This window comes from Sardina pilchardus, chromosome 12, assembly GCF_963854185.1.
Source record: "Sardina pilchardus chromosome 12, fSarPil1.1, whole genome shotgun sequence".
In the NCBI taxonomy this organism is placed as follows: Eukaryota; Metazoa; Chordata; class Actinopteri; order Clupeiformes; family Clupeidae; genus Sardina; species Sardina pilchardus.
Window position 1 is genome coordinate 26377093 of NC_085005.1, and position 68138 is coordinate 26445230.

The 68138-nt window shown below is 44.8% G+C and overlaps 4 protein-coding genes across 10 annotated transcripts; 2 read left to right on the top strand and 2 right to left on the bottom strand.

Annotated features, from left to right (window-relative positions):
* The first annotated feature begins 3853 nt into the window (after positions 1 to 3853).
* On the top strand, positions 3854 to 29903 carry gpcpd1 (glycerophosphocholine phosphodiesterase 1). 5 transcript variants are annotated; one of them, XM_062550161.1, is made up of 21 exons: positions 4381 to 5048; positions 5281 to 5343; positions 5591 to 5681; positions 5819 to 5903; positions 7797 to 7872; positions 9584 to 9625; positions 9970 to 10093; positions 11771 to 12020; positions 12667 to 12823; positions 15581 to 15710; positions 16790 to 16844; positions 16984 to 17076; positions 17620 to 17700; positions 19301 to 19340; positions 19490 to 19542; positions 20161 to 20226; positions 20484 to 20620; positions 20992 to 21127; positions 22844 to 23004; positions 25599 to 25651; positions 27750 to 27942. In XM_062550161.1, the coding sequence occupies exons 2-21, from the start codon at positions 5295 to 5297 to the stop codon at positions 27791 to 27793; spliced, it is 1923 nt and encodes a 640-aa protein (XP_062406145.1). In that variant the 5' UTR covers positions 4381 to 5048; positions 5281 to 5294; the 3' UTR covers positions 27794 to 27942. The 5 variants fall into 5 exon arrangements, with proteins under 5 accessions (XP_062406144.1, XP_062406145.1, XP_062406142.1 ...); XM_062550160.1 differs by lacking the exons at positions 4381 to 5048; positions 25599 to 25651 and adding an exon at positions 3854 to 3958 and having other exon boundaries at positions 27750 to 29903; XM_062550158.1 differs by lacking the exon at positions 25599 to 25651 and having other exon boundaries at positions 4412 to 5044; positions 27750 to 29903.
* A 562-nt stretch (positions 29904 to 30465) lies between these two features.
* On the top strand, positions 30466 to 42017 carry napbb (N-ethylmaleimide-sensitive factor attachment protein, beta b). Its single transcript, XM_062551605.1, has 11 exons — positions 30466 to 31283; positions 33727 to 33812; positions 34398 to 34514; positions 35118 to 35164; positions 35961 to 36038; positions 36367 to 36422; positions 37071 to 37155; positions 38372 to 38476; positions 39277 to 39345; positions 39487 to 39537; positions 39898 to 42017. Exons 1-11 carry the CDS (start codon positions 31186 to 31188, stop codon positions 39997 to 39999), a joined length of 894 nt encoding a protein of 297 aa, XP_062407589.1. The 5' UTR covers positions 30466 to 31185; the 3' UTR covers positions 40000 to 42017.
* An 88-nt stretch (positions 42018 to 42105) lies between these two features.
* LOC134098528 (GDNF-inducible zinc finger protein 1-like) lies at positions 42106 to 48841 on the bottom strand. Of its 2 annotated transcripts, none has more exons than XM_062551604.1 (6): positions 48751 to 48841; positions 46188 to 47738; positions 45674 to 45768; positions 45263 to 45430; positions 44708 to 44865; positions 42106 to 43781 (listed from the first exon to the last, which is right to left on the bottom strand). In XM_062551604.1, exons 2-6 carry the CDS (start codon positions 47723 to 47725, stop codon positions 43074 to 43076), a joined length of 2667 nt encoding a protein of 888 aa, XP_062407588.1. In that variant the 5' UTR covers positions 47726 to 47738; positions 48751 to 48841; the 3' UTR covers positions 42106 to 43073. The 2 variants fall into 2 exon arrangements, with proteins under 2 accessions (XP_062407588.1, XP_062407587.1); XM_062551603.1 differs by lacking the exon at positions 48751 to 48841 and adding an exon at positions 48317 to 48721.
* A 2389-nt stretch (positions 48842 to 51230) lies between these two features.
* LOC134098530 (GDNF-inducible zinc finger protein 1-like) lies at positions 51231 to 59179 on the bottom strand. Of its 2 annotated transcripts, XM_062551607.1 has the most exons (7): positions 58991 to 59035; positions 58280 to 58354; positions 56249 to 58024; positions 55863 to 55960; positions 54346 to 54513; positions 53131 to 53288; positions 51231 to 52109 (listed from the first exon to the last, which is right to left on the bottom strand). In XM_062551607.1, the coding sequence occupies exons 3-7, from the start codon at positions 58009 to 58011 to the stop codon at positions 51336 to 51338; spliced, it is 2961 nt and encodes a 986-aa protein (XP_062407591.1). In that variant the 5' UTR covers positions 58012 to 58024; positions 58280 to 58354; positions 58991 to 59035; the 3' UTR covers positions 51231 to 51335. The 2 variants fall into 2 exon arrangements, with proteins under 2 accessions (XP_062407591.1, XP_062407590.1); XM_062551606.1 differs by lacking the exons at positions 58280 to 58354; positions 58991 to 59035 and adding an exon at positions 59047 to 59179.
* Positions 59180 to 68138: the final 8959 nt, after the last annotated feature.

A 68138-nucleotide genomic window follows, 5' to 3' on the forward strand; every position in this document is an offset into this window, starting at 1 on the left:
GAGAAGATTCTAGAAATGAATAAACTTCTCAGTCAAAGTCACAGTCGAGGGGGTTGTGTAATGGTGCATTTAGGATTCTGGTGCAGAGGCTTCAAGAGCCCAGAACTTGAATTTTTCACACGCTTCCCTGATAAGTCTTGCTTCTGCCTCTCCCGCCAAGAGAATTGGTTATGAAGAAGAATAGAAATGAGAGATTTCCTATGGGCTTGAGGCATGTGCTTCACAAACACACACACACGCACATGCCTCTGGCTAACACACACCACACCACACACTTTCTCTCTCTCTCTCTCTCACTCTGTCACACACACACGCACACACACACACACTCTCTCTCTCTCACACACACATACACACACCAGCAATTAGGCTAATTAGGCAGAAAAGGGAATACCAAATCTGAACTTAAAAAGCAAAGTCATAACTGGGATCCTCGACAGCTGAAGCGCTACAGTATATGTCTGCACCTTAATGTGGGCAATGAACAGTGCATCATGGGTAAGGCAGAGTGTTCCTGGGGGAACTCTAGGAAACTTTCACTCTCAGCAGAGCAGCCATCACCACTCACACACATGGACTTTGTGTGTTTGTGTGCTTCCTGATATAAAAAGATAAGTGCTGCTTTGCCAGCTTTTGAAATCCTGTTTTAATATGAAATGGCCCCTATACACACACACACACACACACACACACACACACACACACACACACACAAACTGCGTTGGCGAGAGAACATATTAGCTTCTTCCCTGAGACAGAGTGGACGAGGCTCTCCTGAATGCCCTTGCTCAGTAGTGGCATAAGGAACCTGCATGTAAAAAAGAGCAAAAACGTGTCTTGTAAAATTTCACTCTTCACTTTTCAAAGTCAGATGTTGTCAGATGCGTGCGTTTTACTGTTTTATAGAGAAAATACTTAAACCATTTTGTTATTATTGTTTATAATGATCATAATAATCATTATTATTATTATTATTATTATTATTAAGCTAATTCCTTGATGTCATTTTTGGGGTCCAAGGAGAGGAAGTTCCCTAAAGCAGGTCAGCATTTTTACATCAAACAGTTCATAAGATATTGACATGTAGCACCTCCTATGGATGGAATGTAATACAATTCAGTGTGCATCCAAAGAATGTAATACTGATTGTGTATTTTGAAAAGACTCAGCAATCCAGCCCACTTCTAATAACAGGCAGTAAAAGCAGAGCCTTTGATTGGTAGAGATCACCGTTGCCATGGAAATGTTTATGCCTTAACTCCTGCCATGGCAACTGCTTGAACCAAAATGAAGGTGGAGGCAGTCAGAAGTGAAGCATGGCCATCCGATGAAAACGTCTAGTGCATGGTGCACCTGTGACCTGAGTATCCCAGAACCAGTCTCTCCGTGGTCTTCATCAAGTGTGATGTGAGAGCGACTGGCCTGAAGTCGTTAAGCTCACTCGGGTGTGGCTTCTTGGGGAAGGGGATGAGACATGATGTCTTCCACAGTGTTCATTCCATCTCACATTGTTCTTCCCATTGTTCTCCTGCACTTTAAAAACTATCGTTAAACTATTGTTAAGCGAGAAAATGTTTGAAATGTATCATTTCGCAATGGCTGATGGGATGAATGGACTAGACCCTTTGCTCTAGGGGGCTCAAGAGTCCCGACCCCTCTTCCAAGAAAGCTGCTCCAGAAGTAAGCTTCCCATTCATTTTTCCAATCGACATCTGGAAAAATCTGTATATCAGTGTACTGATAATCACATTTCATTTCAAGCAAAAAAACCTAATATAACAGAAAAAGCGTTTTCGACCTAAGGTGATATCTGTACCAACAGTATACCGTTTTGGTTGCAGATACGGGTTCACTGCATTAATATGAAAGGGTTCCTGCAGCTTCCCTAATCATTTTACTGTTTTTAGAGTTATGACCCCTTTCGGCTATCTTGTCCCCCTCTGAAAAGCCTATAGGTCAAGGAGGTCAGCCTGAAACTTTCATATTCAAGGAGATCTGAGTGTCTATGTGGCACCATTGAAGCAAAATAAGAACCTGGAAACTGGGTGGGTGGCAACTTCTAATGTCCTCTAACCATAAACCATTAAACCACTGACTTTGAACAGATGAGTGTAGACAGAGAAGAAAGTGTGAAAGGGGAAACAGCTAAGCTCCCTCACATCCTACTGTTTTCTGGCTCCCTATAGGTCTATCCCATTACACGAGTTTCCTCTACAGTGGGGTGGTGGAGCGACCCTGTTGGGGCTGGGTGGGGGGGCTTATGGGGGGGTGGGGCAATATCAAATATTTATGACACTGCGGTCTCTTCTGTAGACTACACTGAGGTGTATCGAGCGGGTTTTGTACAGTGAGACCTTACCACCACCACCACCACCCCCCCCAGATCATCGATCCAAACGCTGACTCGACTATCTTCCTCCTGCTGCCCACATGATGTACAGAGGCTGTGGGCTCTTCACTTCTGGAAACAACACTAGTGACAGGAAGAATATGCTGCGATAGAGAGAAAAATATATGAGAAATACCCCAAAGGACTGCATGTCTGGGCAGAGTAGGAGCTTTGTTGAATTTGCTCTTGTGGACTAAGCTGGGCTTAGTCTTTGAGGTAGAGATAGAAAGTTAGAATGACAGACAGAAAGAAAGAAAGAAAGAAAGAAAGAAAGAAAGAAAGAAAGAAAGAAAGAAAAATAATTGCACATCTAAATGTGATGTTGAAAGTTGTACAGCCTAATGACCAGCAGAGGGCGTTACATGCTCAGTGTAAGAAAATATTCTCAATGAAAGAGATCAAGGGTAAAGTGTGTCTGAACCTGTATCCACAAGATGCCTCACAACCTTGAGTCCCTCTCTCTCTCTGTTTTTTGATTTGATCTAACCTCACCACTGTTAAGGAACTCAAGAGCTGTGTGGATGTACGACATCGGTCCTGCTGAGAGTGTCACAGTTTGCACCCCAGCATGTGTGAATAGCCTATATGCCTCTACATCTGTATCAACTGTTCTATCGCTCTTTCTCTCTCTGTAGATTTGTGTACATGCGCACGCATCCATCTGTGTCAGCAAATAGGTATGTGTCTTTGTGATAAGTAAGGGCCTTAAGCTTCCCCAGGATGAACAACAGCACTAATGTTTATCTGGGTGTGAAAGCTCAATGTTTGTAGGAGTGCTTTTATCTTTGAATAAAAGTTCAGTGTTGTTCAGTGTTTTGATAGTGGTTAGTTACTTGATTAAGATTCAAGAGTGTTTTTTTTCCCTTTGTGTCAATGTTTTTAGAGTGTTTTCATCTGACAGTGAGAGTTCATTTGAGGATATTTGTGTGTGTGTCTGTGTGTGTCCGTTTGTGTGTGTGTGTGTGTGTGTGTGTGTGTGTGTGTGTGTGTGTGTGTGTGTGTGTGTGTGTGTGCCTCTATGACCCCTGTTACAGTATATGGAATGTTTCAATCTAACTTATAATAGTGGTATGTAAATTGTTGTGTAGGCTACAGCCAAACGCTTCAAGCATAAAACTAGTGAAAGGCTATTAAACTAAAAGGCCATTCACTGGTGTTACTGGGCTAGGCTACTGGATGGAGACATTGCCAGTAATACCATCAGATTCTGGATCCGCTCTGGCTTAGACCAAGCCTGTGTCTGTTCCAAAGTTGGCATGGAGGCGTGAGAGGTTTAAGAGCACATCAGAAACTAGATGACTACTGTAAATGTGCGCACACACGCGCACGCGCGCGCACACACACACACACACACACACACACACACACACAGCAGTGGATAATCTGCTGTGCTGACTAAAGATGTGTTAAGCTGAGCTCTTAAATAGGATATCTGATCTTAGTAACACGACTCTGTCTTGAGTTGCGCTGCTTGTGACACTGCTGTTAAAGATATTGGAGGAATAGCCTACATCATTGTAATCTTTCTACATTCCATTAATGTATTGAAGACTTTTGACTACATTTATGGTAGGCGTTTACCACTACTATATGAATGAACAACGAATCAATTATTTATTTTATGTAGGCCTACAATTTTGATGGGCTATATGGTTTTTTGGTGTAAAGGAATTCATAGCCTACTTAAACGAGTATTTCTTCTCTCTATTTTCCTTCTGGACTTGTTTTTGAGCAGATGAGTTTTTTTTGTCTTCTCTTTTGCATTGTAACACCGTGACTTCTTTCATGTAGGCTAGTAGGCTACTAGCCTACACGAAATCAATTAGCCTATTCGAAATTGCTTCAGTTGCAACTTTGTGAACTGCCAAGTGGTTGGTGAGTAAAATATCCTTCCTCGATAAAACAACAAATTTCAGGTATCAAAATAAATACGCCAAACTGAAGGAAAAGGCATAAAGTATGCCTGCACGTCAATGATTTTGCAGACTATATTCTACACGTGCGTATTCTCTCCATGTTTACCTGATTGTTGGGTTGCTAGAACGCAGACGGACTGCGGCGCTGCAGCTGACGCATGCAGGGAGTGTTTACCAGCGGGGTTAGCCAGCTAGCTAGCTAGCTAATTTCCTCGCAAACGCACGGCTGGCTAGCTAGGGCTGGTTTAAACCGGCTCAAGAGCTACAGACACGCAATCAAACCTATCAGCGACGTACGTCTAGGCAGGACTGGGAGGTTGTTGTGCCACCGGGGTCAGGTCAGCGTCAGATTGACGAGAGCAAGCGATAGCTATGGATTTAAGCCGGTGGAAAAAATAGCTAACATTTAGCTCCATGATCTTTCTTGACGAGAGGTAACCATCATCGCTTGGTAGCAGCGTATATTATGTCTGTGAGGGGTACTGTTAGTTAGCATTAGCTTTTATATCAAGTAACAATCACCAAGTTAGTGTATGGTGATGTTAGCTTGATGGCCTCTGTTTGAAAAAAGATTGAAATTTTGGTCACAGAATGGCTTAAGAGAAACATGCCGCCCTTTTACGTTACCGTTTAACAGTTAGCCATCTTCAGTTTTCACTTTTTGAGTGCTCGGTAGGCACCTAATATTGCTTGATTGAGCGAGTATTGTCTCCTGGATTTTCCCTTCGAAATCATTTGTGAAGGTAAGCGTGATGTTATTCGTTGGTTAGCCTAACTTACAGTTATTCTTGTGTTGGCTTACAAAGATTAGCCCAGGGATTCATCTGCTTCAACAATAGCAGTTAACGTTATCAAAACAGCATTGTAACCAGTCTCTGATTGATCCTTGTTTTCATTCAGCAACTTGCTATCTAACTTGTAAGACGTGCAATTGTTGTCCACATACCGTTTTTCAAAATGTAAATGTTTTTACAGTTGACGCCAACAACATGGAATCAACAGAGGTTATTTTGACTGTAAGAGGAACCACCTCTCCTGGTAAGTTCAGTTGCTGTAAATATCCCGTTCAGTGGGACGACTTTGGAGTATTGTTTACATTATGAACGCAATTTAAGTGTCTCATCTTAGAAGTTGGACATCTTTTAAGATGCAGTGTTACACATTTGTCGATGGCACTCATTTTTAAAACAACTTTTACGGTATTTGTGGCAATTAAGTTAGTGGTTGTTACTGAACCTACTCCAACAGTTATCTTTTCAGTAACCAGTGTTGTCTAATTTTCTAGGCGAAGTCATAGCAGCTGTGGGCAGCTGCGAGTCTCTGGGAAACTGGTGTTACCAGAAGGCTGTGATCTTACAGCCTACAGAGGAGAACGGGTAAATAGTAAACGTTTTTCTCATAGTAAACCATTAATTCTCGTTGTTTTGACTTTTTTATTGATACGACCGTAGTAGTAGCCGTGAGAGGACATCTATGTTGTTTACTAAGCTGCAATACTCTAATTATACTTCAGCACACTCTGGAAGAAGACTATCACTGTTTCACGAGGAGTTGTTACAAGTTACCGCTACTTTAAAGGATTCTTTCTCGAAAATAAGGTGAGGATAATGTTGATTTGCTTGTAAAACGTAAAAGGATGATAGTAAACATCAGTAAAATAAAATAGCTGAATTGTCAACACCTAAGCGCTTGACATTGCTGTTGTGACTTCTATTTCATGTAATTATATATCATGGGAAAGTGTTGACTTTGTCTATGTAGCGTGTTTACATACATGACAAGAGATATTCAAAACCCATATTGTTATCTATGCATGTTGTGGTGAGAATCAAAACCCATCTGTGTGCGTACTCCCCTGAACCCTCCCTGCTGTGAAAAATCTTTTTCTCTGTTGCTTCGTTCCCATCTGCAGCATTGTGTTTGCATGAGTCAAACAGACTTTTCTCTATAGATAAGAAATGCTAGGGATTCATACTTCCTCCCGTGCTTTTGTTTACGTTTGGAGAGGACATGCTGCTGAGTTCTTGGAGTTCCCTGGCTGTTGGAAGTGTGTCAGCTGGCTTTCTGCTTAGATCTACAACAGCTGGACTGGCGTTACAGCCACTGCTGTGTGTGTGTGTGTGTGTGTGTGTGTGTGTGTGTGTGTGTGTGTCCATATCTGTGTGTGTGCGCAAAAAAACAGAGAATTAGAAGCTATTCTTGAAGTATAGGCCTGTAGTTCCAGTCAACAATTGTGTGATTGACTTCTTTGTCTCACGAGAGGATCTTGCAACAAAGGCAGTGTCTGTGCAGTGGGCTTTATTCAGTCAGTCTGTCTTAATCTTCTCCGTGTCCCCTTGAAGGAAAATGATTATTGTTTTGTAGAAGTATAGCCAGAGACATTCTAATAAGGAGACACAACACTCAAAAAGTCCACTGTAGAAATGCATGGGGTTAGTTCATAATGCCAATATGGCAGTTGTCTACACATATCCCGCACCTTTCGCGGGCAAGTCGACACGTTAATACATTAGCAATTGCCAATCATCTGTTGTGTCGTGAAGCCTTGCGCATGTGCAGTTCTGCCTGAGATAGGTATGCGACAAGGCCCCAAAGTTTGTTGCAATATGGCTGCCGCATGTCATGCGTGGCAAGGCATTTAGACTCTTACAAGCCTTTTAAGCAAGTCTGTGCACGACAACCCCACCTATAATGCCTCTTGTGTTAGTGCACACCGTAGGAAGTTAGGGTTATTTGCACTTCTTTGTTCATGGACTCACCCGAAACATACATCATAAGGCAGCGGTTCCCAAACTTTTTTTCCCCACGTACAGTACCACCTTCTACGTCCTGACTCAGCTCGCGTAAAAAGTAACACACTCTATTAACACATTCCAGGCATCATGTTTAATAAGCCACCTTTTAAAAAAAAAAAAAAAAAAAAAAAAACGTATTCTATAGAGTTTACAGATAATTTCCTTTCATGTCTTGTTTCCTGATCGTTGTAACCCGATTCAAAATGTATTCTTGGATTAATTACAGAACATTAGAAAAGTTTTTCTTTTTAACATCTTTCCGGCATAGCCCTTTTCATCTTGTGTACCCCCTCGAAGCAGCTTGAGTACCACCGGTGGTACGCATACCACAGTTTGGGGATCCCTGTCATAAGGCATTCCTGGATGATTTCATTGACACATTGGTGCAGTCATCTCGTGCTAGCCTGATGTCAATGCCTTTCCTGTGCCTCACTAATGAATTCAACTTTTCAGATTTTGCCCTTTTTCTGGTTGGCTGGATCTCTGTGGTGAATATACCAGGTCCCATTTCTTGGCTCTTGCCCAGATCGCTGTTTGTTCTGGATCGGGTCCCAGATCCGGTCCAGATTAATCAGCTCTCTGGGTGAGGTGATGCGTGTGTGAGTGTGTGTGTGTGGAGTGCTGCTTTGAGAGCACTCCAGTTTTATGCTTCACTGATGATTACTTTAACCCCATGTTAACACATTGGTATTGCAGAATGCAGGTGGGCCCTGTCAAGTCATAGTCAATAGATGGGAGACCCATCTACATCCTCGAGCATTGAACCCCACAGGTATATGAAACAAGCTTTAACCTCAGGCTCCCTAAAAAAAACCTAACCTACCTGCACTTTTTTTTATTATTGTGAAAGAGCTGCATTCATAGGACATTCAAATGGCATATTAAAAAATTAAAAAAAACGTATAGCATTGTATTTCCGACATTACGTGTGCATTGCATTTGCTTAAAGCAAACTGACGAAAACAAACAACGAAAAACACCTGCAACAAAGAATCAGTATGCATAGTGTGCACAGAACTGTTCAGAGACACTGTAGCGAGGCGTACAGATATTAGACATTTTCCTAGTCATTTAAAGTACCTCGTTTTGCTGCCAGTCCGATTTCAGGCATGGGCATATCTGCTTACCCCCCCCTGGTAACTTGAGATGATTGATTTCCAATAGACATTACCATTTTGGAATATGATAACTGCACTTAAAATCTTCTTGTACTTTCTTATTTTCTCTTATTTTGTATCAGTTTTTATAAATAATTATTTATTTGCTTTTTTAAATACATATTTATATTTTTATCAGTATTTTTTTATTAATATTTGTGACTCCCACAATAGGTATGTCAAATATGTAAAAAAAAGAGCTTTTTTAAATTTACTTTGGGGGAGTGGTTTTATATACTGCAAGTTGAAATTATTATTTTTTTATTTTTATTTTGACTCTCCAACATTAGAATAACTCTAATTTGACTAATATATGGAATATCTTTCCTCAGCAGTGCTGGTTATGTGGTTGGGGAGGGGGAGGGGGAGGAGGGGCCACAAAACAAACTACCCGTTACCTGCTGTGACTAGCACCTGACCCAGGACCGGATCGGTACCTGGTCTGGTCCAGAGCAGGCCCAGTCTCAGGTCCTACTGGGAGGTTCTGGGGATATACACTTGTAGAAAGGTTGTCACTTGCGCTCAAGCCTTGTCGGTGCTCACAGTCCAGGACCACAGGATCAGAAAAGCTGGCTGGGCTACTTCAAAAAGACTAAACCAGAGATGACCGGACTGATGTCAAGACTCTGAGGAAGACGCAGTGCGTCGAAACGTCAGTCGTTTTTGTGCACCACAATAAAAAGTTGCTAAGTAATCCGAGTGCTCCGGTCATCTCTGGGTTAGTCTTTTTGAAGTAGCCCAGCCAGCTTTTCTGGTTCTGGGGATATACAGTAGTTCAGTTCTGTTTTGGGGCGTGCCATGTTGAAAGCTGTCTTGTAGAGAGACGCATATAAACACCTGCTGTATTGATGTATGGTGCTTCAGACACATCATAGACGTATCAGATTATCACTACCTGCACAGCATTAATGGATGTTTAGAGACCTCATGAGCATATTGGTGTTACAGCAATCTGTGTAAGATGATGCCAGTCAGAAGTTCAGAAAGAAGGGGATATCAGGGGTGCGTTATGTAGCAGCAGATCCTGAAATTGATCTGGCCCTAATCTGGCTTTGATGCGGCATGGATCTGGCAAATTCAGATCGTTCTTGGTTAGATGTAATAAGTTGCAAGAGAGCATGAAATTGATATCTTGTAAATTCCTAGTGCATGTATTGATTGTTCTCTATAAATCAAATAACAGAATAAGGCTGACCGTGTGAGGGTGGGGGGTTGGGGTCGTGTAGCTGTAGCAATGTTTGGTTCTGTTCTGAAAGCTCATCTTCACAGGTTGTGTGACTCTAGCGCTCAACCTCATAACTCATAATGCTTCTCATGCCTTTGCAGGTGCCAACCTTGAGGTGGATGATGGGCAGTTTGGATTCCACAGTAAGATTTTTTACCACTCTTTTGTGCTTTGCTTATTCACAGCTGTTATGTTATGTGTAGTATGCTCATTCTACTGTCAGACAAGTAAGGAGCTAAAGTTGTGCCATCCCCAGGATGAACAACAACACTAATATTTATCTGGGTGTGAAAGCTCAGTGTGTGTAGGAGTGCTTTTATCTTTGAGTAAAAGTTCAGTGTTGTTCAGTGTTTTGATAGTGGTTAGTTACTTGTTTAAGATTCAAGAGAGTTATTTTTCTTTGTGTCAATGTTTTTAAAGTGCTTCTGATAGTGAAAGTTCATTTGAGGATATTTGTGTGTGTGTGTGTGTGTGTGTGTGTGTCTAGATGGCGCCGAGAATGTGGACTCCGGCTGGCTCACCTGTCAGACGGAGATTCGGCTACGGTTGCACTACTCCCTCAAACCAGCCGTGTCCATAACCAAGAAGAAGTTCAAGAAGTCACGCTTCAGGTACACACACATTCCACCACACACACTCACACCCACACCCACATATCAGCAGACTAACACACACACATACACAGCCTTAGGAGTCCAGTCAGGTTGCTTATCTTATTATCCACATGGCAACAGTTTATCATCACAGTCTTTAATGTGTTGACTTCTGGAGTCCTGGAGCTAAAGTCATGTTCTTTCCTCAGCTGTGTGGAAGTGTTTGATAGAGGCTCTATGCTCTGGTGCTAATCACAAAGCAAAGCAAGGCATTGTCCTTGAGCTGATATGGGCTAATCAGCCAGTGGTTGCTAATAGTTGTTGGTCTGTTGAGTGATGTTGAGTGGATGGTGGGTCTGGGCCACACCACACACTCTTCGGGGCCTCAGTAGCCACCTCTTTTCTGCTATTATAACATTTCTGATTCATTGTTCATCAAGTATATTACATATTTAACACACCCTACCCCTGCCCTAGTGTTTTTATGGCACTGTGCACTGGAATCATCGGCCGACCCAGGAGGATTTAAGATGAGCTTTGGTTAGTTGGAGATCACAATTAAAATAGCGAGATGCGAGATAGCGAGACACGGTGTATTTCCGTAATGTTCACAGACATTTTATGGTAGGATTGTTGTTGTTGTTGTGCTGTCTGAATTCATACTGTATGTCCATATCAGTGGCGATTCTAGACTAGATTTTCAACAAGGGCTTAATTCAAGGGTGGCATCTAGATAAACAGATACTCAAGTTGTTCAACTCAATTTAAGTGAATCCATATTTTAGCCCACTTCAAATATTCAAGGTAGCAGCCTAGGCTATACTTGCGTTTACCGCTAAAATTATGTCTAACATGACCTGTCACATAAACATTGTCTATCTATGGCAATGACTGACATAGGTTACGAATAAAGTTGATCAAAATAAGGGTCCAATATTAGATGTGATAAGGTAGCATTTTAAATTTATGATTTTTCATTTATTTTGAACCACAAGCTCCGTGACCCACCGTGAACGGATCCGCAACCTACTTTTGGTTCCCAACCCACCAGTTAAGAAACAATGGCGTAAGCTATGTAAACCTAGTGGTGAGCGCAGTGCATGCTGTGTGCAATGTGATTGGACCTTGACATTTCAAACTAGCGCGCCGCAAGTGCATCAAGAAAGGGTCTCGCCTTCGACTGTTAATGGCGAATCGTAGATTAGGATTTTGGGGTGGCATCTGTGCATCTGTTGCAAAATGTACAGAAAACCTGTCTGAAAACGGCTACTGCTTTCAGCAAGTGTAGTGAAGTAGTACTGTAAGGAAAGGAACCTTCCATCTCTGTATAGAGTTGAATAGCTTTGATTGATCAAAATGTGTTCCCAGGATACATCGAACTGACATCAATGAGCCCAGCATGAGGTTCTGAACAGCTTAGCTCCTTGTCACTAGCATACTGTAATGCTGGCTGTGTCAACCATACTGCTGCCGAACCACAGCAAGCAATAGAGATCAATAATCAACTTGAGCCCTGCCTCACAGCGCATCATTGGAAAGAATAGGATCACAGGAGTGACTCTGCAAAAAATAAGATTATAAGAGTGACTCAGCAAAAGAAACGTGGCAATGTATGTATAAATCATGGCAATGGTTTGTCAGATGAGCTGGCAGGTGAATAGCTAATGAGTATTTTATCTATCTCATTTAACTCAGGCTCAAACTGACATTGGAGGGCGTGGAGGAAGAAGAGGATGATGAGGAAGAACAGCCGAGCCCATCATCGGCGACGTCATGGCACAAGATGGCGTCAACACTGGAGATCAGCCTGATCACAGCGGGCAGCTACAAGTCACGCCACTCCCAGCCCGAGTGTGGCTACGCCCTGGAGCCCACACAGTGGACCGAGTACAGTATCCAGACCATGGATCCTGACAACCTGGAACTCACCTTTGAGTTCTTTGAGGTAGCCACAGTTCCGTTTGCTATTCTAGTCTATCAGTATAGTAGGCGCTTTTTGGCAGCCAAGCAGCGAAGCTGTGAAGGCACCCATTGTGTTTTCTTGCTATTATTATTGGCAACTGGTGAAAAGTTGTGAAATTTGGCGCACTGATTGGGGACAGTCCCATGATGCATGTCACCAAGTTTCATGTCCGCACCTCACACACTCTAGCGCCACCAACAGGTCAAAGTTGGACGTGCGTTCACGCGTGGTTGGCCCCCTCATTAGCATTTAAGTTTAGTCAGGGTCTGGGCAGTTTTCTCTGAGAGGTCGTCTGAGGCCAGAGGAGAAGAATGAGAACCTCTGGGTTCTGGGAGCTCCGTGACTCTTCATATCCAGTTCTAAATCGTAGATCATTGTACAATGATGGTGTGTCATTTGGACGTTTTAGTTGTCTCTCTCTCTCTCTCTCTCTCTCTCTCTCTCTCTGTAAGGACTGAGTTCCCTCTCTGTCTGTGGATGTGTGTGTGTATCATCAGGACATCTGTACTTCCCCACTCTCTTTGTCTCTCTCTCTATCTGTATTATCTGTGAGTGTGTGTTTGTTGCCATTAGGACTGAATTCACGTGTGTGTGTGTGTGTGTGTGTGTGTGCGTGTGTGTTTTACAGGAGGACATGAGTGAGAAGGTGGCAGACAACCATCCCGGGCCGGTCGGCACAGCCTGTCTCCTCTCCTCCTCTTTTGCGGAGACCGGCAAAGACAACGGCCTCGTCACCCTGCCCATCATGAGCCAGAACTCCAGGCAGACCATCGGCAAAGTCCGAGGTGAGTTGTCCACCCCCAGCGCATGTCATGCCAAGGTAATTTGCTCATCACCTGGAGCTGAACTGGAATAAACGTAATGCAGGTAAGGTACAGATTTAGTCGGTAAGCATCATAGCCTAAGCCGACGATACACAAAGGAACTTGTTGAGCACTGTTAGTTGGGCAGTGGTTCTGAGAATTGTTGCGTCATCACTTGCCCATTGAGACTTGGGCAGTTGGTACATTATACATAGAGTACATATGGTTCCCCACCAAATTGCTCAAAAAGTTTTTCTGTCTATCATCAGTTTTGAAGCATAAGCTTCCCTCTTTATGGTCATATTGTAATATCCTTCTAATATGAATTGTATTATTTGTATTATTGTTGTATTTGTGAAGCGGCTTTAGGTGTCATGAAAGGAATTATATACAGTTTTATGTTTATGATTATGGTATTTGGCAGACGCTTTTGTCCAAAGCAGCTTGCAGTATATGAAGACTACATTAGTTGAAAATAATAAATTTGTTTCCAAAAGTTAAAAACCCTACGTAAGACATAATAATAGCAACAACAATAATAATAATGGTATTATTAATTATTAATGAGTTCTCATATCAACAAAAACCATAAACATACAAACATAACTCTGCAAGAGAATTAAGACATAGGCGTTGTCACCCAGCCCATCGTGAACCCCAACTCCAGGCAGACAGGTGAGGTCCCCCCCCCCAAAAAAAAACAACAAAAAAAATGTGCCTATTGCTCATCAACCACGTAGTTTGACAGTTTTATCAGTATGTGTGTGTGTGTGTATGTGTTCTATGTATATTTTAGTGCAAAGGTTTGTTGCCTTTGTAGGTGCTTTTTTGCGTGAGGCCAGTGTTTTACCATTTCATGACATGATTGTCTTTGTCAAGCTATTTCTTGGTCTACAAGACCCCAGTGCCCAGAGTGATGTGGCTGGTATAGCCACACCTGGCTTTACTGGGTGAAAGATTATTGTGGTCAAGAATACAAGTTGCTGAGATGTGCAGACAGGAGTCCAATCATGAGTTTCACAAAGTAGGATAAGCATGGTGCGGGAACGAGTTAAAACAGTAATATCAGACGAACAAGTTAAAATGGTAATATCACTTTTACCCCTTTTTGGTTTCCAGCTGTTTGATCCCCCTCGGTAATCCTAGCTAGCAGTAACATCAGGGCTCCTACGGTCAACTGTGGGGTATTCCAGCATTCTAGCCCAGTGGTAATCCAGAGTAAATGGTAAACCTCATAATAGAAGAGCCCGTAGGTCTTCAGTCTAAACCACTTCAATGACTAAACTTCAATGACTTTCATGACTTAACGTCTTCAATCGTCCCCCCCGCAAGATGTCTTTAGTTTGAGCCCCGGGGGAACACATGGGTCATTTTTATTATCGAATATTATGGTAGACGTGAACTGCAAAATATCGCAGAATCGAATGAATCGCAATACTTGCTGTATCGCAATGTTAAGAATCGCAATAATATTGGATTTGTGGCCCAAATGTCGCAATAGTATCGAATGGTCACATTTTTGCCAATTCCCACCCCTACTGAAGTCCATGCCTGTTTGCCCTGTGTAATGGACTAGGCTGGAAACCTTAACATCTATCTCCCCTGCTTCCTGTCCATAACCTTTTGGTCCAATCACAAACTAGCTTATCCAAAAGATGCACCGGATCGTTGGTCTGATTGGTTGAAGGACTATCTAAGCGTACGGATTGGAATCATTTGAACTATGTGTTACTCTTATGAAGTATTTACTCCATTTGGTGACATATTTAATGGGTGTGGATATTTTGCAAGAATAAGAGTTCCGTATGGTTCTGTAAAGTGTTTTACTTGAGTCTCAGATAAACTGAAGAACTCTGTTCGAACCCACAGCTTTAAACTTACAGGTGGTCGCGTGTCTGGAATGTTAGGGTATTAAATAGGGAGTCTCTGCAACATACTTATAGGCTATAGATTAAACATAAACACTTAGCCTACTATATAACGAATAATATGAGTACAGTATTATACTCTTATGTGCCACATATGCTCATTGATCACGCCTCTTGTGCAGTACAAATAAGGTGCCGACTTTCCATACTAATGTTCGATTTTAAAAGATTGAGCTTAGTATGGTGATAGCCAGACTAGGTCATGCCTGCATCTGAGGGCAAAATGATGACTAGCTCCATAACGCGTGCGGCTTTGGCTCGTTGGTCTGCCATACTAATGTTCGATCTTAAAAGTTTGAGCTTAGTATGGTGATAGCCAGACTAGGTCATGCCAGCATCTGAGGGCAAAATGATGACCAGCTCCATAACGCGAGTGGCTTTGGCTCGTTGGTCTGCCATACTAATGTTCGATCTTAAAAGATTGAGCTTAGTATGGTGATAGCCAGACGAGGTCATGCCTGCATCTGAGGGCAAAATGATGACCAGCTCCATAACGAGAGCGGCTTTGGCTCGTTGGTCTGCCATACTAATAATCAATCTTAAAAGATTGAGCTTAGTATGGTGATAGCCGGACTAGGTCATGCCTGCATCTGAGGGCAAAATGATGACCAGCTCCATAACGCGAGCGGCTTTGGTTCGTTGGTCTGCCATACTAATAATCAATCTTAAAAGATTGAGCTTAGTATGGTGATAGCCGGACTAGGTCATGCCTGCATCTGAGGGCAAAATGATGACCGGCTCCATAACACGAGCGGCTTTGGCTCGTTGGTCTGCTGATGCCTGAAATACTTTCCCTTTGTGCCCTGTGTAGTGGACTACCTGGTGATCCGGCCCATCCAGGACCTGCAGTGCGACATGCAGGCGTCCTTCAGCAGGTACTGGAGGAAGAGGAGCGCTCTGGATGTGGGACACAGGGGAGCCGGCAGCTCACACGCCGCCAAGTGAGTGCAGCGGCCGTACACACACACACACACACACACACACACACACACACACACACACACAGACACACACAGACACACACAGCCTTGAGAGTCCAATACAAATCCAGCAACATCACACAGACCAGCTGGATTGACCAGTTTGTTATTACCACACACACACACACACACACACACACACACACTTAATGGATAATCCAAGCCTCTGGTTGTCTGTGTCTAAGCCACATGTTATCTCTACTATCATAAGCGGTGACCCTGACCAAGCCTGCTTGCACGTTTGGCCACCAGGTTACACATGGCTGTATACATCTGCTCATAGCACTGTGCTACAACCAGGACGTTGGTGTGAGAACGGACTCAGCCCAGTGAAATACGACCATCTGTTATGTGTCCGTTGCTATATGTGTACCATTTTCAAATACCCATTGGGCTAGTTTAAGCTGTGTGTGTGTGTGTGTGTGTACATTTGTGTGTGTGTGTGTGTGTCTTTGGAGCTACATCACGTGCTGACATTTGTTTATGGTTGATACCGCCTGCTGTGTGCTATTGTCGGCATGGCAGCATTCCAGGATATAGGTCGGGAATGTGGGTCATCACATCAGGAGGTTTGAAGGAGCAACGTACAGCGCAGTTCAGAACTCCCACTAATCCTCTATGCTGTGTACATGTATTAGCAAGGCTGGCTTTCATAAGTCACTCTTGGCAAGCTTTGATTCCTAGAGAGAGTTGCCTCAGGGTTTGTAACTCAGGGTTTTGGCAGGCGTTACATGAGCCATCATGTGCTTTTATTTATTTATCAGAAGCTCTCATCAGTGTGAGAGTGAGCACAGGCGTTAGTGTTGCACAGTGAACTGATACTCCACAGGTGTCCCTGAAATCAAAAATGTTATGAGGCCCCCATTTTTACTATACCCGCACCTTTAAGAAAGACATTTTAATCAGGTTTGGATTAAAATCATATTTGTTATGGGTTTTAAGCATTTGTATTGAGATACCGTCATGACACATAACACTAACAGGTATAGGCTCATTATAAGTGTCCCGAAGTCTGACTCCTCTGTCCCATATGCTTTCAGGCATCACAGGATCAGGGAGAACACCATTGCCTCGTTTCTGAGTGCAGCCAATCATGTGAGTACCCAGAATGCCTTGCCGTTAGTAGCCATCATTATCACTCCATTAGTGGTGGCATTATCGTTGTAGATAACAATAGTCATTATGATGTTTGTTTTTTATACAAATAAATGTATAATGTATAAACTCTTTTCAGGGGGCTGCGTATGTGGAGTTTGATGTCCATCTGTCTAAGGACTTTGTCCCAATCGTCTACCATGACTTGACCTGCTGCATCTCCACCAAAAAGGTGTGTGTGTGTGTGTGTGTGTGTGTGTGTGTGTGTGTGTGTGTGTGTGTGTGTGTGTGTGTGTGTGTGTGTGTGTGTGTGTGTGTGTGTGTGTGTGTGTGTGTGTGTGTGTGTGTGTGTGTGTGTGTGTGTGTGTGTGTGTGTGTGTGTGTGTGTGTGTGTGTGTGTGTGTGTGTGTGTGTGTTCAGCTAAGAATACCGCTTCAGCAGAATATAGATAGAACCTCTACAGTCAGCCTCTGCAGTGAGTCCCATATTAGCCTAGATGGGACAAGAGGGTATATCATTGACGGTAAGCGGGTATATCAGTGACTGGCTGGCATATCATTACACGTTTATCGGTCTGTTAATCTTTGCACTGTACATTGTTGTTTTTTGTGCTCGATATGACCTCGTAATTTGAGATAATTTGTTGCTCACTAAGAGTGCTTTTTGAGTAGTGCAAAAAAGCCAGTGTCAGTGATTATTACTATGATGTTTTGTGATAATTCCAAGACTTTTAAAACTTCCATTCCGGTACATTCCCCCCTTCTCTCTCTGGCAGAAAAAAGACGACAAGAACAACTTGATGTTGTTTGAGGTTCCGGTGAAAGACCTGACATTTGACCAGCTGCAGCTGCTGAAGGTACCCGGGCTGAGGCATCCCCATTCCCATTTGTAGTCCTCCTGTTTATTTGTAGGAAAACCAACGTATACCTGTGGTGTTTGCGAGGTGCTGGTCACAGGATGCATAAACATAGATAAAGTGGAGGAGACCGCACACTCTTTTCCTGATGCCAGTGTTATTGGTTTGGAGTATGCAGTCTCTCCTCAGCTTTATTTAGTCCACCTGCTTAGTTACATTTATACTATATTTATCCCTAAAGCACGATTATTACTAGACTTGGTACACCCAGCCTGATCTGCCGCGGTTGGGTTTCGCCCTGCAGCTCAGGCTGGAAACCTGCACGTTTATCTGTCCTGCTTCCTTTCCACGTTTGCTGGAACATATCCAGGCCTGATAGAGTTCAGGCGTGGTGCCTGTATTCAGGCTTGAGCTCGGCCCTGTAACACCGTGTCCTAACTGCAAGCGATGCGACCGAATGCGTGCGACAAAATCAGTTCCATCCCTGTATTTTCAATTGGAATGTCCTGACTGAATGCGATGCGACCGAGCGCGACAAGTTGCTTTGCTATGCGACTTCTTCAACCCTGTTTTGTCGCGCTGTCCGTTTCTATTTTAGTCGCGTCGCGTCGCCTTGACATTAACTTCTTCACAACGTAACAAAGGTTCATTAAAGAATGTTAACGCATACAATGTGGACACAAACTTTCCGACAGTCGCGCAGTCGCTTGCAGTTAGGACACGGTGTAAGATGTCAAGAAAGGCTATATTCTCTATATTGCCTTTTGAATTTGTTTAATCATTTCAGGCACAGATAATTTCCTGTCTATCAGCCCTGCATATCACAAACTGGCTTATCACCAAGGCACACCCGGATCATTGGTCTGATTGGTAGAAGGACTATTCAATGAACTATGCCCATTGATCATGCCTCTTGTGCAGCAGAAATACAGCGCAGACTCCCCAGACTAATGTTCAATTTCAAAAGATTGAGCTTAGTGTGGTGACAGATCATTACAGCCTGGAGGACTTTGATCATTACTAGGAAAATTATCATCCTCGCTCAATCAGAACAGATGGAGCCAGTTATTTGGCTGTCCACGTTGCTCAGTCATATCTATGGCCACCCTTGGAGCCAGTGGTAAAGGGAGCTACAAACAGCACTACATATGTGGCCATTGGGAGCACACTACTAATGACATTCTATCACATTTGAAGTGTCACAAGTGTCTAAATGAATACATGAATAAAAGAAAAAAAGTCCTCTACACCATGAGCTCCTGATCGATAATTTTATGTTGTGACGTTTCGGGGCGTTATGAAGGGCTAACACCCGAAACGTCACAACGTTAAATGATCTATCAGGAGCTCATGGTGCAGCAGACTTTTTTTGTTTATTCATTTGATACCCAGTTCATCCAGCACCCAGTTTTTAGAGATGGGATGTGCGTGCTTGCTTATCTTTATTCTAAATTAATACATGTTGTGTTATGATGGAGCAGACACCTTTTAATCCAACTGACATAACCTGCGTACGTTGAGAATCTAACTCATGACATAACGAGCCGTGAACTCCAGCTGGCTGCTATTACAGACTGCGTTTGTGCTGTGTCTCTTCCAGCTGGCCCACGCCACTGCTATGACTGTCAACGACCACAAAGGTAGGAACTGATTTCACCCCAGTGGAACAGCTCGTTAGTCATGATGAGTCAGAAACATAGTTGATTATGAAGATAAAGAGCAGGATTTAAGGGTGGTACTGCAGAAATAATGTTGAGTTGTAATATTGTCTGACGTGTCGTTGATGCAGATGACGAGGAGGAGGAGATTGACGAGCATCAGCCGTTCCCTACACTCTCACAGGTGTGTTCAGTCACGTCAGAAAACGTAGAAGTTTATGAATAACTGAGACAAATGATATGGGGTACACGACTAGCTGTGCTGTCCACAGCTGTGTAAAGCCTGTTTTAGGGTGCAGAACAATATCAGACAGGGGGCAGAAAATGATGCCTCTCACTGCAGAAATCGTGTTCAGAGGTGCATTCAAATGCGCGAATATAGGCGAACGTTTGCGTACGTTTGAAAACAGTTTTCTGGTAGCCTTGAGTTTTCAGCGAACATTTGAGAACAATCGCAAACAGTCTGAGGAGGTAGTTCTCCGAACATACAGTGGAACTGGACGTGAGTTTGACGAAGGTAACAATGCAATTACTGTTAGAATGGAATGTTAGTGCCAAATTGTTCAAATGTTCAAAGAAAACAGGTTCACAACGAACGTTCGCCACTGTTTGCCAAATTTGAATACACCTCTGTTGAAGTGCGACCGTATCCTATCTTTTTGGAAGGTATTCGATACATTGCTTTAAATTGTTGCCCTATTTTGTCCATATCCATCATTTGAAAAAACATGCAAAAGACAAGTGTGAGCATTTTTAGTTGCTTCTGTTTATTTCATTTTTGTATGTCTGTGTTGTATGGTAGATCTTCCAGTCGGTTCCAGAACATGTGGGATTCAACATTGAGCTGAAGTGGATCTGCCAGAATAAGGTTGGTGTTCTGTCTGGCCATGGTCTGGCCCAAGCCATTACAGAATCAGACTCTCTGAGTGGTGTGTACGATTCTCCTCCCTGGAAGTGTGTGTGTGTGTGTGTGTGTGTGTGTGTTTGATGTGCGACTTGGGTGCATCTTTGTGTTAAATGTTTGTATGCGTTTGATTTCTATGCATACCGGTATGTTTGTGTGTGTTTGTGTTAGTATGTATTTCTGTGTGTGTGTTTAATGCGACTGTTTTAATGTTTTATCAGGATGGCAGCTGGGATGGGAACCTGTCCTCCTACTTCAACATGAATCTCTACCTGGACATCATTCTGTCCTGTGTGCTGCAGAACGCTGGCAAGAGAAGGATCCTCTTCTCCTCCTTCTGCCCAGACATATGCAGCATGTAAGCACCGTTGGGCTCTCCTCCCCTGCCCTTCCCTGCCCTGGCCACCTACCCTGCTTCTCTTGTCTAGACAAGCCAGACACTAAACTAAACTAATCTAACCAGTTTTGTGTTTGCATTTGGTAGGGGTAGTGGTGGACGTTGTAGATGATATGATCTTTCATGGGCCCATTTTTGCTATGTACACCTGTGCAACGGGGTGTGTGTGCGTGCTTGCCTGTGTGTGTGCGTGCGTGCGACTTCTATCTGTCAGGAGGGCGTAGGCTTAATGTGTTTCTGAATGCGTTTCTTTTATGGGCCCATCATTTCTTTGTACACGTGTATGTGTGTGAGATAAGTGACCTCTGTTTGCCCCCGTGTCCCCTCCCTAGGGTGCGTCAGAAGCAGAACAAGTTCCCCATCCTGTTCCTGACCCAGGGGGTGACCACCGTGTACCCCGAACTCATGGACATCCGCTGCCAGACCACTCAGATTGCCATGAGCTTCGCCCAGAGCGAGAACCTACTGGTAAGAATGGAAAATTACACACACACACACACACACACACACACAAACAACATGGCTATCCTTGTAACATCCAAATCGGGACGTTTTTGTACACATAAGCTCACAAGTTAAAGCAAAGACGTGGAGTGATGTAAAGGTGGCCATGCTATAATTGGTTTTACTGCTTGGTCAAATGTCCTTCTGTGATGCGCTATTTGGAATGTGCATTATTTTTTATCGAAGTGTAAAAAACTTACCACTTACCACTTCGAACGTGCATTATTTTTCTATAAAACGCACGGCGCGTCGTTGATTATCCCTTACACAGTTCACTTCTACTAAACTAGGCAACATGTAGTGCAGCAGAACAGTCTCCACTGGCCTTACCATTTGCAGTGCCAGCGTATCTCTCTTTCCACTTTCAGAGTTAAAGAGGAATTATGCAGGATTGGCGATTTCATCTCTGGTTTCTGGTATATAGGCTATATATAAATATATAAATTGCAAGCGTGGTTCTTCTTGTTCCTTACGCGTCTCAGACTTCCAGATGTAAACTGCAGACGATCGTCTCCTGCAGAAACTGCAAGGTTGCAATAGCGGATAGGGACACTGGGGGCGGAAGGAAATATTACTGTTTTTGATTAAACTGGTCAGTCAAGCAAAACAACGATTTCTGAGCGATTTTATGACTATGAAAAAGTTGCATAGGGTCTCTTTAAACACTGTTATCGACTCAATCATTGATATGCATATTACTATAACAATGGGTAAAATATATGGGTAAAGATATTTAAGAAGAAAGCTGCAACAGAAAGTTGGCAAATCAAAATATGTTTAAGGATAGCCCAAGCCGAGAGAGAGAGAGAGAGAGAGAGAGAGAAATTGGTGAAAGGATTTACAACAGGTCATGCTTTGCCTGGGTAAACAGATTGACGGAGGGATGAGGCCAAAGCTTCCTGACAGAAAGCGCCAGTGCAGCCAGCCAGCCAGCCACTGCACAGCCCTGGCACATAACCCAGAGGCTCAAGTTCATTCCTGGTGTGTGGGTGGAACTACCGGGTCAACGAGGCACAGAAAGCATGAGAGCAAGCGTTAAACTACCCGCTTCCACAAGGCACACTAGAGTCTCTTCTCATTCGTCTTTTTATCCATCCTCCCTTCCTTCCTTCCTTCCTTCCTTGGTCCTCTGGCTCGTTCCCACTGATCTATAAAGAACACTGGATAGACTATCCCATTGTTGCTGCCCCATCATTCTTTATAGATCAGTGGGAACGAGCCGGAGGAGAGAGGTTGAGAAGCGGCCTAGGCTGCATGGCGAGAGGAGGACTAACTCAGCGCTGTGGACTCTATTTTACGTGCGCTTGTTTTCTGGGGGACTATACACATGGAGATGAGCTGAACCCTAACTAGCAGAACCCTGAAACAGAAGCAGAACCCTGGCAGTGTCCTAGCAGAACCCTGACAGTGTCCTAGCAGAACCCTGGCAGTGTCCTAGCAGAACCCCTGCAGAGGTGGCTACTTCCCCTCTGGTCCGTGTAGACTGGTGCTAGCGTCAGCATCTGGTCATGAGGGAGGAAATGCGCTGGCGGGTCATCTGTTCGAGTTCAGCTCACTCAGCTTTTTCTTGAGTATCTGTGTGCGTGTTTCTGTGTGCTCCTGAGTGTTTCCTCTTTTTTAAAGCTCTCCTCCTTTATTTCTCTCTCCCTCTCCCTCTCTCTCTTTCTCCCTCCTCTGTAGGGTATCAGTGCACACACTGAGGAGCTGTTGAAGAGTATGGAGTTCATATCTCAGGCCCAGTCTAGGGGGCTCGTGGTGTTCTGTTGGGGCGATGACAACAACGACCACGAGAACAGAAACAAGCTGAGGGAGCAGGGCATTGACGGACTCATTTATGACAGGTACACACACACACACACACACACACACACACTTAGCTTCACTCTCACTCACACACACACACACACACACACACACACACACACACACACACACTTAACTTCACTCTCACGAACACACACACATACACAGTACTCTTATAGACATACGGTACTCAGGCATTGCACCAATGGTACCCTGCACATCCAGACAGAAACCCCCCCACCACCCCCCTTTAGCCAGCTACAATCCACACCCCACCCTAAAACAGGAAAACAAACTTCAACAGCACAGAACAATGAGACCAGAAACACATTCAGCCTACGCCCTCCTGACAGAAAGAAGGCACACACACACAGACACACACAAGCCGCTTTCAGACAGACTACACTGAAAAAACGACACTCTTCCGCTGTCAGGCATGAACAGCTGACAGCGCGGCTGCATTTATAAGGCGTCATTATGTGCCCAGCGAAATTAACATCAATCGACGGAAATTCGAAATTAGATGTGAACAACAGGTGGCTGTGTATACTCCGCATACATTTCGCATATATGCTTCATGTCTGAATGTCCGCTACTATCAGAAATGCGGCAAGCAATTATCACAGAATGTGCAGAAAACCTGTCTGAAAACATCTGCAGAGAGAAACTGAAAGTACAAAAAAGCAGAACAAACACTCTTTCACCCATACACACACACAGTAACTATGCAACCACTTCCCACGGTAAACCACAGGCTGCTCTTAAAGACCTCTTGCGACAACAGCTGATAAAATTGCCTCGTCACTGAACAGTGGGTCTGCAAGAGGATGAATTGCTGTTATTTAGTGTGTTGTGTTGTGTTGTCGTGTGTGTGTGTGTGTGTGTGTGTGTGTGTGTGTGGTGATTCAGCTGTACAGTATCGATGAGCACACCCGCCGTTACACGTGCTGTGTAAACATTGCCTCCACTACCAGAGCAAGGTGCTAACATCAGTTCACAAACTGCACACAAGGCACACACACACACACACACACACACACACACACACACACACACATAGCTAGAGCAAGGTGCCATTATAGCAATAGGCACCTGCCACAGTGGCTGTGTGGTATGTACGTTAAGTAAGCCTCCCTCCCAACACAAGAAGAGACATGCGAGTGGCAGATGCCACTGTAGTACCCCATTGCAGGGGGAGCCTACCTATGTTCCCTGGGTCCTATGTTCCCCACTTTGTATGGGACTGGAGAACATAGGACCCTTTTTTTCTTAAATTTTAGAAAGGGTCCTATGTTCCTCGCTTTTCCAAGAAAGGGTCCTATGTTCCCCGGTATGTATTGCGACCGGGGGAACATAGGACCCTTTTGGGGAAAACCGGGGAACATAGAACCCGGGGAACATAGGGATGACCCCATTGATTTAGCTCCCTTGATGGTGCGCTCACCTCCCACCAACCGCCCGATCAGGACCAGGGCTGATTCACGTGGCTAATCAGACACAACGCAGTTACGCTAACTAACATCAGCCCATGTGCTGCTGAAGTCCAAGGAGTCCACACGCTGATAAAATGTGCTGTAAGGTATAAAGCGTTTGCTAATCAAAACCCTGAGGATTTAATAAGTCATATAATAATGAAGTGACTGTTGACGTCTGTGTCAGCATGTCCACACACACCTGCTCTGGCAAGAGACACTGCTGACATCTCTTCCGTTCCGTTCCGTTGGCCAAGAACACCATTATCACCTTACGTTATCAGTAATGCTCTGCCCTTATGTAATAAAGGCAGGTGTGTGTGTGTGTGTGTGTGTGTGCCCTGCCTCATGTTTGGAATTGTTATCGTCTCTTTCGCTTTCCCTCGTTATGTAAAAACGCGGCGTCATTGGTGTTATCACTTGGCTGCGGTGGTGTGCCCGTGTGGCGTGTAGGTCATAAGCGATCGACAGCCGGCAGACTGTCAATAGAGCCACAGTCACAGCAGGGCGAGGCAATGAGCGTGTGTGGACAGACTCCAACACAAAAGTCTTTTGCAGCACTGCACAGCTGTCTGAATAAAAGGCCCTTGTATCAGCAGGAAGCTATAAGCGCATATACAGAAACGTGCCATACAATACCGCTAGTTCATTCTCTCTGAGTGGCGAACATAAAATGTATGTATTGCCATTGTTCTCTTACCAATGGGTCAGTGTTCACATAGAAAATAAAATACACCATGTGGCCTACAGCCACATAGGATTTCCCAGAATTCCTCTTGCTCTGGGTTGGATGCAGAGCTCGTCTGGTGCTGTGGGTTCAGAAGCAGTCTCTGTGGACCTGCTGTGGTCACAGACTTCACTTTAATCCACTTGGCTAGTTGAGGCCACCTACTGTTTTTTTCAGGAAGTACATGTTCATAAACAAACACACACACACACGCACATACACACATACACACACACACACACAGATACACACATACACACAGTGGTGGATCAACAGAGATGAGAGGTGAACAGAGGTTCAGTTTGTCCTGGAGTGACATGACGTCACACACACACACACACACACACACACATGCACACACACCCCACCTCTCTCTTTTTCCCCTGATAGCGCTGTCCCTCTGTCATTGTTAACTCTGCCTTTCTCATTCCAGAATATGTGAAAGCTTGATGCCGCTTGGCAGTCCATTGAGCCCCGCAGACTCCAGTAAAGTTCTCCTGGTTTCCCGTTGTGTTTTTGAGTTTTTTGTTTTGGATTTTAAGTTCCTGCTTTTGGATTGGTTTTGGCACCCAGGGTTGACTTGCCTGAAGACTCACTCACACAAAAAAGAAAATCCCTCGTTTTTTTCTGAATGGTTGCAAAGCTTGCAAGGCAGTTGATCTTTCAAGTAATCGCCCTTCACCCTTTGTGCTGCGGCTTTTAAACGTCCTGAGTTGACAAACGAGATAGTTCAGCTGCCTTCCTCATCACATAGTCCAGATCGTGTTTACTGGTCGTTACGCTCCCTCGCCCCACTTACAACGTTTGGTTTTCATGCTGTGATGACTTGTTTTAACTGCTTCTTTTATTCCTCTTAACTCCCACTACTTCTGCCCTTCTTCACTCCAGCATGTTCTTAAGTGCCTTGGCAAAGGAGCTTTAAAGGGACACTTCACCGATTAGCATTAAGCTTTGTATCTTTAGAAAACCAGTCATGTTTTTGAATGGTCGTGCATCATTCCCTCAGTTTGCCTTGAGATGGTAGAAATACGGATTTCAATGTTGGACTTCCTGCTTTCAATGATGTAAAAATCATCATTTTACATCATTGAAAGCAGGAAGTCCTATTCATGGGTTTCATTGAAATCCGTATTTCTCCCATCTCAAGGCAAACTGAGGGAATCATGCACGACCATTCAAAAACATGACTGGTTTTCTAAAGATACAAAGCTTAATGCTAATCGGTGAAGTGTCCCTTTAATACGTTTGGCCACATTGCTTGCACCCCTCAGACATCATGGCATGTTTCATATTGAGTGATTGGAAAGGCTGCCTGATGGCCAGTTGGCTCCAGACCTGAACTGGTTTGTGTCTTGTCTGAGTCCGCTGCTGTGTTCCCCCCCTGGCTGCATTCATGTGTGTGACTTCTGGCCATCGGCTGCGGAGCACAGGAGTTATCTCAGTGCAGGGCAGCAGTGGATGAACCTCCTGCTTAGCAAGTTTCTCTCAAGAGCTGACCAATGACCAGTCACATGCTCAAGAGCTCACTGAGCACACACACACACACACACACACACACATATATACACACACACACACACACACACATATACACACACACACACACCTACCTATATATATATATATATATATATATATATATATATATACATACACACACACACACATACACACACTCCCTCTCACTCACACATTTACACACAAACACACACAGCCTTGAGGCCTTTACCTCTACAATATCTACCTCTGCCGTTTTCCGGTGAGCAATTCAGTCAGCTGTTGTTTTATTCTTCTCGTTTGCAACATCGCCATTTTTCTGCTTTGAGGTGAATGCTGTCCTCCAGTCATCTAGCATTCCTTACTACGACACCGATGTGCAAACGCCAGGGCTCTGTTGTGCTGTGCTGTGTGTTGTGTTGTGTTGTGTTGTGCTGCTTATTTGTGCAGAATTGATGACTGACCTTTCCTCCTCTCTCTGATCGGATTTGCCGGTTTTCAAATGTCTAGAATGCTCAGATGAGGAGAGTACACTGCGCTTGTGTGGAGACCATCCATACTGGATGCGTGTCGTGACTGACCACACACTGCTCTCTCGTGTGTGTGTGTGTGTGGTTTAAATATGTACCAATAACACTCCGAAATAGATTTGGAGAAAGTTAATTTAATTGAAGGGCAACTGTCAGCAACCACAGCAATGAGCAAAGTCAGCTGTGCCGCAATAACGCTAAATGGATGACTTGGCAAAATGACTTTGCTAATTTAAAACTATGAGCAAGAAGCTAAAGCACAAGCACTGGCTAGATCAGCATGCAGTGCCTCGGTACACCACATCATGGCGCTAGCTCGTGTGTATCAGGCCTTTCACTCCCATTTTTGCAGCCTGGTGTAAATTCTTTCTAAATCAATGTTGTTGTTGTGTTTTTTGTCCCCCTTCTCTCTCTCTCTCTCTCTCTCTCTCTCTCTCTCTCTCTCTCTCTCTCTCTCTCTCTCTCTCTCTCCTTTTCTTTTCTTTTCTTTTCCTCTTTCTCTTCCTCTCGCTCTTCTCTTCCCTTCCTCTCTCTCTTTCTCTCTCTCTCTCCTGCAGAATCTGCGACGACCAGATTGAGCAGCCCAACATCTTCCAGGTAGAGGAGCAGGTGTCTCTGCAGGAGGTGATCCCCAAGGAGACGCTGCAGAGCTGTGCCTGCTCTACCTTCAGCCTGCCCTGTGACGGCGTGCCCTGCCCCAGGAGGGCCCACACTGGCAGCGCCGAGTCCGACTCCGGCCTCAGCTCCTCCTGAGCGGACCGCCGCCGCCACCACCACCACCACGCTACATCTTCAGAGACACACCGACACGAAACTCACCAAACGTCTTCAGAGACCTCCACACACGCTTCACCAGATATCTTCAGAGACCCCCCCCCCACCTTCCCCACCACCACCCTTCCAAAACACACACATAGATAGATACACACTCCTTACCAAATGTCTTCAGAGACCTACAGACGCATACGGACCGTCCGTTGAGACTCAACCTTGGCACAACCTCATAGAACATATACCGGCTTTCTCTCGGTCTCTCACACACACACACGCACGAACACGCAAAACCTCACAGGCTGTCCACAGACACTCATCTCCCACCCCCTTACCCCTAAACACACACGTAACCTCACAATCTATCCAAAGACAGACGCGCACACACACACACAGGCACAGATCATCTTGGGACTTCCACAATGGTCCTGTACCTAACTTATGCACCGTCCAATCAATTAGCCTTCTCCTTAGCGGTATTACCCACTCTTTAAAAACTCATCCCTGGTCCACTTCAGGTAATTTCATCCCGAGCAGGGGTGCATTTCCCAAAACCATAGTTGCTAACCTGTTAGCAAATTAGTTGGTTGGCAATGGGAGATGTTAGAACTATGTTAGCAACTATGGTTTTGGGAAACCCATCCCTAATTTGGTTTGGTTCGGTGGTTCGGTTCAGCCCAGTCTAACCTGCCTAGGCCATGTTTTGAAAACCTGGACTTAGTTCACTTTAGCTCACTTAAGCCTTCGTCCCTTCCTGGCCCATATAGGTCCGGTCCAGGTTGGGTCACTTCAGCCCTGTTTCACCAACCAAGGCCAGCTGGTCACCACTCCCCAGCCAACCAAATGCAGCGTCGCCTCAGTCCAGACACTCATCTGCTGTTTGTTAGGACCGGAGAGAATTCAGGTGCTTTGCCAAAACAGAGTTTGGTCTGACTCGGTTGTTTATTTACTATTATTTGCGTTATTGTTATTATTGCAGGTTTATTTATGTAAAAAAAGCAAATTAATTCAGAAGAGACCAGGATAAGTATTTAACAAATAAGTGATTTAGAACTTTCATTTTTACTATATTAGTTAAGTTGCTGTAAGATAAGTGTTAAAATCATGTAGATACATTTTATTTTTCTTTTGATTCCATTCCGGCTATACCTGTGCCACTTGCTTCAGCATGGCCAAATAATAGCCATGGGTTTTGCATGCTAGAATTTCCTGAACATGAACAAGAAACATACAGTGTGCCATTCAATTTGCACACGTTTGGTTTCACCTGCCTTGGTAACCTACCAGTAGTGCATTGTGAAAGCTGAATGTGAATTTGAATATCTGAGAGAATTAATATTGGACGTCATGTCATATAATATAGAAACAGGATTATTGTTACCCTTACAGGTACAATATAAGGTCGAGCTTCTGACTGAAAGTTTATGTGGAGCAGGTCAAGTTGGACTTGTTGCAATAAAAAAATATGTCAGGTTTTTACGTAGTCTTTGCACAGTAGAAATCCCAAATCTCCCTCAATTCACTTGGTCTGCATCTGCAGTAGGCTAGTCCTTGCCCACTCCTCCATAAAAAAATCAATGTATTGCATTTAAAGAAAAAAACATCTTACTGGAATGTGTTTACTTGACATTGACAACTTTGACAACTTGACATTGGGTATGTGTCATAGAACAGGTTTCGGTGTATACAATATGTAGCCTATGTTAGTTTTTGTGTAGTGAATGATTGCTGCTCTGCTTTGTCCTTGTCATGCATTGAATGTGCATATGTACAGTATATGGTTGCAGAATACAGTATGCGCGCGTGTTTGTGAAGAGAGCAAGATGTTTGACCTTTAAGCAGAATGTGTGCATCCACACTGCGAGAAATACTGCAATGAACCTTTTGAACTCCTGCCTCAGAGCAGACACTCATAGATCGAATAAAATCATTCAGCTAAATCTGGCGTGTTTATCTGATTACTTTTCAAAACTACTGGGAACTTCTGGTGGTACTGAACATGTGAAGTTGTTCATTAGGGGACTTTCAATGCCCTCTTTCTCTGTTTTGCACTAGGAGTTCTGTTTACCCTAGATCTTTGGCAACGCAACTGTAAATACTATTCTCCTGGCACGAAGGCACGAACGAAGTCACGTTTAGGGGATTGAAAAATGCCAGGTCACGTGGATCACGCTAGGTCACGTGGCTGCACAGGTGTACAAGTGTTTTCCTATATTTTACGGTCTATCTATGGTGATTCCCTCCAAGCTATTAATGATTACCAGCATACACTGCAGGTATCGTTATGGGTAAGTACACTTATTACATAATACTTTTTTGTGGAAATAATAATTAAACCAGGCCATCTATGAGCTACAATTCGAGTTGAAAGATAGTAGAAAGAAATTTACATTACCAGGGATAACAGAGCACGCATGGGTAAACACCATAGACAGTTAAAGATATGTAAACACAGCAATCAGAATGAACTCATACAGGTTGCGGCTTGAGTGAAAACTCTCTAGGATGAGACGTTCAGATGCGAGCTTCTACTGCCACCTGTTGGCCAATAGTTGGTAAGCTTGTGTGTCAGACTCAGCGCAGCAGGAAACTAAGTTGATCTGACGGTCATACACGATTTGGTTAAATCTGCGAGATAAGTCATTGAATAATATGGTTGTCAGACGTTTAAAACTTGTTGTAGAGAGACATATGTATACTATGTGTGATGCATGGCACGTTTTCACAGAAATGCACATGATTTCAGTAATGCGTAGGTGTGAAAAAGCTTTGGTGCTACGTACAGTGTTCATTTGACACCATGTCCACAGACAGGGCTTTCGGAAATAATACATTCGGTTACCCACGTGAGGTTAACTTGTTAGGTTACCCCAAAAAAAGCATATTGTAACTTTATTTTTTCAAAGTTACATTTCATCAAGTATTTGCTGTGCGGCGCTTTCATTCGATGCAGTGGGGGAAGTCAAGCCAGTTGGAAATGTTACGTAACAAGGGTTTGCCACGAATATGGGAGCTGTAGTATATTTTTGCACCAGACACATCGGCTCGGATGGACCGAAAGCAAGGGAAACTACGATTCCCAATAGTCATTGCGAGAGGGTACTCCCACACTAAAATAAACCCATCGACTGTAATCCTTCGTTGTGGAGCCAGAGCTGATGCAGATCCTGACAATCCTTCTATAAACTAAAGCTGCATTTGTAGACACTTTCATCCAAGAAAATGGATAACTCAGGCAAAGAGAAGGAGGCAATTCAGTTAATGGCCGAAGCAGACAAAAAAATAACCAAACAAGGTTCATTCCTCGGAGGAATGTTTGGGTAAGAGAACGTTCAGTAATTTCTATGGGATGCCAAAATAGCTTTCCAGCTAGCTAGCCGTCACACGGATACTATATGATGACAATATCTAGATAGGTGGGGGACGCTTATGTGGATTTTGTTGAGAATAACTTTGAAAAATGATAGTCTTGAAGTGTGATTAGTGTTATAACGTTTGCAAACTTACCTTTTCTCACGTAGTTAGCACTGCGACTCGTAACGCTAAAGTTAGCTGTCAAAGTAGCCCTGATTGTTGTGCTTGTGTAGGATAGCAAGATTGTCCACATAACATTACGTTATGCCTTTATAGTAAATGGATCTGCGGGTGTTATTGGCTTGTATTGCTAATGAGTCCGCTTTAACGTTAACTGTTCCCTTGCTAACCTTGTCAACGACGTGTGAACGTTTTCAGGTTGATCAGATCTAACCCAGTTTGTAAACAAGCAGCTTTATGACAACCACTAGCATTAGCTTAATTTCAGTTAAACGAAATGACGTTAGTTATCGCAAACGCCCTTATCCCATATGCCTTTGACATAATGAGTAAAACTAAAACCCAAGCACTCCTCAATCTAGCAGTGGCTGGTTTGCTCGCTGATGAGCTTGGCACTTGGATTTGGGAACTGTCAGTGTCAGTTTAAGCAACTAGCTTTTTAGCTAACGTTCACGTAGTCGTTCTAACATCGTTGGCCACCCCTGAATATCCAAGAATAGCTGACGCTAGCTAGCGCGATAATGATTTTGCGCAGTTACCTGCTGTGCGGGGTGTTGTGGCAACTCCTGCCTTGAATGTGGACATTTAGTTTAGTTTAGATTAGTAAATCCACACCAGCCAGTAGCCATATCATAGTTCACCTTACCGTACTTCCGTTGCTTCGTACACCATGGATAATATCATATCAAATAAGGTCGTCTTTGTGTGGCACCTTATGTCTGGAGGTCCCCAACATAAACATACACTCGGTGTTCTTAAATAAATTGAATAGCAAGTAAGGTTAATGTCACATGGTCGGCCAAGCCCAGTCCATACGGTGGCTGTTCACCCCTCCCTCAGCAGTTGCTAACATTAGGCCATGAGTGTGTTGCTTGCTGTCTGCTGAAATATTGCGCACCTGTGGGAGTATGGGGTGATGGGAGCTTGGCACGGATAGAGGGGAACTGCATTGCAGGTCAAGCAGGTTACATTCTCGTTAGGATGCGCCTCTCTAATAGCCTGGCAACGTAAACGTAGAAACACCCCGGTAAACTGCTTTGCAAACCATGTTATTCATTCAAAATGTTGTCACGCAAGTCAAAGTGTTGCTTCCAGCTAGCTCTAATGTTTTATCAAGGCAGTTCTTGGACAGTCCCCCCCAATAGAGTGGACCAAACCACTCTGTCCCAAGGTATCTGCTGTTAGGATCGCAGGGTCTTATTTTTAGAATATTTACAGACATGGCCTGCTCAACCTACTTGACATTTCTTCAGGGAGTTTCTGATCAAATTAAATAATCTAGGTTGCCTAGTGCTGTCATCATCACATACTTTGATGTATTTATGATTTCAAGTGTGTGTTCTAAAAACGTGTGCGCAGCGGATTGAAGGGTTAGGGTAGATGTTGTATTTACTGCCTATCCTAGCAGGGACTTCAAGCAGTTCAACAGCCTGATGACACTGGCATGTTTTTTAACGTGAAAATTAGGATATGCCTGTACCAAAACCCGGACCAGATCAGAAGCACATCCAGAGCCAAAAATCAATCTTTTGTCCTTAGAAATTAGCCCATTCACCCCCTTGGTTGTGCACCGATGAGGGTGAAGGGTTCCAAATTGTGTATAGGACAAATCAATAACTGATACTGTGTATAGGACAAATCAATAGCTAATGTAGACTGACAGAAGCACTGGATTGAATTGGCTGTGCGTAGAACATAATCATTTGTTCACAAACTACTGGGGTTAGTCACAGAGATGGATAAAGTCAGTCATTCTTTAAAGTCTGTAAATCTATGTTGGTTCAAAGAAACAAATTGTAGACCTGTAGATAAAAAAATAAAATAAAAGACGGGGTTATATTCTTTATTTTAGTGTGAAGTCACATTGAGATCAAGAACATCTTTGGCAAGAGAGACCCGACCAAGATGTTAGCTGTGCAGACACTCCTAAATCATATATGCAAGCAACATGATAAAAAATGACTGGTCATAAATAGGGTTTTTATTTTTGGGACATGTAATTCCATTCTGTGTTTGATGTTAGATTGTAGTAAACAGTGTTGTTGATGTAGGTTAGCTATGAATAGTCAGCAGTAGGTAACTAACCCCTAGCTCCACAGAGCAGCAGGTTTCTGACCTGGACCAAATCCAGCACAGATCTGTCTCTATGGTAGAATCCATCTGGATGGGTTTGTCACTATGGTAACACCCCCCCCCCCCCTCTCTCTCTTTCTCCATGTTCCCCCTCAGTGGTGGCCAAAACCATAAGATAGAGGAAGCATGTGAAATGTACTGCCGGGCTGCCAACATGTTCAAGATGGCCAAAAACTGGAGTGGTGCGTTCAATTCTACACCACACCATGTACAGTATAAATACATAAGTGTGTGTGTGTGTGTGTGTGTGTGTGTGTGTGTGTGTGTGTGTGTGTGTGTGTGTGTGTGTGTGTGTGTGTGTGTGTGTGTGTGTGTGTGTGTGTGTGTGTGTGTGTGTGTGTGTGTGTGTGTGTGTGTGTGTGTGTGTGTGTGTGTGTGTGTGTGTGTGGGTACTAGGGCTGCACAAGTATCGCTATCACAATATGAACCAAATGCAATTGTCTAATCACAAAGCTGAAAAAGAATCGTGCACAGATAACAATAACTCCTTGACTGCACCACTTCTGGTTGGTTAGCATGCCTAGTGCGTGAGAAGCACGGCACTTCTGATTGGTGAGCTTCACAGTCAATCACGAGTGCTGTACTTTACAATTCATTGACATTGAAAAATCATATTGCAATATCGGTCAGACAATTGCAATTATATATTTCCTCCAAATTGTGCAGCTTTTAATGGTGTGAGTGAGTGAGCGAGTGTGTGTGTGTGTGTGTGTGTGTGTGTGTTTAAATATGTGTGTATGATATGTTTATTTGTGTGTGTGTTTCAGCTGCCGGCAAGGCTTTCTGCAAGGCAGCCAGACTTCACATGCAACTTCAGAACAAACACGACTCTGCAACTGGCTTTATAGACGCTGGCAATGCTTTCAAGAAGGTCGATCCACAAGGTAAGACTGGGGAACTTCTGTACACAGGCACATACACACATGCAAGCAAACAGGCTGCAAACCCTTTATGTGTGTCTGTCTGCATGTGCCTTATGAGAGTATTGAGTTACGTCACGTGTCTGTGTGTGTGTGGGTGCGTGTGTGCGCGTGTGTGTGTGAGAGAGTGAGTGAGTAAGGCCACAAACGGCTTTGTTTTCTGTGTCTGTCATCCCCCTTAATGTATGTAGTGTGTGTGTGTGTGTGTGTGTGTTTGAGATCAAGCAAGACATGAATGCAAGTGTGTGTATTTATGAACGATGGGGAGTGCTCGTGCTACTGTGTGTGTATTTGAGAGAATTACTTTTTATGGAGTCCCAAAATCTAACCCTTGTTTCCTGTGTCTACCACCCCTCTTAGACTACACGTGTGTTTGTGTTGTGTGTGTGTGTGTGTGTGTGTGTGTTTGTGTGTGTGTCTGACCACCAGCAAGTGTTGATACAAGTGTGTGTGTGTGTGTGTGTCTGTGTGTTACTTTCCTTTGTCAAGCCCCTATCCCTAACTTAACAGCTTTGTTAGCGTCTGTTCTAACACCCTCCTCCTCTGTTCTCTTAATGCCAACAATAGAGGCAATCAACTGTTTAAACACAGCGATCGACATATACACAGACATGGTAAGACGTCCAGTGGAAATAGCCCTCACCCCTCACCCCTGTTCACGCTGGCACATGCCATCTCTCTGTGCTGGTGTGTGTCCTGTTGACCGACACAAATCGTGCCATAGACTGCAAAACCATTGCTGTTTAAGGACCAGCCATGAATAACATTGAGATCATCAAAAACAACACATCTACCGCAATCATGTCATTTGAAAGGCACCATGTAGGGAATGTGTCCCTGATATCTGATTTTTCCTGTAAATTCTTCATGCCTTGATTCAGATTATATTTTTGCATTTGTTTGCTTTTTCATCGCACGTAAAATACTGTCTAAAAATGTGAGCTAGAGGCCTGAAACAAGCAAACATTATGCATGTAATGTAATGCACTGGAATCCCACAACCCAATCCCACATGTTCTGCTAATTCATTTCACCACATTCACATCATTGTTGTTAAAGAAGGAGTGAATGTATAAGTGACTGGGTGCCTCTCATTTGGGCTTTTATGCATCCTCCCTCCCTCCCTCCTCAAGCCTCAATTCTCACTCCATAAAGAATGATGGGGCGGCAACAATGGGATAGTCTATCCAGTTGTTATAGTTAGTTAGTTATAGTTATAGTTAGTTATAGATCAGTTAGTTATAGATCAGTGGGAACGCCCCTCGAGGATTGAGGATCGAGGAGAGATGTTGAGAGGCACCCATTGTATTGCACCTGTCCCCTTCATCCTGAGCTCTGTAGTCCAGCCTCGGTAAACGGGTAAACGGTAAACGGGGCAGCTGATGATGCTGTCGCTCTTGTGTCCACCAGGGCAGATTCACCATCGCCGCAAAGCACCACATCACCATCGCCGAGGTGTACGAGTCGGAGCTGGTGGACATTGAGAAGGTAGGTGTGTGTGTGTGTGTGTGTGTGTGTGTGTGTGTGTGTGTGTCAGTGTCAGTCAGTGTCAGAGTTCTTCTGTGGTGCTTGGCTCCTCTGAACACGGGCCAAGTCTGATCTGGGAGGCTTACCCTCATATCGGGCAAACAGCCTAAACATCTGTGTTTACATTTCAGAGTAACTGGATTGTGTGTCTAGTCACTTTTCCACTTCTTGCACCTCCATCTTTTGGGTTAACATTCCTGTTCTGGTATTTGTTCCTGTATAGTTGTTCTATTGCTCTGGGAGTGTTCCACTAACTGATCTGTCTGTCATGGTGGGGTTGTCTCCTCAGGCTGTCGCACATTTTGAACAGGCAGCAGACTACTACAAGGGCGAGGAGTCAAACAGGTAAGACGGACGTGGTGGAGCATTCTGGAATCAGAATCTCAGAACTCTCAGGTCAGGTTCTACATGACTTGATGACATTTGGGTGGAAAGCCAGGGATTTAGCTTCTCAAACGCATTGGCATAGGAATATTTCTATTCCCATGATCCATGTCAATACACGGAATAGGATGTGATTTGTGCAAGTGGTCTTCAGTAGTAGGTTTTGTCCACATCCAACTCTTTCAGAACCATTAAATATACAGTATGATGGGTATATGATGTGTTTGTGAGCTTGTATCCATACGATAGCATCGTTCTTCGAAAAATAGAACGTTCCTCAAGACAGAAGAACGTGACATTTGTATCTGTCCGAGGGTGACTACTCTGTAAAAGGCAACAACAGGATATAGGGGCTGTTGGTACACATTGACATAATCCTTGCTGCGAATCCCCAATCCATACCACACTCAATAAGTTAGAATCAGGTAAATCGACTCCCACACTGACCAGAGAACAGATGTGACACAAGTGCTGACACTCCCTCTCTTTTTCCTTCTCCCTCTCCCTCTCCTTCCCTCCATCTCTCTCTCAACCCCCCCCCCCCTCTCTCTCTCTATATATATATATATATCTCTTTCACTCTCTCTCTCTCTCTCTCTGCCTTTACAGCTCTGCCAATAAGTGTTTGCTGAAGGTGGCTGCATACAGTGCCCAGCTGGAGCAGTATGCCAAGGCCATCGAGATCTATGAGCAGGTAGGCTACGGTACAGGACTGTGCTCTACTACCGGTGTCATGTATGAATTGTTCTTTATTATTATGGACAAAGTCCTCATTCCCTTGTTCAGTATAACTCAGTTATGGATGCTGTGATGCTTGTTATGAGGATTAATCTTCAGGTATACTATATATCCTCTATGAACAGGCACGGCATTTCCTTAGTGCTGATTTGTGTTTTGTTATTTTTGAGCAATGGCCACAGTCCTGGTTTTGCTACTCACTATAAATCAATTATCTATGTTGCAATACATGGACTTTCAATACGTGATGTGTACATCTCTGCCCTGCTGCAAAAACCAGCCTGACCAGCTAAAGGTGGTTTGCTGGTTGACCAGCTTGTTAACCAGCTTATTTGACCACCCTTTGATGGTTAACCAGCTAGACCAGCAAAACTCTCGCGAAAACACACCTTCAGCTGGTTTACCCAGTTTATGATGGTAATTCAGCTGGTTTTGATTGTCGTACCACCTTAAGCTGGTCATTTTAGTTGGTGTTGCTGGTCTACATTGCTGGTTTTTACTGGCCACGCCAGCTTATGTTGGTTATTCTAGAAAACCAGCTTGACCATCTTTGTCAAGCTTGACAGGCTGGTCACCAGCATGACCATCTTAAACCAGCTGTATCCCAAACGCCATCTCTCTGTGCTGGTGTGTGTCCTGTTGACCGACACAAATCGTGCCATAGACTGCAAAAGCATTGCTGTTTAAGGACCAGCCATAAATAACATTGAGATCATCAAAAAACAACACATCTACCGCAATCATGTATTTTGAAAGGCACCATGTTGGGAATGTGTCCCTGATACCTGATTTTCCTGTAAATTCTTCATGCCTTGATTCAGATTATATCTTTGCATTTGTTTGCTTTTTCATCGCACGTGAAATACTGTCTAAAATGTGAGCTAGAGGCCTGAAACAAGCAAAGACCAGCAATAATAACTGTGTTTTGGGCAAAGACCAGCTAAAACCAGCTAAAACCAGCTACCAGCCACCAGCCTAAGCTGGTTTCTTGCTGTTTTTTTCAGCAGGGTGAACAGACATTGAGATCTATAGGGATCGGAAGTGTACTATAGTGTATTGTGTACATCTGTCTGTGTTTGACCTTTAATCCTCTCAACCTCTGCAGCTTTCATCCTCCTCCCTGATGTGATTTGATTTAATGTGATTGCTTTGTGTTACGGTATGTATTCTAGGTGGGCTCCAACACTATGGACAACCCCTTACTGAAATACAGCGCCAAAGAGTACTTCTTCAAGGCCTCCCTGTGTCATTTCATCGTGGACGAGCTCAACGCAAAGGTCAGCTGCAGCTCATCATGGAAGTCACATGTTTTTTTTAGTTTTTTTTTATGAGATTGGCCTTATTCAGTGGGTTGAGCAGTTACATTTCATGGAAGCCTCATGAACGTTTTAAGGGCCGTTCACGCAAGGAATGATAACTATAAATGTAACTTTAGCTATAACACCATGAGTGACCACCACACTGACCTCAGATAAGGGAAGTCTCTCCTTGTGTTGATGAAGGTGACGTCTGAAGTTTGATGGATTCTGATTGGCTCTTTATCGTTTTAAAAAATCACTGAAAGTGATCCCAGAGGATGTTGTTGTTGTTGTTGTTGTTGTTGTTGTTGTTGTTGTTGTTGTTGTTATACGTTTGTGTGGACGTTGACATTCACATTAGCTAGAGTCATTCCTTTTCACTGTATCATTATAGGTATCAGTCTGGGTTTGAACTGCCATGAACACCTCCATTAGTTACATCCAAGAATGTAACCTATTCAGAGCACTGAAACAGCTACAGTAATTCCCTGTGTATTAGCCTCATTTGTGTTTAAGCCGCAGCACAGTGTTTCGTGCAAGTTAAAAGAAACAAAACCCTATTAATACCATATTAACTGACCCCATGTCATAGCCGAAGAAATGTAACAAAATCAATGTATAAGCCACGGCTAATAGCTGGGAAATTGCAGTGTTGGATAGTTGAGTAGCCACACTCGTACGGATTTCCTGGGAAAATAAATAGATTGTAGCATAGTAGCATGGTTTAGTGGCAAACTTGGCTAAACGCCGTGCTGCTGTGTTTCTCTTCTCCTCCATAGTTGGCCGTGGAGAAGTATGAGGAAATGTTTCCCGCTTTCTCAGACTCAAGAGAGTGCAAACTACTCAAGGTCAGTACCAATCAGTGATAAGTGCTATTTTCTTGATGTGTGTGTGTGAATATATGTGTGTTTGTCTGAATGAAGCTCTTGAAGTCCTTGTCTGAATGTGGTGTGAAGACCTGTTGCTAACCGCAGGCATGTCTCCCACAGAAACTCATAGACGCTCATGAGGAGCAGAACAGTGAAGCCTTCACAGAAGCCGTGAGTATCTCTTGTCTCTTTGCCTCACATACTCTATGTTAAGCAATAATAGCTGAAGTGCCCAGTCAAATGCTAGCCATCATTAGCTTTAGTGGGACCTTTTTGATACACAATTATAGTGTGTCTGTATGCTCTTAGACTGTTTTGTATTTATTCAATGCCGATTCTACGTGTGTGTGTTTGTTGTGTGCGTGTGCGTGTGCGTGTGCGTGTGTGTGTGTGTGTGTGTGTGTGTGTGTGTGTGTGTGTGTGTGTGTGTGTGTGTGTCTGTGTGTGTGTGTGTGTGTCATGGCGGCAGTGGAGTGTGTGAGGTACCTGCAAATCGGTTGTAGACTTGAGTCTGTTTGTGTGTGTGTGCAGGTGAAAGAGTTTGACTCCATCTCCCGTCTGGACCAGTGGCAGACCACCATGCTGCTCCGCATCAAGAAGACCATCCAGGGAGACGAGGGAGATCTCCGCTAAGACGCAGCGCACTGGGAGAACAACTCACAGCATGACCCCTCCCCCCTCACACACACACACACCTAACCCCCCCCCCCCCACACACACACACCCCACCACCACCTCCCTTCTTCAAACCGGAACCTTCCATCAGCAATCAACCCTCAACCACTACTCCCCTTCCCCCCACACCCAACTTCCTTTCACACACTCCCTGCAATTTTATTTTTTATGACTACGTATTATTATTTTTGTGCAATGGCCACAGTCTTGGTTCAGTCCCATAGTCAGTATAAGCCAGTTATGAATGCTGCAACTCGTGAAGAGGAGAGGATGATGAAGAACTTACTTGAGTACTGAAGCGATACATTTATTCTGTCTTACCAAATAGAAACGGTGACGTACATTACGATTGTAATCTGTCCGTGCTCAGCATCCCTTCGAGTCGAGCGCCACAGCTGGACCGGTAGTCAAAGCCACGCTAAACAGCCGCAGAGATTATTCCTAATTCCTAATCCCATGTACTTCCATTCTCTCTGTTACTTCCAAACACCGTCTTTATAGTCCTCTCCCGTTCAGGTCCCATTTAGTGTAGTCCAATATGGGGTGCCTCTCAACATGCCTCCTCGATCCTCGATGCTCGATCCTCGAGGGGCGTTCCCACTGATCTATAACTAACACTGGATAGACTATCCCATTGTTTCCCCCCCATCAGTCTTTATGTAGATCAGTGAGGATCGAGGCCCGAGGAGCGAGGGAGGACGTATAAACACTGCATGAGAGGCACCTATGGACTTGGTCCAGATCTGATTCGGGGTCGGTCGGGTCATGACTGGAGTGGGCTCCGTGGCTCCGTAGCGCCCTCTGGTGGGACACTCGTTCAGGGATGATGAGTGCTGCATGACTTTAGTCTGTACAGTATTTTCCCCCCAGAGCATGACGACAGGGTGTATACACTTCACTTTCATCTCATTTACCCCCGTAGTTTGTTTTTTTGTTTCATTTTGTTTTGTTTTAAAGGTGTAATGTGCATTTTTGTTGTTGTTGTTAAAATAAAAAATTCTGGCTCTGTATATAGTTTTAAGCAAACACCAAAAATGAGTTGGCCAATATTGTCACGCTTTCTCATTTGGCTTGATGATTTTTATTTGGATACTTTTTGGATACTCGTTTTTTGAATTTGACAACAAAAAAACTACACATTGCACCTTAGCCATGTCATCTCATGTCAAGTGTGTTTTCCGTAGCCTGTGGGACAAAAATGTGTGAAATTATTTAAGAAGGACGGAATGAAAAAGGGACAAACAACAACAAACTTGTTATTTCTTATTTCGGAAGCCTGTTTTAAGTGAGACTTCTGCACACACGTCTGCACATATCACACTCTGCAGCCAACATGGTTGTTCATACCACTCACTAAAGCCCACCAAAGAAAGAGTGACTCCCTCAGAGCTTTTTCAGTGGTCATATAACAGAGCAAAAAAAGACGTCATTTTTAAATATTTCGCTTATTGATGGTAATATCATCTTTTGTACGGATCTCAATATTACATTACATGACATGATTTGTTTCTCCTTCTAAAAATGTTTCTATATCTTATAAGAGTTCTAAAAAAAAAAAACGAAAAACAAAACACAAAATGCTTTTTCTTGAATCTGACAGACGTTTCCATGGCTAAAGACTGAGACTTTTATGTGTACTGTATGTGCTTCCTGTGTCAGTGTGCTCTTGTGTATTTGTGTATCGTTGTTGTGTATGCACACTTCAGGTCGCTGATAGCGTAGCTAGCCCCCCCCCTCCGCCGCTCATTACCAGTCAGAGCATGTCGTTTTGTGTCCGGTTTTGTGTGCTTTACATATCGTGAGACATGCCAGAGGTTTTTATTTTTCTGTTCATTGTGTCCTCCTCATCACCGGAGACCAGCTACGTGCTTATCAAGGTTTTCTGTCGAAAAAAGTAGTACGCCTCTTTATTAGTCATAGAGTCATGTCTTATGTACGAATGTACAGAAATAAAAAAGAACGTATCTGAAACTTAACTACGTTTGATTGAATGTGTCCTCACTGCACACACAGCTGTCACTTTAAGGTCATTGCAAAGCAGATACTGAGCTATCCGTCCCTCTACTCACATGCCAACTTAGAAGTCACAATTGACGAGCCTCTGGGCCCCAAACACCGGGGTTTTACCCCGTAGTGGAAAGGCGCCACTGTAGTGGTAGTTACCTGGAGGGTATTCCAAGTACGTGGTTTAGTGACAAACCTGGGTAAGTTAACTCCGAGTTAGTGGTAAACCTCCTAATAGAGGAGCTGTAAGACTTTATTCTCGTAACAGAACAATGCCATTAAGTTCTTGTTGTAGGAGGTTTACCATTTACCCTGATTTAACTCACCCAGATTTGTCACTAAACCACGTTCTTGGAATACCCCGATGAACAACAGTGAACACCAGTGTTTTGTTTTGCAATTGCTAGTGTGTATGGAAGAAAAATAGTCATATTTTAGTCATATTTTAATTTCCATAAAGGTAAAAAGACTGAATATATATATATATATGTATAACTGTACATCAGATCATAGGTTTAAACCTTTATGGAGCAAAACATGTTTTACAAAGACAAACACGTGTTATGTGTAGTAATAATAGTGTGATACTGACATGATGGAACTTTGTAAGGACTGTATGCTGTGGTCACTGGTCAATGCATGGTTAAGGCTGGGAAAAGAACATGAAGTTCAATTTGGTCTTGTCTGGTCGAGACAAATCCCATTACGCTGTTTCCTTGGCAACATGTCGCTTTGTGTGTATGTTATTAAGGCTGCAAACAGAATGTGATCTATTTCAGAACAACTGTGTATGCTGTCTATGTAATTTTACTGAAGCGGTTATTCCACACAAACAAAACTCAATTTATAACTGACTGGTGTGTGTGTCTGTGAGTGTGTGTGTGTGTGTGTGTGTGTGTGTGTGAGAGAGAGAGAGAGTTCAACATGGATTGTCAGTGCAGAGAGAGGAGAGTTCCCTTGATGGTTTGGTGCAGTGATGCAAAACTGAGGCTCCCCCCTCCTTGTCTCCTGTCTGTCTGTCTCCATGGCTACTCAGAGATGACGCACGTTGTCGTCGTCGTCGTCGTCGCCTCCATGTTTCCCGCGCTCTCGGCCTCCTGGACGTCCTCCGCCACGGCCAGCTGGACGCTAGAGCCCTCGGCGGCGCCCGACGACGCGGCCTCCTCCTGCGTCAGCTCCGTGCCTCCGACCGTCACGCACTCGATCTCCCCGGCTATCAGCGCCGCCTCCAGGGCGGGCGACGCCACCGCGACCGTCCCCGGCCCCAACACGGCGGGCCTGCGCCCCGTCAAAACCAAGTCCGACGTGGCGGCGGTGGCGATGCTGCTGGACAGCGAGGAGACGGTGGCGGTGGCGGTTACGGTGGCGACGGTGTGCGGCACGGCGATGGGCAGGGAGAGCGGCACGGTGACCGGCGTCCCGTCGGCCGTCACCAGCGGCTGCAGCTGCACGCCGCCGCCGGGGCCTTCGGTCTGGATGACGGCGAAGCCGCTCAGCGCTCCGGGGCCCACCAGCGCGATGGTGCCGTGGCTGCCCCAGTCGGCGGGCAGCGCGACCGTCTCCGTCGTCACCACCGTGGCCTTGGGGCCGTCCGGCGTGGCGGGGGATTCCTCGTCGGGCGAGCTCTTCTTCCTCTTGAGGGCGGGCGCGGCGCGGGGCTTCTTGACGCCGCGGTCCTCCACGTTGTCCTTCAGCACCTTCAGGAAGTTCCTCCACGGCGTCTCCTTGTCGTGGGTCTGAAGGGGACAGGCCAAAAAAGGCCATACGTTACACTCCACTATTTAACATCCTACAGGGTCATGCATTCTACAGATTTGGGTCAGAGGGGGGACAGGCCAAAAAAGGCCATACGTCACACTCCACTAACCATACATTTAACATCCTACATGGTCATGCATTCTACATTCTACCAACCTGCTCATTGGGAGCACTGGGGTTTGGTGTCTTGCCCAAGGACACTTCGACAGGGTCAGGAGGAGTTGGGCTCGAACCAGCAACCTTCCACTTACTGGATGACTCCTCTACCTCCTGAGCCACTGCCGCCCCAGTAGTGGAATATATAACCGTGCTAGTCACGATATTCCTTAGCCAACAATGGGCGTCGCCATGACACCTCAGTATTCAAAAAACAGTTTTCTATTTCCGGCGAAGCTGTGTTGTATCTATTTTAACGTGACTGGTGACAGTGCTTAACATATCATAACGCATATAAAAGTAAACTTTTCTATTTTATATCGGTTATATATTATGCAGTATATCCATGCTGAGGGCAGAATTGTCAACATTTCGAAAGAAATCTAAGTTGAAGCATATTCTAGTTAGCGTACTGAGAACGCACAAAACTATAACCTACTGTATAATGTAAACAGAATGAATGGAAGTTGAAAACAGGCCAGATTTGCGGGTTAACGAATAAAGGCCGTCGCCCACCGGACACATACGCGCCGCGTCGCGACAATAAAACAATTAGAACTCCATTGTTTTCAACGGAGCAAAGCCCACTGGAAAAGTCTGCCGTGCAGCAGCCGCACAGAGATAGAAAACTATTCGAAAATCCTGCGCATCAAGCCCAGACCGCCGAACACCGCTGAACGGCATGTCCGGTGGGCGCCAGGCTTAAGGCGCTATAACAGAGTTGCGTGGTGGTGTTGCCACTCCTCACCATGGCGTGGCGGCGCAGCGTGGACTTGTCGGTGAAGGTGCGGCTGCAGAGCGTGCACATGTACGGCTTCTCCCCCGTGTGGATGCGTTGGTGGCGCTGGAGCGCGTTCAGCTGCGTGAAGCTCTTATCGCACTCCTTGCACTGGTACGGACGGTCTCCTGAAAACACACACACACACACACAGGGGGACACACAGGGACACACGCACACCACACACACAGAGAGAGACACGCACACACACACACAGGGACGCAAACACACACCCACGTACAAATGAATGAGTCATGAGGGCTAACCGAAGCAGTAAGTTTCTATCAATGATTATCACTTGTGAGGCCAGGAGGTCAACGAATATATACACATAGGTGACCACAGAGGGTCTGCTTATATGATCACACAACATGCGTTGAGTGTTGCGAACATCTTACCCAATAATTGTATGTGTGAGTGTGCAACAGTACATAAATATCCATGAGCGATGTTTAGCTCCTTTGGGCAAAGACTATTGTGTGTGTGTGTGTGTGTGTGTGTGTGTGTATGTGTTTTGTGCATTACCTGTGTGAGTTTTCATGTGCTGGTGTAAGGAATTCCTCTGGGCGAAGGGTCTTCCACAGATCTCACACTTGTACGGCTTGTAGCCCGAGTGTAGCCTGGCGTGGTGCTTCAGGTACTCCTTAGAGGCAAAGTTCTTCCCGCAGATCTCACACATGAAGGGCCTCTCACCTGCACACACACACACACACACACACACACACACGCAAAAGCCTGTCAGACTCCAACTGATTTCAACCAACACACTACCCAACACACTACCCTGTCATTGGTCAGACCAGACTCCACTGTGCATGCGCTTCACACAACTACATATAGAGCTCGACAGTCCCGCCCACTGCCGATTCCGGAAGTAAGAATCCAATACAATTTCTCCATCGACGACTGGAGCCAGTGTATGTTACGTATGTGTACCTGTGTGGCAGCGCTTGTGGTAAGCCAGCATGTGGTTCTGGGTGAATCTGGCGTCGCACTCGTCGCAGGCGAACGGCTTCTCTCCAGTGTGGATCCTGTACAGGCACATCACAGACACAGAGACGAGGGAGAAAAACACCACCAGCGTGAATAAACAACCTCGGAAAAACAACAGGCCCGTACATGGTCCATCGGGGAGACACTGGAGAAAATGGTTAAGACCAAATCTGGTCCGACCTACAGTAGTTGGTCCTGGACAATTTTCTGCTTACCGTAATTTCCTGACTATTAGCCGCAGCTTATACATTGATTTTGCTAAATTTCTTCAGCTATGAGGCTAATACAGGGGGGCAGTTAATATGGCGTTAATATGGTTTTGGTTCTTTTAACTTGCTTAAAACACTGTCCTGTGGCTTATACACAAAGCGGCTTATATGCGGGAAATGACTGTACTATGTACTATGTCTGTGTCTGTGTCTGTGTCTGTGTCTGTGTCTGTGTGTCGGACACCCACCTCTTGTGCGTCTTGAGGGCGGAGCTCTGCGAGAACTTGGCGCTGCACTCGCCGCACTCGAAGGGCTTGTAGCCGGTGTGCGTGCGCTCGTGCAGCTTGAGGGCGGTGCGCGAGCTGAGCGACTTGCCGCACGTGGGACAGGTGTGCCGCTCGCTGCCGCCCTCGTGCACCTGCTTCTGGTGCCGCCGCACGTCCTTCTTGCGCTTGAACGCCTTGCCGCACACGTCGCACAGGTAGCAGCGCTCCTCGCTGTGCACGTGCTGCTCGTGGAACTTCAGGTTGCTGCGGTTGGCGAAGACCGACTGGCACGTGCCGCAGCGGTACGTCACGTCCGGCTGCTGCCCGTGGCTCGTCACCAGGTGCTTCAGGTAGCTCTTCTCGTACAGGAAGGTCCGATCGCACCCCTCGGTCTCGCAGGAGAATTTCACCCGCGAGGTGTCTCGATGGCGAGCTTTCGGAGGAGAGAGGGACAGTGACATAAAGGAATCGTCAGTGTCGCTGTCACTGTCGCTGGTCGAAGACTGTGTTGCCAACAAGCGTTTTTCACTCTTTTCAATGCTCAGTAGAGCTTCAGTTAACTCTTTGCACTCGGGCCCAACCTGGGCAGTGGCGTTCTGTTCAATGCCCAGCAGGGCTTCTGTTAACTCTGTGCCCTCGATCTTAACCTGGGGAGTGTCGTTCTGATCGATGCCCAGTAGAGCTTCGGTTAATTTGGTGTCTTCGGTGTCAACCTTGGCAGTGTCGTTGTGTTCAGTGCCCAGTAGGGCTCCTGCTAATTCTGTGCTCTTGGTCCCAATCTGGGCAGGGTCGCTTGACCCCTCGCTGGCTTTGGGCTTCCCTCTCCTGGGGCGTTTTTTAGGGCGACCTGGAGGCTTCTTGCGGCTGGCCAGCCTGTTGCTCAGTCTCCTGCCTCCTTGGTCCTCTTTGTCGCTCTCCCCAACATCCTCACTCTTCTTCCCTGCATCCTTATCGCTCTTTTTCCTCTTCTGTGGTGTCTTCTCCAGCTCTTTGGAGACCGGGGGATCTTCGCTTGCTTTGATCGTCGCTTGTTTGCTTTGGGTTGGTTTTGCACCTCGACCCTTTGGAGGAGAAGGAGTCTCAGATTTTGGTTGAGTCAAGTCGCCTGGGTGCAGTCTCTCTGTGTCATTAGCCACCGAGAGGCCACTCACTGCCTTGCACGCATCGACAAGGTCAACGCACTCGAGTAACTCGGCCATTTTGAATATGTTGTGTATCATTGGCCTCTCCACCTCGATTTGACCCGTGTACACGTACTGCAGGAAAGCATCGAACGCAGCGGCGGGCACGTCACACAGCAGAGCTTTTTTGACAGACTCCCCCGCCACGAGGATGCTTTTAAAGTAGCCACTCGATGCAGCTAGCACCACTTGGTGGGCCTCGAATTCTCTCATGTCACCCTTGTGGTCCACCTGCACGGTGATGTCACACAGGAGGCCTGATTGTCTCAGCTGATGCATCTCCTCCAGCAGAGTCTGATGGTGGGACAGAGATATGATCTGGACCTGCTCATGGCTCATGCTTCTGTCTCTGCTGTTGAGGAACGACAAAACAGGACATGACATTCAGTTGTGTTGTGTGACACATTGTATTACTCACTCAACTCGTTTACAGGATACTGTCAACATTTGGTTACACTAGCAAAAGCAAAGTTTGTTAAGGTTTACTGCCTACTATAATCTGCTTGGTTATTGTGCCTGTATAATATAGACCTAATATACTTGTATTGCATTGTTATTGTTTGTGTGTCTATGTTGTCTGTCTATTACAATGTTGTGTTAGAATGAAACCAACAGTTGGAACCAAATTCCTTATATGATTGTTTGTTCTCTTACGTTTGGGGGTGAATGTTGCAAAGCAAATCTGCATGTCGACATATTACTGACCGCAGAGTACGCTGAAGGCATGTGAAAATGTGGTGAAGCTTAGACTAATGTGTAGGATAAGAAACAATGTGTATGTACATTTAGCTACGTCAACTAAATTAACCCAATTGGGTTGAATCGTCCTTTAAACGCACATCAGTACAATGGTGTACAATGTTGTGTTGAGTTTTAGAAATCTTCGTGAGAAATGCTAATGTTGTCTACGTTCTGTAGACTTATTGTTACCCTGGGCTATTTTCAAAGTCGGATCACCGACACTGTTCCTTCCAAGTCCATGTTATCAGAATGCTTGTTAGCTGATTTAGCAATCTACTTAAACTGAATGAATCGTAACTGGTTCATATCGAAGGTAACTATCCATTTAGCAGGATTATCCACGTCTACGCAACATGCTACATGTCTATACATGTACATGTTTCAATAGGCTACCACATCAACATTTGCTTTGTTGGTAATTGTTTTGCATTTGCAAAAGCGACCCAGCTAGCTCGTGTAAGCTAAACGACATAGGTTATCGTTAACATTAGCTTGACGGTTGACACAAATGCTATATATATCTCCTTTCATCGATATTTTGATGCATCTCTAGCCAAACAACGACCTGGCTAGGTGAGACGATGCATCAACTTAGCAGAACACTGTTAGGTTAATATTCTTACCGTAAGCTCCGTAAAATGGCAGCCCTTTACAAATGCAGGAGACCGCGACGAAAGTATTTCCTGTAAAAATTGCACCCAGCGTTCCGTTTCCTCATAGACCTAAAAGAAATGGACAAACAGACTCCGTCGTTCTCAATGAGAGGGGGCTGAAACAAAAATTCGTTTCCTGTTCATCGTACTGCGCAGACTCAAACTCATTTTGTGCCGTTAGCCTGCTGTAACTCATCTGATAGATCGAAAACCTCTGAAATTGTTAACGTTCGTTTTTTAATATTATTATTATGTGTACTTGCCTCTAGGTAATGCTTTACCATATCAAACAGTAGGCTACCGTAGGCAACACGCATTTTCACTGATCTTGCGAATGACTCTCCGTCATGGTTTCGTGCAGGCTCACTCAGCTTCTTATCCAAACATTACGGGCGAACGTTAGCTTCCCTACAACAGACATGCTAAAATACTTCTTTACGGGAAACCAACGTAATATACGGGGAAGAAGTGAATTAATTTTGCCTTCAATACCCTATATAGAATACACAGAAGCTATAAGGGAGACAAAGGGCACATGTTACATGAAGTTATGGGATCGCAAAAAAATCTGAAATCTATGGCCGTCCAAGGGAGTTAGCAGAGTGTTGATCACCAGCTCATTTCGTGTTTCTACTTCCGGGAATATGCCTGCCCCCTTGCGTTTCCTTCCTAGTCGGCATCCATATTGGATTTGAGACTGTGCCGGTTGCGTTGTTAACGGGGTTCACGGTACTTGTCTTCAAGGTCCCTGGTTGATGAAAATGATGAAATGATTTTCGCTTTTTGTTGTTGTTTACAGTAATTTTAGGCAAAGCAGTCACGGAGAAAGTAGTAGGCCTATGTGGCATTGCACATAGTGTACTATATGTCTAGACCCATTATTAATGTAGGCTAGTTCCTATTATTATCCTATTGTATCACATTTGTGTCAAGTAATGACTTAAAAGTAACAGTTTGTGCACAGAGCTAGGGCTCGTTCACTCAGGCCCATTATAGTCAAGTGCACTAATGTTTTTTTTTTTTTTTTAGATTGATATGAAAAGAGACGTCTGGCTTATTTTAAAGTGGCTAGGCCTACATTGTCTCACATTGTTTTTTTTTTTTGTTTTTTTTTTTGTTGTTTGTTTGTTTGTTTTTCTTTTGCAAATAGAGAGTAAATGTTACAGTCATTAAAATCTAATTACCATTCACTTCAATTTTCTATATCTAATCCCCGCACCAAAGCGCACCAAAAAGGATTTACACCTTGCAGCACTCCAAACAGACAATTTTTCTGTCTAGACCAATTTCATATAAATTTAGTCAGTAGGCTATAATTTTAAAGGTGAAAAGACTAAATATATAACTGTACATCAGGTCATAGTTTAAACCTTTATGGAGCAAAACATGTTTTACAAAGACAAACACACACACACACACACACACACACACACACAGTGTGTGTGTGTGTGTGTGTGTGTGTGTGTGTGACATGATAGTGTCATACATGATAGTGTGATACTGACATGATGTAACTTTGTAAGGACCGTATGCTGTGGTCACTGGTCAATGCACGGTTAAAGGAACACTTCACCGATTAGCATTAAACTTTGTATCTTTAGAAAACCAGTCATGTTTTTGAATGGTCGTGCATCATTCCCTCAGTTTGCCTTGAGATGGGAGAAATATGGATTTCAATGTTGGACTTCCTGCTTTCAATGATGTAAAAATCATCATTTTACATCATTGAAAGCAGGAAGTCCTATTCATGGGTTTCATTGAAATCCGTATTTCTCCCATCTCAATCACCCACATTTTGTGCCGGTGCACCTAAAACAAAAATTAGGCGCACCAGTGCAACCAACGCAAAAGGTCAGTCTGGAGCTCTGCATCTAAACGCCATAGAGACCAGGCTTGTGCACAATTCCGAATTTTAGAATTGGCCTCCATTCAATTCATGAATTGGAATTTGAATTGAATTGGCCCCACCCTACAGGAAGTTGAATTTGAATTGGAATGACCGGAAGTGGAATTCAATTCATGGCAATTCAAAACAATTCCAGTCACATAACAGGAAGAATCTCACATACATTCAGTTTTGAGAAGGTTACTTTGGAAATGTAATTGATTACTGTTTTCAGTTATAAGTTGTGTGTTTGTTGCGATCATATCTGACATATTTTGTGAAACTTCATTGTTAAAGAGTACCCTTACATTATGTATATGAATTTCTTTGAATTTCAATGAATTTCAATTCTACTTCCTTTAATTCAAATTCGAATTGTAATTCTGAATCCTGTTTTTGACCTCAATTCAAATTCAATTCAAGCTCAAGAATTGAATTGGAATTTAGGAGTCATTCTCAATTCAATTATGAATTTTGCACAAGCCTGATAGAGACATAACTCAGACAGTGACATATTACATAGCCAAGGACATACTTCCTTGCCTACAATCAGAGGAAGGTTAAGTTTAAAATAAAAAATAAAACATTTATTATTTTTTCCTCTTGGTCCATATTTTACATAAGTCACACAATGTTTCAATAATTACCCATATCGACCGATATGAAACGCTTATATTGTGACACAGATTTCAGCCAATCCGCTCATCCCAGGCGCCACGGTCTCCATCATCGTCATCGCCATCACGGTGGCCCGGCTCCTGGTCTTAGTGGTGGCCCGGCTCCTGGTCTTAGTGGTGGCCTTCCTTGGGCGACCTCTTCTTCTCGTGGGGGCATCGGCTGTGGCGGTGGACTCCTTCCTTGGGCGACCTCTTCTTCTCTTGGGGGCATCGGCTGTGGCGGTGGACTCCTCCTTGGGCGAGCGCTTCTTCTTTTTGGGGGCGTCTGCTGTGGCGGTGGACTCCTCCTTGGGCGACCTCTTCTTCCTCTTGGGGGCATCGGCTGTGGCGGTGGACTCCTCCTTGGGCGAGCTCTTCTTCTTTTTGGGGGCGTCTGCAGTGGCGGGGGACTCGTCATTGGGCGAGTCTGCCGTGGCGGTGGACTCCTCCTTGGGCGAGCTCTTCTTCTTTTTGGGGGCGTCTGCTGTGGCGGGGGATTCCTCATTGGGCGAGCGCTTCTTCTTTTTGGGGGCGTCTGCCGTGGCGGTGGACTCCTCATTGGGCGAGCTCTTCTTCTCTTTGGGGGCATCCGCAGTGGCGGGGGATTCCTCATTGGGCGAGCTCTTCTTCTCTTTGGGGGCGTCTGCTGTGGCGGGGGATTCCTCGTCGGGCGAGCTCTTCTTCCTCTTGAGGGCGGGCGCGGTGCGGGGCTTCTTGACGCTGCGGTCCTCCACGTTGCCCTTCAGTACCTTCACGAAGTTCCTCCACGGCGTCTCCTTCTTGTGGGTCTGAAGGGGACAGGCCAAAAAAGGCCATACTGTACGTTACACTCCACTATATAACCATACATTTAACATCCTACACGGTCATGCATTCTACCGATTTGGGTCTGAGGGGGGACAGGCCAAAAAAGGGCGTACTTTACACTCCACTAACCATTCTATTTAACATCCTAAAGGGTCATGCATTCTACACATTTGGGTCAGAGGAGGACAGGCCAAAAAAGGCCATCCATTAGGTGATCCGTATCACCGTCTGGATCCAGGAGGGGGTTATGTTTTCGGTTGGCGGAGGTCTGCGCTCTTGGAGTGCTTTTCTAGTTTAAGAATGAAATGTGCTCCCCTTTCTTGCCTGATGCAGATTGTCTTCTTTTTCTTTGTGTATTTTTAGTTGTATGATGCACCAAATACGATGGGTGTGGACTGCTGTCAGACCATTTTATGTGCAGAATGCAGTTTGGCTGAATAATAGAAGGCCTTCCCTGAAAAGGATGTCTACTGTAGGTCAACTGAACTTTTTTGAGACGTGTTGCTGGTATCAACTTCAAAATAAATGCATATTTTTCATTAAATAGTAATAATTTAAATAATAGTAATAATTTCTCAGCTCAACATCTTGATATGTTGTCTACGGTCTATTGTTAGAATGAAATATGGGTTTACATGATTTGCAGACGATCACATTCAGTTTTCATCACCATTTGCCACAGTTGTGTTGCAATGGAGTTTCTAAAACTGATAGTTCCGGTCCTTGATTATGATTGGCTGAATCACGTTGGATGCCGGTGTAAAACCCAACACAAACATAAACCTTGACCGCATTTTGTTTCTATGTGCCCAACAACGCCCCTTAGCGGTTCTAAAATCAGTGCAAACAACGACCTCTCGGGGCTTATTGCTTAAATATAACGGTGCCATAAGGGAGTGGCATTGTGGGGTTGGCGTGTGTGGGGTTGGCGTGTGTGTGGGGTTGGCGTGTGTGGGGTTGGCGTGTGTGTGGTTGGCGTGTGTGGGAGCGAGAGCGGCTCACTATGATGTGGCGGCGCAGCGTGGACTCGTCGCTGAAGGTGGAGCTGCAGATCGTGCACATGTATGGCCTTTCCCCCGTGTGGATGCGTTGGTGGCGCTGGAGTGCGTTCGGCTGCGTGAAGCTCTTATCGCACTCCTTGCACTGGTACGGACGTTCTCCTGAAAACACACACACACACAGGGACGCAAACACACAAACGCATACAAATCAATGAATCATGAGGGCTAACCGAAGCAGTAAGGTCCTATCTATGATTGTCACTAATAACATGAAGCCGGGAGGTCAACGAATACATAGTTGGGTCATTCCACCTCAATTCAACAAATGCCTTCTGCTTGACCATCTCGGATTTGCTTCAAACTTTTACCACCTAAAGAGTAACCATTTAAACTACCTTAGCCAAAATATTAGCTTGGTATACCTAACACATCCAGAGATAAACACCCCCCTTCTGATTTTTGGCACATTTGCGCCCTCATCTAAATCTGCAGCAAAGTTCAGATGTCATTATCTCAAGAAGTGTTCAAGCTAAAGACTTATAAATTGTGTAATGGGGCACTCAATGTCAGGGTTTGAAAAGAATCCGCAATTTTTCTTCTGATTTCATAAGATTGAAACACAGTGAGTATCAACACATACGACTTACGAATGTCCCTGTGGAATCTATAGGTAGGAATCATTATTCACAGAAAATTTAAAGTCTTTAGCTTTAACACTTTTTGAGATAAAGACATCTGAACTTTGCTGCAGATTTAGATGAGGCCGCAAATGTGCCAAAAATCAGAAGAGGGGTACCATGTTCAAAAACGTTTTTTTCTCTGGATGTATTTTGTATACCAAGCTAATATTTTGGCTAAGTTTAAATGGTTACTCTTTAGGTGGTTAAAGTTTGAAGCAAATCCGAGATCGCCTCTGGAATTCCGACGGAATTACGGATCAGTCCCAAAATTTAATCGTTTCTCTTGGGTCATGTCCGACCTTCCCTGAAAATGTCTTTGAAATCCATCCATTACTTTTCGAGTTATCTTGCAAACAAACAGACAGAGAGACAAACAGACAGACGCCGGTCCCCGATGAAAACATATACCTCCTTGGCGGAGGTAAAATATCCTTGAGCGATGTTTATGTGCAATGTGTGTGTGTGCTGCTGTAGGGAGCTCCTCTGGGCAAAGACTATCATGGTGTGTGTGTGTGGGTGTGTGTTTTGTGCATTACCTGTGTGTGTTTTCATGTGCTGGTGTAAAGTACTCCTCACGGCGAAGCCTCTGCCACAGGTCTCACATTTGTGCGGCTTGTGGCCTAAGTGGAGCCTGACATGGTGATTCAGGTACTCCCTAGAGACAAAGTTCTTCCCACAGATGTCACACATGAAGGGCCTCTCACCTGTACACGTACACACACACACACACACACACACGCACAAAACACTGTCAGATTCCAACTGCTTTCAACCAACACACTACCCGGTCACTGGCAAGATCAGACTCCACTGTGCATGCGTTTAAAGGGATAGTTCGGGTTTTAAGACACGAAGTTATATGGGTTCCCTGTCAGCAACGTTGTGCATCAGCAATGACTTACCCCCCGACAGCGTCCTGTGAGCCGAGATCCAACCGGTTTTTGATGCTGAAGAAAGTAGTCCGGCAAGTTTCTGGGGTCACGAAAGTAAAGTGTCTTCTCAAAACCATACGTGTTCAAAAGAGTGATATATTTGCACCACAAAAACGTTGTCCAGGAAAAATTCAAACCTCGTTATCTTGGCACTATTTTTCTTGATTCCTATCACTGCGCGCTACTGACAGCTGGACAACGTTTTTGTGGTGCAAATATATCACTCTTTTCAACGCATATGGTTTTGAGAAGAAAAACACTTTACTTTCGTGACCCCAGAAACTTGCCGGACTACTTTCTTCAGCATCTAAAACGATCAAAAACCGGCTGGATCTCGGCTCACAGGACGCTGTCGGGGGGTAAGTCAGTGCTGATGCACAACGTTGCTGACAGGGAACCCATATAACTTTGTGTCTTAAAACCCGAACTATCCCTTTAATGTAACTGCATATTGAAGCCCTCCCTGGTAGGATTTCCCCCTCTGCTGGAGAAAGCGTGCATGCTATTTCTTATTACCTACAGGAAAAACCAACGCTAAAGCACATGAGTTTGTTTACAAGCTAGCGAAACGGTTAGCATAGCAGAACAATGTGGATGTCTCTAAACGGTCCCCCAATATCTACAGGAAAGGGCATGAACCCTATGCCATTGAGTTTTGTGTGCCTGCTAAGTCTTGCATTTTGACAGCGGCGTCCTGAGCGTCTGGGACTGAAATAAGGTCAACTCCAAGTGGAAGTGTTTTTTAATTCAAACAAAATGCCTCATGTTTAATTACAAATGGCAAACCATCCTTTGTCTGATTGCGTCTCAACAGTGTTCACCACCGTGTGTCCTCAGCCTGACTGTGTAGCAGCGCTTAAGGCAAGACATCATGCACTATGTGATCTGACAGTAAGTATTACGTGATACCCAGCCAGGTAATACCGCTCATGGCAAGCCAGTGTATGTTATGGGTCTACCTGTATGACTGTGTTACATGACTTGTGGCAAGCCAGTGTATGCTATGTGTCTACCTGTAATGACTGTTATACCACTTATGGCAAGCTAGCGTATGGTATGGGTCTAGCTGTAATGACTGTTACATGACTTGTGGCAAGCCAGTGTATGTTACGTATGTGTACCTGTGTGGCAGCGATTAATGTGGTAAATCAGCATGTGGTTCTGGGTGTATCTGGCGTCGCACTGGTCGCAGGCGTATGGCTTCTCTCCAGTGTGGATCCTGTGCAGGCACATCACAGACACAGAGAGGAGGGAGAAAAACACCACCAGCGTGAATAAACAACCTCTGAAAAACAACGGACAGCCCGTACATGGTCCATCGGGGAGCCACAGGAGGGAAAAAAAGATTTAACCAAATCTGGTCAGACCTAGTTGGTCCAGGACAATTTTCTGTTTACTAGGCAAGCTATGGTTCCAAAGCTGGTGTGTACTCCACAGCTTTTATATGTGTGTAAGTGTGTATGTGTATATGTGTCTGTGTGTGTGTGTGTGTTGAATGGGCACCCACCTCTTGTGCGACTTGAGGCTGGAACTCTGCGAGAACTTGGCGTTGCACACGTCGCACTCGAAGGGCTTGTAGCCGGTGTGCGTGCGCTCGTGCATAGTGAGGGCGGCGCGCGAGCTGAGCAACTTGCCGCACGTGGGACAGGAATGCCTATTTCTGAAGCCCTCGTGCACCTGCTTCTGGTGCCGACGCACCTCCTTCTTGCGCTTGAACGCCTTGCCGCAGACGTCGCACTGGTAGCAGCGTTCCTCGCTGTGCGCATGTCGCTCGTGGACCTTCTGGTAGCTGCGATTGGCGAACACCATCTGGCACGTGCCGCAGCGGTACGTCACGTCCGGCTTCTGGCCGTGGCTCTTCAACAGGTGATTCAGGTAACTCTTCTCGTACAGGAAGGTCCGATAGCACCTGTCGAGCTTGCAGGTGAATTTCTCCCGCGTGGTGTCTCGAGGGCGAGCTTTCAGAGGAGAGAGGGATAATTTCATAAAGGAATCGTCACTGTCACTATCACTATCACTGTCGCTGTCGCTGGTCGAAGACTGTGTTGCCAACAATCGTTTTTCACTCTGTTCAATGCTCAGTAGGGCTTCTGTTAATTCTGCTTCTGCGTCCGCGGTCCCAACCTGGGCAGTGGCGTTCTGTTCAATGCCCAGCAGGGCTTCAGTTAACTCTGTGCCCACGGTCCCAACCTGGGTAGTGTCGTTCTGTTCAATGCCCAGCAGGGCTTCAGTTAACTCTGTGCCCACGGTCCCAACCTGGGTAGTGTCGTTCTGATCGAGGCCCAGTAGAGCCTCTGTTAAACCGGTGCCCTCGGTCCCAACCTGGGTAGTGTCTTTCTGATCGAGGCCCAGTAGAGCCTCTGTTAAACCGGTGCCCTCGGTCCCAACCTGGGGAGTGTCGTTCTGATCGATGCCCAGAAGAGCTTCTGTTAATTCGGTGCCTTCGGTGCCAACATTGGTAGTGTCGTTGTGTTCAGTGTCCAGTAGGGCTCCTGCTAATTCTGTGCTCTTGGTCCCAACCTGGGCAGAGTCGCTTGACCCCTCGCTGGCTTTTGGCTTCCCTTTCCTGGGGTGTTTGACTTTAGGGCGACCTGGAGACTTCTCGTGGCTGGCGAGCCTGTTACTCAGTCCGCTGCTGCCTTGGTCCTCTTTGTCGTTCTCCCCAACATCCTCACTCTTCTTCCCTGCATCCTTATCGCTCTTTTTCCTCTTCTGTGGCGTCTTCTCCAGCTCTTTGGAGACCGGGGGATCTTCGCTTGCTTTGATCGTTGCTTGTTTGGTTTGGGTTGGTTTTGCACCTCGACCCTTTGGAGGAGAAGGAGTCTCAGCAGAAGATTTTGGTTGAGTCAAGGGTTCTGGGTGCAGTCTCTCTGTGTCGTTAGCCACCGAGAGGCCACTCACTGCCTTGCACGCATCGGTAAGGTCAACGCACTCGAGTAACTCGGCCATTTTGAATATGTTGTGTATCATTGACCTCTCCACCTCGATTTGACCCGTGTACACGTACTGCAGGAAAGCATCGAACGCAGCGGCGGGCACGTCACACAGCAGAGTTTTTTTGACAGACTCCCCCGCCACGAGGATGCTTTTAAAGTAGCCACTCGACGCGGCTAGCACCACTTGGTGGGCCTCGAACTCCCTCATGTCGCCTTTGTGGCCCACCTGCACGCTAATGTCACACAGGAGGCCGGAGTGTCTCAGCTGATGCATCTCCTCCAGCAGAGTCTGGTGGTGGGACAGAGATATGATCTGCACCTTCTCATGGCTCATGCTTCTGCCTCTCCTGTTGAGGAACAACAAAACAGGACATGACATTCAGTTGTGTGTGACACTCACTGTATTACTCACTCAACTCGTTTACATGATACTGTCAACATTTGGTTACGCTAGCAAAGTGTGTTAAGGTTTACTTCCTACTATTATCTGTAGTGTGCTTGTATATTGTGCCTGTATATAATAGCCTATAATATACTTTATATTGTTATATTTGTCTGTTAGTTGTCTGTCTATTGTAATGTTATGGTAGAGTGACACCCACAGTTGGAACCAAATTCCTTTTGATTGTGATTGTTCTCTTAAGTTTGGGGGTGAATGTTCTTCTCAACTTCTTGTGCTGCAAAGCAAATCTGCATGACAATATATTACTGGCCGCAGTGTACGCTAAAGGCATGTGCAATTTGGTGAAGCTTAGGCTAACGTGTAGCTAGATTAAGAAACTATCTGTACGGTATTTATCTACGTATAGCTACGTCAACTAAATGAACCCATGTGGTTGAATCGTCCTTTGAACGCACATCAGAGTGGAATAGTGTACAATGTTGTGTTGAGTTTTAGAAACATTTGTGACCAATGCTAATCGTGTTCTACGTTCTGTAGAGTTATTGTTACCCTGAGCTATTCTCAAAGTGGGATCACCGACACTGTTCCTTTCAAGTCCATGTTATCAGAATGCTTGTTAGCTGATTTAGCAATCTAGTTAAGCTGAATGAATCGTATCTGGTTCATATCGAAGGTCAAGTTAGCAGGATTATTCGCGTCTATGCAACATGCTACATGTCTAGTGTCTGTACATCGCCTCTGTACAACATTTGCTCTGTTGGTAAGTATTTTGCATTTGCAAAAGCGACCCAGCTAGCTCGTGTAAGCTAAACGACATAGGTTATCGTTAACATTAGCTTGATGGTTGACACAAATGCTATATATCTTTCCTTTGACCAATATTTTGATGCATCTCCAGTCAAACAACAACCTGGCTAAGTGAGACGATGCATCAACTTTACAGCACACTGTTATGTATGTTCTTACCGTAAGCTCCGTAAAGTGGCAGCCCTTTACAAATGCGAGACCGCGACGAAAGTATTTCCTGTAAAAATTGCACCCAGCGTTCCGTTTCCTTCCTAGTTGGCATCCATATTGGATTTGAGACTGTGCCGGTTGCGTTGTTAACGGGGTTCACGGTAGCTTGTGAAGGCCTGTGGTTGATGAAAATTATGACATTATTTTCGCTTTTTGTTGTTGTTAACAGTGCATTTTCCCAAAGCTGTCACGGATAAATTAGGCTACTATGTAGCCTACACTAGTCTACAGACCTACTATTAGCCTCTTTAGGCCTATCACATTTTTTGTGTCAATAGGCCTACAACTTTGTGCACAGAAGGTTCATTCAATCGCCAAGAGCACTATTTTTTTTTTTTTAGATTGATAAGAATTGGCTTATTAAAAGTAGCTAAGCCTACATTATCTCTTTGTTTTTTGTTTGTTTGTTTGTTTTGCTTTGTTTTGCAAATGGCGAGTAAATGTTTTCTAAAAGACAGTCATTAAAATCTAATAGATAGATGGATGGATGGATGGATAGATTGCCTATTGATTCCCAAGGGGAAATTCAAGAAGCTGTCACTGTGGTCTAATAGGCTTGTCGAAGCTCTGATTGGCTGTTTTCGGATTTTTTTTTTTTTTTTTTTTGTATTGTAAATCTTGCACGAACAAGAACATAGCATCAACAAAAATCTTACATAATCTGTTAGTTTTAAAATAATACCTGCATTGTCTAGATTTTGTCGATGTCCGTTGATCATACGATAAATGGAGCTTTGACCTACAGTCCTACCAGTTGCCAGTTATTATGTGTTGTCCAATATCTCAAGAATTAAAGGGGTTAAAAGAACCAGACATGATATTCACTTCACTTTTTTAATAGAGCAAAAGTATTGATAGGTCTGTAGTCAACAGTTTGTGTAAGAAATCAATATAGAAGCAGGCTACAGCGTCCGTACCATTTACGGGTCCGAGTGCCCACGGGGACCCAGGTTCGAATCCGGCCTGCGGTCATATCCCGATCCCGCCCCATCTCTCTCTCCCACTTGTTTCCTGTCTATCTCACTGTCCTATACTAATAAAGGCAAAAAGGCCAAAAAATATACTTAAAAAAAAAAAAAAAAATCAATATAGATGTCCTTCTTTGACCCAGATCAAGAGCACTTTGTTGTAATCCTTTGGAAAAGAACGTGTGGTTTGGCACCAGACAAGCACACCCTTAGCCTACATGTTGGGTTCAAGGAAGGTGGACATTGAGGTTGTGGATTTTACTTGCCTGTTGTAGCTGATGACTTGACCAGAAGCACCAGCACAGACACACACACACACACACACAAGCACACATCACACACACACACACACACACACACACACACACACACACACACACACACACACACACACACACACACACACACGCACACATACATGCACACAGATGATTATAGTCATACCTGCATATTAATTCTAAAACAGTGAAAAGTGCTGTAGGCTATTTCAGAACATATGGCCTGAGAATTCCAGGAAATCTTTCTGTCGTACCTTCAGCTACCACATGGCGGCAGTACTTCACACAAATGATGCAAATCCTCCTGGGACACTCCCACAGACATTCATTCATAAGAAAGCTAGGAGAGGGGAGAGAGGAACCTAGAAACAGACAGAAGACTCTCCCATGGACCTCCTCTGCTCTGTAGTTTGAAACAAGACACAGCACTGCATCTGTATTCTCAAATTCTAATAAATTCTTCTCGTCTATGCTTTCAAACAGAGGATAAGTATATGGCACAGCAGATACAGGCTATAGGATATGATTAAGGATTAAGTTATGATATATTGGTCATTATTTCAGTTGCACATTGCTGTAAAAGCCTTGGTTTTCTTTATACATTCACAATGTTTGTCAACAGTAAAAACTTTGAAACATATCCAAGTTTTTGCAATCAACCCCCTCCACACACAGAAATGTGTAACTTTGTAGTTTGGAAATATAAAACAGTGCTGCTCTGTTCATTAGAAAATACGTAGAGTTAACTGTCATATTGACAACAAGACAAAACTATCTTGACAAACAATGCCATCATGACTTGCCATTTTGATTGCACTGACCATTTCTTTGCCATAAATATTTGCTTTTGTGGCAAAAGCATTCTGAACATATGCGCTTTTGAATGCTGTACTCCTCAGTGCAGTTTGCACTAATTGTTTTGAGAAATGTATTCACTGTTATGCAAAATGTCCATGATTCGAGAAATGCACCAAAGCGTCCAGGCACATCTAATAAATTCTTCCATGTTTGTTCATTGTTAAATTAATTGTATTGTTATTTATTTGTATGTTGCTTTGGACAAAGGTGTCTGCTAAATAACAATATGGAAGAAAAAGTAATGTCCGCAACACTGATAATGATCATTTTGCCTGATGAAGACCCAGTAGGGTCGAAACGTTTTTCATTAAACCGGGAGCAATTATCAGTGTTGCGGACATTACTGTTTCTTCCATAATTACTCTCCATTTGTCCTGCACCTGCAAGGTGGGATGTGCACACAGCTACTCTCCTTGAACGTTGCTAAATAACAATAACCATAGCCGTAACCATAATCATATTTCGGAGTCATATGTGTTGCTGTGACCTACATAACATGAGCAAGAGTAGCGGATTCTGTGGGAAACTGCTGACTTTGGGGCCCTTCGTCTCTCTGTCTGTCAGCATTGGAACAGCCGCAAACAGCCGCAGCGAAGCCGTTAATTAGACGTCCTGTGTGATTCTCTGCAGTCAAATCCGCTGTGTCAGATCATGCCTATAAAGAGGCTTGTCTCCATCTTGAGTGTGAAACTGGTTTTGTGACCTGTTTGTCACACCACATGAGATGGATATTTGTTTTGTTTTTTTGTAGGCTGATATTGATCACTGATGTCTTTACCGGATGTTTTTTTTTTTTTTGTCAGTTTGGAGGATGGAGGTCGACGGTTCACAGGTTCATCACTCTTCTGTATACACGTGCAACAGCTACAAGTCAGACACTCTCAGACCGGATCTAAGCACTCTCAAACCAGATCCAGACTAACTTATCCTTGCCATCGAAGAGTCAGTTCAGGACCAGGCCCATTTCACTGTAAGCAACCTGTCAACAGATATCCTGTAAAAATGAACGCCAAAGCAACTTTCCTCATCTTTCTCGACCTATTTTTAGTATCAAACTGTTTTTCACGCTTCTGATCCAGGATGCGATTTAGAGAACTAGGCAACCAGGCCACATCTATCCAAAGTAAAAAAAAAAAACATCAACTTGACAACTTTTCTCTCTTTTTTTGACTATTTAGCAAATTCTCCCTCTCTCACTCTCCCTCTCTCCGGTGAATATGTCTCCTGCACAGCATCCATCCACCTACTGTAAGGGCAGTCAGCATGTGAACTGACTGCTCCTGGGCCTCCTGGGCCGAGGATTTGGACCCAGTCCCTCTTCCCCTGCTCGCATGTGTGTCTGAACTGAGGCTACCTCTACAGTCAGAGAGGGGGGTGGTGGTGGTGGTGGTGTGTGTGTGTGTGTGTGTGTGGGGGGGGGGGGGGTCACTGCTGTTGTTGCTGCTGCTCCACGAGTCTGCCAAGTCTCTGGGTTTATTGACAGGAGGAAATCCATACGCCTCGAGTTTTCCTTAATGACTTCTGCAAGTGCGGACAAGAGAGAGAGAGAAAGCGAGGGAGTGAGAGCAAGAGAGCAACAATGAGAGAGAGAGAGAGAGAGAGAGACAGACAGAGAGAGAGAGGGCATTAGAGAGAGTGTATGTGGAAGAAGGACAGAGAAAGAAAATGAGAGAAGGGGGGATACTGAGAGCAAAGGGGAGAGTAAGAGAAAGAGAGAGAGAAAGAGAGAGGGAGAATGAGAGAAATGCAGACCGAGAGGGAGAATGAAAGAAAGAGAGTGCAAGCGAGCGAGCGGGAGAAAGAGAGAGAGGGAGAGGGGGAGACAAAGAGAGAGAGGGAGAGAGAGAGAGAGAGAGGGGGAGAGTGGTGTTTCCTGTGACTCATGGTGCACTGGAGGACCGGAGGCTGTGGTTTTCAGCTCACCACTGGAGCTGCGCCATGGTGTCTGCATGTCTGCACCACAGTGGACCCCAGCACACACACACACACACACACACACACACACACACACACACACACATACACACACACACACACACATATTCAGACACACATACACACACACACACACACACACACACACACACACACATACACACGTACATACACACGTACACACGTACACACACACACACACACACACACACACACACACACACACACACACACACACACACACACACACACACACACACACACACACACACACACACACACACATTCAGACACACATAAACACACACACACACACACATACAGAGATATGTTCATGCATGCAAAAACATAGCTTCACACATGCACATGTACAAGCCCTTTATTTCCTTCTCTCTCTCTCTCTCTCTCTCTCTCTCTCTCTCTCTCTCTCTCTCTCTTCACACACACACACACACACACACACACACACACACACAGAGACACACACACTCACACTCATTTCACAACATCACACTTTCTCAGCACAGTAAAAAAAAATAATTTCAGCTGATACAAACACAACCTTACACAAATGCAAAAAGCATTGATAGAGGAATCGAAATGTTCCTAAGCATTTAGGAACAGAACCATTTGGGTGCAACATGTTGGTGGAACCTAAAAGTTCCCAAACTTCAAGGAACCTTTGTGCATCATATGTAGGAGGATCCTAAAGGTTCTTAAACATTATGGAACCGTCTTTATCTATCCTTTGATAGTGTAACAGTGAAAGAGGAACCTAAAAGTGATTAGAGGAGAAGAGGAAGGAAAGCCAGATAACTGACCCTGGATCAGATTTAGCCTTCATCTGGCTCTATGCTGGCCCTCATCTGGCTCTATTCTGGCCCTCATCATCTGGCCCTCATCTGGCTCTATTCTGGCCCTCATCATCTGGCTTTATTCTGGCCCTCATCTGGCTCTATTCTGGCCCTCATCATCTGGCTTTATTCTGGCCCTCATCTGGCTCTATTCTGGCCCTCATCATCTGGCTTTATTCTGGCCCTCATCTGGCTCTATTCTGGCCCTCATCATCTGGCTTTATTCTGGCCCTCATCTGGCTCTATTCTGGCCCTCATCATCTGGCTTTATTCTGGCCCTCATCTGGCTCTATTCTGGCCCTCATCATCTGGCTTTATTCTGGCCCTCATCATCTGGCTCTATTCTGGCCCTCATCATCTGGCTTTATTCTGGCCCTCATCATCTGGCTCTATTCTGGCCCTCATCATCTGGCTTTATTCTGGCCCTCATCATCTGGCTCTATTCTGGCCCTCATCATCTGGCTTTATTCTGGCCCTCATCATCTGGCTCTATTCTGGCCCTCATCATCTGGCCCTCATCTGGCCCTCATCTGGCCCTCACCTGGCTCTATTCTGGCCTTCATCTGACTTTATTCTGGCCTTAATTTGGCTCTATTCTGGCCCTAATCTGACTCTATTCTGGCCTTCATCTGCCTCTATTCTGGCCCCCATCATCTGGTCTTCATCTGGCTCTATTCTGGCCCTAATCTGGCTCTATTCTGGCCCTCATCTGGCCCTGGTTGGAGTCCCTGCTGTGGTGAGTTAGCGGTGCTGGGTGGTGCCCCTGGGCTCCTCTGACCCGACGTGTCCTTAAGTGACCTCCGCGCTCCTCCAGGTCACGTGTCCTTAAGTGACCTCCGCGCTCCTCCAGGTCACGGGCGAGTCACGGCCCAGTCACCGGTCCAGCAGCAGCGAGCGGTGGTTACTGTGGCAACGCCTGCAGCTCCAGACCACATGGCAGTGTGCTCTCCCTGCAGCACAAGACCGCACCGAGTTAAGCCAGTCCAAAATTACACACACACACACATACACACGCTAACTGACACACGCACACACACACACACACATAAATATGGACATTCAAGCACGCACAACCACACTGAGCAAAAAAAAAAAAAAAAAAACATTTCAAATGATTGGACAAGCGCAAACTCAAACACACAGACACATACAACCACACTGAATTAAAGCAATCCAAACGCGTGCACAACACACACACACACATACCGTACATTCACATGCACACGCATGAATGCCTGCTACACAAATAAATGCACACATACTGTAGAGAAAACACATACATGGCACATACAAGCTATAGCCACAAAAATCCATAAACACAGAACACACAAGCATGCATTTCGGCTCAAACCCTGAGCCAAAAGAGATGAGATGAATTTCAGCCATTAACACATGCATACCACGCACACACGTACAGACAGACAGACACTTTCACACTCACACTCACACACACACACACACACACACACACACACACACAATGAAATGAAAACAGTCTGAACAGACTCCAAGCCTCAGTGAAAGTGTTTGTGTCTGTGTAGCTAATAACCTGTTTCGTTTTTCAGTTGAGTTCACTTTCAATGATCTCACACTAAGCAGATTGTGTTTGGAAATGTAGACCTTGTGCTTTGTCTGGACTCCTGCTTGCTGGCTGAAGAGCTCCAATCCCACAGCTTCCTAATGAGAAACACTTGGGCTAAATATGAAAGGTTTGGATTATGATGAGATCTCTGTCAGGAAATATCAGCACACGCGTTAGAAACGGCCCTGACTCATGCCAAAAGAAGGCCGGATCGGTGTCAGATGTCTAAGCTGAAATGTCTTGGTTGGAGGAAATGACTTGTATGTCTTGGGTAGGAGGAAATGATTCTGCTTTTTGCCTTTGTAGATATGACAGCTAAGAGCAGAGATTTTTTCTTAAGGGGGAGATCTTAGCAATCTTAGCTGTTTTCCCAATGACAACATAAAAACATCACAGCAAACTAGGTTTCGCTTGGATGACACAAGATCACTCCAAACCACTTTATCCACCCACAGTCCATCCACGTTCCATCCAATGAGATTTGTTCTCTGACAACAAAGAGCATTAAAGCTGCAGTTGGTGAGTCTGGCAGATTGAGGGGACTCACCCCGCATTCACACTGTCTCCTCTCCGTCCATCAACGGATCTCATTCACTTTGCATGGGGCGGACTCGAAATGCATTGTGGGTCCGTCCGTTCCTTCAGCTCCGTTGCCTCCGTCAAGAAAGTTGAGAAATGTTCAACTTTTCAGGCAGCGACGGATCCGTTAGCCAATCAGATTGCGTGTATGCAAATACACATACGGCAGACACAACCTCCGAGATCCGTCGACGGACGGAGACAGTGTGAATGTGGGGTAAGCCAACATTTTAAATGTATACAACTCTCATGCCACTCCCCCACTACCACTGAGCACCCTCCCATCGAATTTATGCTTGTAAATAGGCGCGTTCAAGATGGCTGCGCAGCACAAAAACTGTGCAGCACAAGATGCACGTGGTTAAAAATCTGTCCACGATGGTCTAGATGGGTGTGTTTTCGACTCGTCAGTCGGTATCACATGGCCTCAACTTATCGCGGGAGCAAGGCGGCTGCTGAGCAGCGGCGCAGCAGCTCTCTAGGTACTGTGTCCCTGCCTTCATGACGTCAGGTCTTTGCCCTAATTGGCTTTTACATCCCTGACGTATGTGCAGGTGTTTAGATGCCTCTTCATATCCGTAAGGGTCCATGCGGGTCCGTGCCTCATGTTTCGTCACATGGTCAAGTCTACGGGAGTAGGCTAGAGAGTGTACAACTTCATAGCAGCGTTTGTATCCCCTCCCCTGCTGTCACTGGCAGCTCTCGTTGCTGCAAGAGGTCATTTGGAGTTGAACTTGAACGCGCCTTTGACTGTGCACAAACTGAGATTGACAGTCAGATCTGCCAATGATCATACAGCCCTGCCCTTAATTGGACCAGAACAACCAGGAGCTGTTGATTTTTGCAAAACAAATAACAGGCTCTTGGTGGACTTAGAAGCACAGAGATTTATTCTAAAATCAGGTGATTTATGTTATTCCGTCAAAGCATAGCTACTGTCGGGCTCAGTGAATATGATCAAAAACATCTGACCAACAGCAGCTTTAAACAATTCTCATTCACTTATATGAAGAAGTACTGTGACTTTTATTCCACTTTAGACCTTAGCAGGAGAGGTCATAATTTAGGCGGTTGAAAGAGGTTAAAAAATCATAATAGTGGTTTCATAAAATAGGGCACTGTAGCTACTCATGAGATTCCATTACAGTGACCTAGCCTTTGAAGCTAAAGTACCAGACCCTGGCTTGTTTGTGAAAATGCGGGAAGAAGTGGCTACAATTTTGGATGCTAATTTAAAGATGGCGGCAGTTAGCTACACTACCGTTGCCCAATGCCCATTGCAATGAATGGAGGGAGTAGTGGGGCAACTCTCCTCCTCGATCCAGCTCTATAAAACACTTCAATGGCAGGATGCGGCCCAGATTTGGAGACTCTTTAATTTATTTGTGACGCGAGACCATGGAATGCTAATGAATTTCAACGACTTGTTGTGTTACATCCAATGGCTGCAAACATGAAATGGATGCCAACACCAAATGAAATGTCAACAAAATGAATGTATTAAGAATGTCAAGAGAGATATGAAAAAGGGCTACTGTTTGTGGATGTGAATATGGAAATGGCAGCAATAACAGAGTGTAATGTAGGTGCATGGAAGAGTGTGTGCTCGTGTGTGACCGGGGATACGAGAATCAGTGTCTATTAATAGCTAACTTAGCTAACCGCTAATAGTATTACGCTGTGATCAACTATATTATTCGCGAGTGGTCTTGAATTAATTTCCGCGATCTTAGCTTTCCAGTGAATGGTTGGTGCACAGTTAGTGTTTAAAATATTCAAAGAACCCCCCTCCCCCCGCCCCCTATTCCGTGAGCGGAACGGTGTGTCATCAACAGGTTTGACACTCTGCCTCTGGGACTCCCATTCACACATCCATTCAGTTTGGATGGAAAAAAACATCTGGAAAATAGCATAAACATTAACATTAGCCTAAAAATTTAGACGGCCCTAGCCCTAGTCTAACTCTCCGTTGACTTGCGATCATCGA

Bases quoted from the DNA above. Each gene is read 5' to 3' on its own strand.
- gpcpd1 (XM_062550160.1), top strand. From the start codon at position 5,295: ATGGAATCAACAGAGGTTATTTTGACTGTAAGAGGAACCACCTCTCCT. The intron at 7,873-9,583 runs GTATATGAAACA...ATGCCTTTGCAG, and splicing joins TCGAGCATTGAACCCCACAG to GTGCCAACCTTGAGGTGGAT. The intron at 9,626-9,969 runs GTAAGATTTTTT...GTGTGTGTCTAG, and splicing joins TGGGCAGTTTGGATTCCACA to ATGGCGCCGAGAATGTGGAC.
- napbb (XM_062551605.1), top strand. From the start codon at position 31,186: ATGGATAACTCAGGCAAAGAGAAGGAGGCAATTCAGTTAATGGCCGAA. The intron at 33,813-34,397 runs GTGCGTTCAATT...TGTGTGTTTCAG, and splicing joins GATGGCCAAAAACTGGAGTG to CTGCCGGCAAGGCTTTCTGC. The intron at 37,156-38,371 runs GTAGGCTACGGT...TATGTATTCTAG, and splicing joins CCATCGAGATCTATGAGCAG to GTGGGCTCCAACACTATGGA.
- LOC134098528 (XM_062551604.1), bottom strand. From the start codon at position 47,725: ATGAGCCATGAGCAGGTCCAGATCATATCTCTGTCCCACCATCAGACT. The intron at 45,769-46,187 runs GTGGGTGTCCGA...GTGCCTGTACAG, and splicing joins GCCCTCAAGACGCACAAGAG to GATCCACACTGGAGAGAAGC. The intron at 43,782-44,707 runs GTGAGGAGTGGC...TGTCCCCTTCAG, and splicing joins CGCTGCGCCGCCACGCCATG to ACCCACGACAAGGAGACGCC.
- LOC134098530 (XM_062551606.1), bottom strand. From the start codon at position 58,011: ATGAGCCATGAGAAGGTGCAGATCATATCTCTGTCCCACCACCAGACT. The intron at 55,961-56,248 runs GTGGGTGCCCAT...GTGCCTGCACAG, and splicing joins AGCCTCAAGTCGCACAAGAG to GATCCACACTGGAGAGAAGC. The intron at 52,110-53,130 runs GTGAGCCGCTCT...TGTCCCCTTCAG, and splicing joins CGCTGCGCCGCCACATCATA to ACCCACAAGAAGGAGACGCC.